This window comes from Nuphar pumila, chromosome 5 (assembly GCF_984573655.1).
Source record: "Nuphar pumila chromosome 5, dmNupPumi1.hap1.1, whole genome shotgun sequence".
NCBI lineage: Eukaryota > Viridiplantae > Streptophyta > Magnoliopsida > Nymphaeales > Nymphaeaceae > Nuphar > Nuphar pumila.
In genome coordinates, this window is record NC_143253.1 from 38326308 (window position 1) to 38398396 (window position 72089).

At 36.3% G+C, this 72089-nt stretch overlaps 1 protein-coding gene and 1 pseudogene across 2 annotated transcripts; both read right to left on the bottom strand.

The window, feature by feature from the left end:
- Positions 1–29909: 29909 nt before the first annotated feature.
- LOC149837391 (GAG1At protein) lies at positions 29910–44110 on the bottom strand. Its single transcript, XM_090007359.1, has 2 exons — positions 43842–44110; positions 29910–30277 (listed from the first exon to the last, which is right to left on the bottom strand). Exons 1-2 carry the CDS (start codon positions 43981–43983, stop codon positions 30186–30188), a joined length of 234 nt encoding a protein of 77 aa, XP_089863485.1. The 5' UTR covers positions 43984–44110; the 3' UTR covers positions 29910–30185.
- Positions 44111–69386: 25276 nt separating this feature from the next.
- Positions 69387–71575, bottom strand: LOC149837392 (putative receptor-like protein kinase At1g80870 pseudogene; annotated as a pseudogene). Its single transcript, XR_016431906.1, has one exon. The product of XR_016431906.1 is annotated as a putative receptor-like protein kinase At1g80870 pseudogene (transcript).
- Positions 71576–72089: the final 514 nt, after the last annotated feature.

Below are 72089 nucleotides of genomic sequence, written 5' to 3' on the forward strand. Positions count from 1 at the left end.
TCTACCCTCCATTCCTGCCTTCATTCCCCCATGGGTTTTGATTTTAACCTCCATCCCAGTTTCATGTCCTCCATCTCCAGTTCAAATGGGGCAAGGCGAGGAAGGACCCCGTTTCTCCCCAGTCTACTGCCATCCCTAAAGATATTTTAGTTATTTTACTAACAGAGATCAGGGAAAGGGCAGGGTGGGGTGAGGGAGGGGCGGGAGAAAACGTAAGTCCATCCCCACCTCCATCCCTCACCGGGTTTTGATTTTAACCTCTATCTCCGCTTCATGTCCTCCATCCCCGACCCAAACGAAGCGAGGCGGGGCCCCATTTTTCCCTTGGTCCATTGCCATTCCTACTGTGAATTCCATAAACTTTTTATGAATTCTACATCGAAAGTAGACTTTCATAATAACCAACACAAAACTCTTAAAGAAATTTGCATTCTAATCACTACACATAAATTCGTATGCTAGGATGGAATTTTGTATCGTTATAAGTCGACAACATGCAAAAGTCTTTGAATTCTGCAAACTTTTTATGAATCATGCATAGAAAGGCAGACTTTCACAACCACCAACATGAAACTCTTGACAAAATTCTCAAGGAATTTTTGCAAGCAGTATCATGATATTCGTCCTATCTGTGCAAAATTCATGATTTCTACAAAAATATTATGCAAATTTCGCTTTAGCGAGACGAAAGAGGCACAAAAATTGAGAGAAATGCATACATACTAAGGGTAAAAGGGTCCTACAATGTCAAAAACTTGCAAAATTGGACATCGGGCAAATTTTGACATTTGTGAAGCATTTGGGAAAATACATCAAATTTGTTGTACAGTTTGGTCATTTTACGTAATATTAACATCAAGCAACTTAAAAGTTCAACACTTGCTCTTTTGGTGTGCATAACTTACAGCACAGGTGATGGCCAGTCTAACCATAATGATGGCGCATCCAATACGTTTAACTATCATTTTGCTAGATAACTAAGCCAAGCTAAGAAATCATCAACTTGATTTCCACATTTGTTAGATTGAATGGTTGAAATATAAAGTATTAGAGTTGATATAAACTCGATAAAACGATTTTAGGATATGAATGTCCCTTTTTGCAGCAGCGAAAGCTTTTTGTTTCATGTTCATTTGAGGATCATCAAGTGACTTGACTTGACTTTGCACCACCACTATGCATATACGAATGCATAGTTTTCTGCTGATTTGGTCAATGGTCTGCTCCTGAAGTCGTACTTTGTGTCTGGTAACTTGGACTCATACATTGAAGCATTGGATGATATACTATTCATACATGACATCTATAAAATTTGGGATAAAATAAAATAAAACAAATAAATAAAACAAAATATCTATTTCTAATATATACATATGATACACAATAAATAATAATTAACAAAATAAAAGCACTGAAACACAAAGTAACTAAACTAAGTCAAACTTACTCTATAAAAACAAATCTAAATCAGCAAATTTAGCAAATAATCTATCTAAGCAATGTTAGAACAATCTAACTAATCTATGAAATAAAAGAACAAAATCTAATCTAAATCACAAAATCAATAAATACAGGAAATCACCGCTATATTCTCTAAGACTCACCTATCTAATTGCTCTTTGAATCATGAAATTTAGTAAATCCTAGGAAAAATAGTATGTGAATCCTATATTTGCTAACTATGTTAATCCTATATTCACTTACTAATCCTAAAAACTAATAAAATTAAAAACAACTAAGTTACTAGAGATTAATAAACTGAAATATCAGAAATAACAAAATATAATTGTCGTTCTCCGGCAACGGCACCAAAATTTGGTTGAACTTTTGTAATTGCATTTTTAAAACATTATTTTCAATAAAATCATTTGGAAAATCGTCAACCAAAAATAATAAAATGGACTTTCCACGAATGTGGCAAGCACGGGTCGAATCCTCAGGGAACGGGATATATTCACAAATATTTCTAAAAATTTCAATTCATTAAAATAAAAAATGTTTACAACTAAATTAAACAACTACAATTAAATTACAGAATTAAAAATCAATCAAAACAAATGCTAAACAAAGTTGCTCAAGCCTCTCCAGGTTGCAGGGGCATTTCCATCATTTCACTAATTCAAGCTTTCTCGTGCTTGACAAAATTAACCTTCAACTTGTAGCTGCTTGTCAACCTAAATCACAGAAAATAAAAGTCAATAACAATTCAAGAATTAATTCTAAAAGTTACAATAACACTAATTCTAAAACTAATTATTAAACTAAATTACAATTAAACTAAAAAAATAAATAAAATGCAATATCCAATTGAACTAACTAATTGATTTAAATCTAACTAAACTAACTACTAAAATTACACTAATTATTATGCAAGAAATTAAGAAAAGTACTGAAAATCAACTAATTGGCAAAATGTTTGTTTTGCCTTTGATGCGATGCACGAACCACTTGCTGACAGGTTTTTGAAAATAGAGAGTTTGAAAACCCAAACTGAATCTGAATCAGCTAATTTTTATTTTGATCTCTTTCTGACACGTGCAGAAATCTGACAGACTTTACAGATCTCAAAAATTCATCCGGGAGCTCCGGATATAAGCGTTTCAATACTGATGAAAATCCGAATTAACCTTGTCCCGAAATTGAAAATCCCGAAAAACCTGATTCTGTAAAACACTTAAAAACCAGACCAAATCAACTCCAAATGAGATGATTTTTGGTCTTCTGACCGTGAACACACAGAGGAAGAGGATAAAACAAGATTTTTGGAAAAACTCAGAAAAATTACACATAAAATAACGAGTGCAAGTTGGTGCAAAATCCGGTTTTTAATTCAGTGCACTATTCATATCAAAGCATCCAATTTATGCACTATAAGCTTAAATCATTTGCAAAACAGTCATTTATCAATCCTAAGACTCACAAAGTAACACAAATAAAATCAATTATGCTAAGGAAATGCAATCTAAAATACTACCTACATTACTTGAAAGAATATAAGTTAATTCTAGAGTAAAATACTAAACTATATGCCATTGCAACACGATTTTGAAATAAAACGCACCTATGAACTAAAATAGCTAAATTATTAAAGTGTCTAATCTAATTCAATTAACTTAATATAAACTAACTAATTAACATAAAAAGGAGAATTACAATTAAAACTAACTTCAAATTAAATTTAAAGACTAACCTAAACCTAACTAGGGTTAGTTGACTAACTAGAGTTAGTTGATTTAACTATGACACTAAGGGGAACAAATACAGGTTTGACTTTGACTTAGGCTCACGCCCCCCTAGGTGGATCTAACTAGAGTTAATTAGTAATTAGCAAAGGTTAGACTTACCTAAGTAAACACCTTACATGATTTTTAATTAATACTTAACCCCTATATCTAGTTAGTAAAGTTAATCAAAACAATTAAACTAAATCATGGAAAGCAAGAAAAGAAGATTCAAATCAACAAAATCTAGCCTAAAAAAAATGGAAACTAATTAAAGACACTTGCAAGACATCACTTACTTACCACAATGACACTACACGATTTTTACAAACCCATTATTACTAAAAGAATTTGAAATACAAAGCTACACTAATTGTCAATCCCTGGCAACGACGCCAAAATTTGGTTGAAATTTTGTAATAGTATTTTTAAAACATTATTTTCAATAAAATTATTTGGAAAATCATCAACCAAAAACAATAAAAATGGACTTTCCACGAATGTGGCAAGCACGGGTCGAATCCTCAGGGAACGGGATACATTCACAATTATTTCTAAAAATTTCAATTCATTAATATCAAAAATGTTTACAACTAAATTAAACAACTATAATTAAATTACAGAATTAAAAAACAAACAAAACAAATCCTAAACTAAGTTGCTCAGGCTTCTCCAGGTTGCAAGGGCATTTTTGTCATTTCACTAATTCAAGCTTTCTTGTGCTTGACAAAAGTAACCTTCAACTTGTAGCTGCTTGTCAACCTAAATCACAAAAACTAAAAGTTAGTAACAATTCAATAATTAATTCTAAAAATTACAATAACACTAATTCTAAAACTAATTATTAAACTAAATTACAATTAAACTAAAAAATAAATAAAATACAATATCCAATTGAACTAACTAATTAATTTAAATCTAACTAAACTAACTACTAAAATTACACTAATTATTATACAGGAAATTAAGAAAAGTACCGAAAATCAACTAATTGACAAAATATATGTCTTGCCCTTAATGCGATGCACGAACCAATTGCTGACAGGTTTTTGAAAACAGAGAATTTGAAAGCCCAAACTGAGTCTGAATCAGCTAATTTTTATTTTGTTCCCTTTCTGACACATGAACTCCGCCTGTGTATAATTGTTTAGTTATACACTGTCGGTCCCAAGCCCGGATAAAGGAGGAGGGTTGCGGTAGGTCTGTGACAACCAGCATAAAAACTTAGTCATACCCTATGAATATGAACCAATATGAGAATTTCGTTGGGGCGTTCCCTACTGAGCGACACGTTGTACTCTATAGGCCCGGAGGCAGTGATAAATGGGCAAGGGTTGCTAGGTCGTCGCCCGGAAGCGACGCGTCACACCGGCGCCCGGGTGTGGTGTCAAATAGGCAAGGGTTCCCTCACTTTGTTGGACGGGTGGGGGTAAAGAAGTTAGTCCAAGACCATAAAATTAGGTTAGCCACTTGGAACATAGGATCTTTAATTGGTAAGTTGGTAGAGTTAGTAGATGTTATGTGTAGGAGAAAGATTGATATTTTATATCTACAAGAAACCAAATGGGTAGGTGAGAAAGAAAAAGTGATAGAACCTTGGGTATATAAGATTTGGTATACAGGAATAAATAGGAATAGGAATGGGGTAGGGATTGTTATGAGTCATGAGTTTATAGATAATGTAGTTGAGGTCCGTAGGAAGGGTGATAGGATTTTACTTATTAAATTAGTATTAGGTACGAATATTATTACTATTATTAGTGTTTATGCACCTCAAGTAGGTTTAGATGATTCCATTAAGCGTCAATTTTGGAAAGATTTAGATGGAGTAGTACAAGGGATATCTTATGGAGAAAGGGTTTTCATCGGCGGTGACCTTAATGGGCATGTAGGCATTAGTAGGGATGGATTTGAGAGTATCCATGGAGGCTATGGTATAGGAGAAAGAAACGAAAGTGGAGAAAGGATTTTAGATTTTGGTTTGTCCTATGATATGATCTTAGCAAACACTTGGTTTAGGAAGAGAGAGTCTCATCTAGTAACATTTAAAAGTGGGGTTAATACGAGTCAGATAGATTTTTTCCTATTTAGAAAGAGAGATAGGCGTTATTGCATCGATTGTAAGGTTATACCGGGAGAAAGTGTAGCTACACAACATAGAGTCTTAATTTTAGATCTTAGAATTAGACAATACCGCAAAAAGGATAGACATATGATAGATCCTAGAATTAAGTGGTGGGCACTGAAAGAAGCTAAACAAGGAATGTTTGTAGAGCGGGTAGTTAAGGAAGTTGATTGGTGTCTCGAGGAGGATTCAGAATCTATGTGGAATAAGATAGCGAGTGACATGAGAAAGGTGGCTAAGGAGGTATTGGGTGAGTCTAAAGGTGGTGCACCACTAGGTAAGGATACATCGTGGTGGAACGAGGATGTCAAATTAGCTATTAAGGTTAAAAGAGAGTGTTATAGAAATCTAAGTAAAAATCGTGATAATGAGAAGTTGGAGAAGTATATAATAGCAAAGAAGGAAGCTAAAAAAGTAGTTTGAAACGCGAGGGATAAGGTATATAAGGAGGTTTATGACAAGTTGGATACCAAAGAGGGTGAGAAGGATATTTATAGGCTTGCAAATATGAGAGATAGAAAATCGAGGGATCTGGGTATGGTTAGATGTATCAAAGATGAAACGCAAAGGGTTTTAGTCAAAGATGAGGAGATTAAGGAGAGATGGAAAGATTATTTTGATAAGCTATTTAATGAAAGTTATGCTCAGGATCTTGGAGACTTTTCAATTCCTTTTCATGAGATGAATCATGACTTCATGCGTAAGATTCAAAAGAAAGAAATTGCAGAGGCTTTGAAGAAAATGAAATCAAGAAGGGCAGTTGGCCCAGATGGTATACCTATCGAGGCTTGGAAATGCTTGGGAGAGAAAGATTTAGAATGGTTGACAAATCTTTTTAACAAGATTTGGCGGACAAATAAGATGCCTAATGAGTGGAGGAAGAGTACTTTGGTGCCTCTATATAAGAATAAGGGTGATATACAAGATTGCACAAACTATCGTGGTATAAAACTCATGAGTCATACTATGAAACTTTGGGAGAGGGTTATTGAGTCTAGGTTGAGAAAGATTGTCATGATATCGGAGAATCAATTTGGTTTTATGCCTGGAAGATCAACTATGGAAGCTTTACATCTTCTTAGACAACTTATTGAGAGAAATGGAGAGAGGAACAAAGATTTGTATATGGTTTTTATTGATTTGGAGAAGGCTTACGATAGAGTACCTAGGGACGTTCTCTGGTGGACAATGATGAAGAAAGGTGTTTCTCTCAAGTACATTAGTATAATTAAAGATATGTATGAAGGAGTAGTAACCAATGTCCGCACTTGTGGAGGGGTGACAACCAATTTTCCTATAACAGTTGGGTTACATCAAGGATCTGCTTTAAGCCCTTTCCTATTTGCTATAGTGATGGATGAGCTTACGAGATCAAATCAAGAAAATGTGACGTGGTGTATGTTGTTTGCTGATGATATTGTTTTGATTGATGAGTCTAGAGTTGGGGTTAATGCTAAGTTAGAATTATGGAGACAGACATTGGAAGCAATAGGTTTTAAGTTGAGTAAGAGTAAGACAGAATACATGGAATGTCGATTTAGTAAGCAACGAAGTAGTGATGGGAGTGTAGTGAAGCTTAGTGAGCACGAAATACCGGTGGATGATTCTTTTAAATATTTGGGATCTATCATTCAAAAGTATGGAGAAATTGATGGAGATGTAAATCATAGGATAAAGCTTGGGTGGATGAAATGGAAGAGTGCAACTGGAGTGTTGTGCGATCGTAGAATGCCATTGCGGTTGAAGCGAAAGTTTTATAAGACGACTATTAGGCCCGCTTTACTATATAGTACGGAATGTTGGGCTGCCAAGAGACATCATATTCAAAAAATGAGTGTAGCTGAGATGCGTATGCTGAGATGGATGTGTGGAAATACAATAAAAGATAAGATTCAGAACGAGGAGATATGTAAGAAGGTAGGCATTGCACCCATTGAAAATAAGATGAGAGAGAATCGTTTACGGTGGTTTGGACATATTCGACGAAGGCCTAATGATGCTCCAGTTTGAAGGATGGAGAAATGGGAAAATATATTAGTTAAAAGAGGTCGGGGTAGGCCTAGGAAGACATGGATGGAGGTGATAAGAAAGGATATGAATGCTTTGAACCTCACCGAGGACATGGCATTGGATAGAAATGAACGGAGGAGAAGGATTCATGTGGAAGACCCATAATGATTTTCTTTGTTGGTTCATATCGTCGACCCAATTGTTTTGGGATGAAGGCGTAGTTGTTGTTGTTGTTGTTGTTTGTTGTTTGTTGTTGTTCCCTTTCTGACACATGAAAAAATCTGACAAACTTTACAGATCTCAAAAAAATTTCTAGGAGCTCCGGATATAAGTGTTTCAATACTGAAGAAAATCCGGATTTTGCCTTGTCCCGAAATTGAAAATCCCGAAAAACCTGATTTTGCAAAACAATTTAAAATCAGACCAAATCAAATCGAAATGAGCTGATTTTTGGTTTGCTGACCGTGAACACATAGAGAAAGAGAATAGAACAAGAATTTTGGAAAAACTCAGAAAAATTGCACATAAAATAACGAGTACAAGTTGGTGCAAAATCCCATTTTTAATTCAGTGTACTATTCATATCAAAGCATCCAATTTATGCACTATTAGCTTGAATCATTTGCAAAACAATCATTTATGAATCCTAAGACTAACAAAGTAACGTCAAATAAAATCAATTACGCTAAGGAAATGCAATCTAAAATACTACGTACATTACTTGAAAAAATATAAGTTAATTCTAGAGTAAAATACTAAACTATATGTCATTGCTACACGATTTTGAATTAAAATGAACCTATGAACTAAAATAGCTAAATTATTAAAGTGTCTAATTTAATTCAATTAACTTAATATAAACTAGCTAATTAACATGAAAAAGTGAATTACAATTAAAACTAACTTCAAATTAAATTTAAAGGCTAACCTAAACCTAACTAGGGTTAGTTGACTAACTAGAGTTAGTTGATTTAACTATCACACTAAGGGGAACAAATACATGTTTGACTTTGACTTAGGCTCACACACCCCTAGGTGGATCTAACTAGACTTAATTACTAATTAGCAAAGGTTAGACTTACCTAAGTAAACACCTTACATGATTTTTAATTAAGACTTAACCCCTATATCTAGTTACTAATGTTAATCAAAACAATTAAACTAAAACATGGAAAGCAAGAAAAGAAGATTCAAATCAACAAACTCTAGCCTAAAAAAAATGGAAACTATTTCAAGACACTTTCAAGACATCACTTACTTACCACAATGACACTACACGATTTTTACAAACCCATTATTACTAAAAAAAATTGAAATACAAAACCACACTAATTGTCAATCCCCGGAAATGGCGCCAAAATTTGGTTGAACTTTTGTAATAGTATTTTTAAAACATTACCTTCAATAAAATCATTTGGAAAATCATCAACCAAAAACAATGAAAACCGACTTTACACGAATGTGGCAAGCACGGGTCGAATCCTCGGGGAACGGGATACATTCACAATTATTTCTAGAAATTTCAATTCATTAATATCAGAAATGTTTACAACTAAATTAAATAACTATAATTAAATTACAGAATTAAAAAACAATCAAAACAAATCCTAAACTAAGTTGCTCAAGCTTCTCCAGGTTGCAGGGGCATTTTTGTGATTTCACTAATTCAAGCTTTATCGTGCTTGACAAAAGTAACCTTCAACTTGTAGCTACTTGTCAACCTAAATCACAAAAAATAAAAGTCTGTAACAATTCAATAATTAATTCTAAAAATTACAATAACACTAATTCTAAAACTAATTATTAAACTAAATTACAATTAAACTAAAAAATAAATAAAATGCAATATCCAATTGAAGTAACTAATTAATTTAAATCTAACTAAACTAACTACTAAAATTACACTAATTATTATACATGAAATTAAGAAAAGTACTGAATATCAACTAATTCACAAAATATATGTCTTGCCCTTGATGCGATGCACAAACCAATTGCTGACAGGTTTTTGAAAACAGAGAATTTGAAAGCCCAAACTGAGTCTGAATCAGCTAATTTTTATTTTGTTCCCTTTCTGACACATGCAAAAATCTGACAAATTTTACAGATCTCAAAAATTCATCTAGGTGCTCCGGATATAAGCGTTTCAATACTGATGAAAATCCGGATTTTGCCTTGTCCCGAAATTGAAAATCTCGAAAAAACTGATTTTACAAAACACTTTAAAATCAGACCAAATCAACTCAAAATGAGTTGATTTTTGGTCTGCTGACCGTGAACACACAGAGGAAGAGAATAGAACAAGAATTTTGGAAAAACTCAGAAAAATTGCCTATAAAATAACAAGTGCAAATTGGTGCAAAATACAGTTTTTAATTCAGCGCACTATTCATATCAAAGCATCCAATTTATGCACTATAAGCTTGAATCATTTGAAAAACAATCATTTATCAATCCTAAGACTAACAAAGTAACAGCAAATAAAATCAATTATGCTAAGGAAATGCAATCTAAAATACTACCTACATTACTTGAAAGAATATAAGTTAATTCTAGAGTAAAATACTAAACTATATGCCATTGCTACACGATTTTGAATTAAAATGCACCTATGAACTAAAATAGCTAAATTATTAAAGTGTCTAATCTAATTCAATTAACTTAATATAAACTAGCTAATTAACATAAAAAGGAGAATTACAATTAAAACTAACTTCAAATTAAATTTAAAGACTAGCCTAAACCTAACTAGCGTTAGTTGACTAACTAGAGTTAGTTGATTTAACCATGACACTAAGGGGAACAAATACAAGTTTGACTTTGACTTAGGCTCACACCCCTCTAGGTGGATCTAACTAGAGTTAATTACTAATTAACAAAGGTCAGACTTACCTAAGTAAAAACCTTACACGATTTTTAATTAAGACTTAACCCCTATATCTAGTTACTAAAGTTAATCAAAACAATTAAACTAAATCATGGAAAGCATGAAAAGAAGATTCAAATCAACAAACTCTTGCCTAAAAAGAAAATGGAAATTAATTCAAGACACTTGCAAGACATCACTTACTTACCACAATGACACTACACGATTTTTACAAACCCATTATTACTAAAAGAATTTGAAATACAAAGCTACACTAGTTGTCAATCCCTCGCAACGGTGCCAAAATTTGGTTGAACTTTTGTAATAATATTTTTAAAACATTATTTTCAACAAAATCATTTAGAAAATTGTCAACCAAAAATAATAAAAACCGACTTTCCACGAATGTGTCAAGCACGGGTCGAATCCTCAGGGAACGGGATACATTCACAATTATTTCTAGAAATTTCAATTCATTAATATCAGAAATGTTTACAACTAACTTAAACAACTACAATTAATCTACATAATTAAAAATAAATTAAAAAAAATCCTAAATTAAGTTGCTCAAGCTTCTTCAGGTTGTAGGGGCATTTTTGTCATTTCACTAATTCAAGCTTTCTCGTGCTTGAAAAAATTAAACTTCAACTTGTAGCTGCTTGTCAACCTAAATCACAGAAAATAAAAGTCAGTAACAATTCAAGAATTAATTCTAAAAATTACAATAACACTAATTCTAAAACTAATTATTAAACTAAATTACAATTAAAGTAAATAAATAAATAAAATGCAATAACCAATTGAACTAACTATTTAATTTAAATCTAACTAAACTAACTACTAAAATTATACTAATTATTATGCAAGGAATTAAGAAAAGTACTCAAAATCAACTAATTGACAAAATGTCTGTTTTGCCCTTGATGCGATGCAGGAACCACTTGCTGACAGGTTTTTGAAAACAAAGAGTTTGAAAGCCCAAACTGAATCTGAATCCGCTAATTTTTATTTTGATCTCTTTCTAACACGTGCAGAAATTTGACAGACTTTACAGATCTCAAAAATTCATCCGGGAGCTTCGGATATAAGCGTTTCAATACTGATGAAAATCCGAATTAACCTTGTCCCGAAATTGAAAATCCCGAAAAAAACTGATTTTGCAAAACACTTAAAAATTAGACCAAATCAATTCGAAATGAGCTGACTTTTATTCTTCTAACCGTGAACACACAAAGGAAGAGAATAAAACAAGATTTTTGGAAAAATTACACATAAAATAACGAGTGCAAGTTGGTGCAAAATCCGGTTTTTAATTCAGTGCATTATTCATATCAAAGCATCCAATTTATGCACTATTAGCTTAAATCATTTGCAAAACAGTCATTTATCAATCCTAAGACTCACAAAGTAACACAAATAAAATCAATTACGCTAAGGAAATGCAATCTAAAATACTACCTACATTACTTGAAAGAATATAAGTTAATTCTAGAGTAAAATACTAAACTATATGTTATTGCTACATGATTTTGAATTAAAATGAACCTATGAACTAAAATAGCTAAATTATTAAAGTGTCTAATCTAATTCAATTAACTTAATATAAACTAACTAATTAACATAAAAAGGAGAATTACAATTAAAACTAACTTCAAATTAAATTTAAAGACTAACCTAAACCTAACTAGGGTTAGTTGACTAACTAGAGTTAGTTGATTTAACTATGACACTAAGGGGAACAAATACAGGTTTGACTTTGACTTAGGCTCACGCCCCCCTAGGTGGATCTAACTAGAGTTAATTAGTAATTAGCAAAGGTTAGACTTACCTAAGTAAACACCTTACATGATTTTTAATTAATACTTAACCCCTATATCTAGTTAGTAAAGTTAATCAAAACAATTAAACTAAATCATGGAAAGCAAGAAAAGAAGATTCAAATCAACAAACTCTAGCCTAAAAGGAAAATGGAAACTAATTCAAGACACTTGCAAGACATCACTTACTTACCACAATGACACTACATGATTTTTACAAACACATTATTACTAAAAGAATTTGAAATACAAAGCTACACTAATTGTCAATCCTAACCTACCACCTTGAATACTTACCAAAATAGAAATTGAGGAAGCAAGGAAAGTAATTAATCTACCAAAGAAAATCTACCTAAAGTTAAAGAATACAAGCAGCTACTTACCTATCTTAGGCTACACGGTTTTGAAATTTTAGTCAAGAGGTTAATTCTTACTAAAAGAAATGTAATACAACCAAAAAAATGGAAATACTAACCTACGAATTATACTAACATCACTACCTAAGTGAATATGCAAATGACCCAAAATTCAACAAAGCATGAAAGAAAACTTACCTAAGGCAACACTACACGGTTTTTCAAAACATGCTAATTAAAAGTCAACACATTCTAAAACGTATAACATGAAAAATTACCTATGCTATCCTACCATAAATGAATATTTCCCTAACTTAAACCAAAGACCTACTATTTAATTTATCTAAGGGCTGAACAAAGAAGTCAGAGATTACCTAAGCTAAATAAACAAACCAAATAACTCCCTAAAACACCTACACACTTTTGAACATTACATCTAAAATGTCAACATTTGTTAAAAATTTCACAAAGACACCTATCTACCACTTGAGAATTACCAAAGCACACAATGGACTAATTTAGTAATTACTCTACACTTGGAATTTTTCCTAACAACAATCAAGCAAACTTCCTAAATTGCAAACACGATTTTTGAAACTATAGATGAAAGTCAACAATTACCAAAACGAAAATTGCTATGTTACTCTAGCTATTCATCTAAGTATGCTACCTACCTAAAGGCAATCAAAGAATGCCTAAAATGCACTCTACGAATTTTGTAAGTTATATCTAAAATGTCAAACTTGCTGAAAATCATAATGTACCAAAAATGAGAAATTATTCTAATATACTTATTACGTTAACATAAATTGTCCTAAGCCTAACTTACTAACCTAACTTAATTACATCACTAAAAAATTAGTAATATCACAAACTAAAAGTCAAGAGATTCTATGCTACTCAATTTATACAAACTAATTAATCTAGCATCCATAACATTTTAGCTATGTTAAAATTAGCTATGTAGCCATCTAATAAGTTTACTATCTATATTAATCTACTGTTAATCATTGCTAAAACCGAATTACAAAATTACCAATTAATTGTAAACGTTAATTGTGGATTATACACTAACATGGTGGAATGACTAACCTGAAACCGGTTCATTCTAACTCTAACTGACAACCAATGGCATGATCTAGCTGCAGCTTGAACACGCCCAAACCTGTTAAAACTCACCCCATATAGTACAATTAATGAACAAACAGATTATACTAATTACATAATATACACTATACACATGATTCAGCCGACGCATATATTTTGTTTCATAAGACTCCAATCGACTGAACCATTGGTCTATTGATCAAATCATGCTCTTGCACCAGCAAAAACACAATTCGATAATGGTTTAACACAGAAAAGAAATATATATGATGGACTGATGAAACAACATAGGACTGACTCATGGATAGACCGAAACATGACTCGACTCGACACTAACTAGAAGAACAAGAGAGAGGGAAGATGCACCTTTTTGGCTTGTTCGACGAAAGAGGGAGAACACGAGTGGTTGATGGAGGTTGGATTCCTGCCCAGCACAATCTTGCATGCCTATGCTATGGATTCTTGCTGTTGCACCCATCGGAAGGCAATTCAAGAGGGTTAGAAAAAGAAGAAGAAGGCCGCGTGGGAGAGAGGATCGGCCACTCCCCGTGGATATAGACGGCACACCAACAAAGAAAACCTCCTTAGGTCTGCAACATCTGCAAGAACACAGCAAAAACATACAAGAATGAAATACAAAACAGCATGGAGGAAAGAGAAGGAAGAGGGAGAAAGGAAATACGATGAAAAGAAAAAGAAAAGGGTGAAGAGGTGAGAGAGTGGAAAGGGGAGAGAGAAGGGAATAGGGGGGCATTTTTCTCCAACTTCAAAAATGTGTGATCTGATTTTTCTAAACCTTTTATACCCGCTAAGTTCCAACTAATTCAATAAACTACCTAACTATAAAGTTATTTCTAACTAAACACCTAAACTATTCATTATTTACACTAAACTACCAAAACAAGTTAGAAAGGGGTGGTTTTCAAAAAATATCATTGAAAACACTTTGAAATACATGGGTTTGGCAAAAATAAGGTTTGGATCCAGTCCAAGATCCAAATTTAAGCTCTTGGGTTGGATCTGAATCCACTCTGCATCGAAAATCGATCCAAAACCCTAAAAATATAATATTTTTCTCATTTTAACTCCGATTCGAGCGAAATTTGAACCGAGACCTCTTTGCATCTAAATGCATCCATTCATGGGTTCTAAACCATTAAAAACATGTAAAAATGCATGAATATTGAATAAGAATGATGTGCATTTCATGCATCATCACCTGGGTTTGGATTGTAATGCACTACCTGCATTGGAGAGACAGGACGGTCCTCGTTTTGCACTAGTGTTTGAATGGCCTGACCAATATTCTGAAGGGTGTCTATGACAAAACCCCTCTGAGTCTGTCAGCCATCACTAGAGGTGGTCCCATTAAAAACATTTTCACTGGAAGTGTTCCCACGAAGAGCCATCTATGATTAATTAACCACAACTTAGCTACAGTGTAAGGCATTAAATTTAAACATTTTTCATTTTATTTTGTTCTCATAATAACCAGAAATTTTAATACTTCTTTATGCAAACAAACAATTTTGATGAAACATACTTACAACGATATGCCAAATTGTTGGACTACTATGAACTAATGATGTTTGATCCCTGGGCTCTGATACCAACTGTAACGGCCTAACAGATTTCAACCCAAAAATACCAGATTTTTTTTTTCAAAGGCAAAACATTATTGTTTGTCTTTTTCTTTTCTAATATGTAATAATGCAATGGTCTTACCAACGAACATGTTCCAACCATACCGAGTACTAGACGACCCGCCTGAGCATAAATACGAGTGTATCTTAGCCTCCTAGTACTAGACGACCCGCCTGAGCATAAGTACTGTTAACAAATCTGATTGAACCATTACATAAAAGAATCATTAATTTAAGTATTTCATCATTGGCATTGCCTTAACCGAATTAAGCTCTAAAGAGTCAACCCGTGCATACACTAACATTTAATAGGCCCTTAGAATAAAGTTTGAGTAAAGGCATCCAAATAATAAAATCCAAATACCTTTATTTTCGTGAGTAAACACAATAGAAAATATTGATTTAAAATCAATTTAATATGTTAGATTTTTTGTTAAACCTCTTGGACACATTACATTTAAAAACACTTTCATTCAATCATCCATAAAAGAAATTAATTGAAATATCGAACAGTCCATCAAATTAACAAACCATTCAAGCATTTGTCCAAAAATAGACAATTAAATAGTGAAATAATTATCAAATTAAAGTTTGACAAATAGTCTCGAGGATGTCAAAATCATCAGTCTCTTACAGTACACTCACAATATTCTGCACTCACTCCATAGATCACATGTTACCTAAAAAATATTTTATTTTGAAAGCGTGAGACTTTGAAAAGTCTCAATAAGATTCGCACAGATAATACAAATATACAACACACTAAGCTTGCATAACATGTATCAATCACCGTATACAGAATTCAATATTTAATATGCAAATAAACAATTAAACAGTAAAGTTCATGCATTCATAATTCTCAAAATATGCACAAGCATGATATTATAATTTTAGGCATGCACAAGTATAATATAACTCAAATCAAGACATTTAATCATATGCATGAATCCACATAATCATATAAGCATAAATAAACATGTAGAAAAGTAAAGTGAACATGTAATTTAAGTTGTACTTGATTACCAAAAAGCCTATAGGGTATTCGTAGGCCCTCTACAAAACAGACTTGACTACTCGGGTATTTATTATGCTATATATTTTAATTTTTTGAGTAACTGACTGAGTTATCCCCCCAGAAGTGGGATCAGATTATGAGACGTAGAGGTGTGCTTCGAGAGAATCTGTCTAGGAGAATGGCTTCGTGTCATACAGTGATCATGACCACTCACTTCTGCAGAAGACCCAGGGATGTGCCCACCTAGCACAAAAGAGGCAATCCTAGCCCCCCTAAATTCTTTGGGTTGGGGGTCGTCAAGGCATTGCCCCTTGTAGCATAATAGAAAAGAAAAGGCCCAGAGAGTTTCATACTGCCTACTTTCTCTAAGGTAGATCAAGGACCATTCTGGTTCAGCATACCTCATTAAAGGCATACCCAAAATCCTGCTCAGGGTTATTTTATTAATTAGGTCGTGGGAAGATGCATCTACCATTTATACTAGTGCATTATCATCTCATTGTTCTCTCTTTGGAACCTTAATTTAGTATTTCATTGAGCACCCAAATGCCCATGCAATCCTGTGGGATTCTATCACCCTGCATGCATTTCACAAATATTGCATCTCAAAGCATTACATGCATTCTCATAAACAATGAATCAAATAAATATGTTATTCAACCATTTATTCATGCAGTATCACAAAATTTCAATAAATAGAATTCAGCATGCATCATTATCACAAAAATAAATCATTCTATGAACCACAGTTCTAAATCACTGTCAAGTTATTTAGATCCCGTACTTGGAGTAGCTTGAAACCACACAACTGAAACATATTTTGCCAATTTATAATGCAATCAAACATGTCCACATTCATATATTATATTATTTATAAATAAGATCATGTTCATGCTCAATTTATCATGAAAAAACATACAATTGTGCTATCATGAATAGACTAGATCATGAATATCAAATTCAATTTGTGGAGCCTATTTCTCATAAATAGGGCATCCTTACAACAAAACCATAACTTATTGATCATGATCTAACTCACCTTTGTCTCTATCATAAATATTTATATCAGATCTAATATAATTCAAAACTGAAATTGTTAAAAAATTAAAGAAAACATCAAAATGTAATTAGAGTCACGAAACCCAACTTTTTTTATAAGAGCTCCTAGAAACTCTTATCAAGGAAATCAACATGACTCCAAATAATGGATTGATTTTTTAGTACTTCAAATCATATTATACCTGATTAAAATATCCATGGTAACAGATTGAATCAATGAGTCTATTACAACTGACCCATAATAAAAAAACATATTAGTCAATTTTCATGGTTCAAGCCCCCATAAGCCCGAATCAGAAGGCTCATATGTTTTTAATTATGTTCAGTTATAGTCATGCTTACCTATGGTAAATGCAAATAATTTAATTCAGTTCATGCTGCACATAACTTAGAAAAAGTTAAATCCAATAGCAAATACATTTATAAGAATCCAATTTCAAGAAAGAGCCCAAAACCCTAAATCGATTTATAAGAAATCAGGGTTTTGATTCTCTTAAATACAAACCACTAAATTTCTATTAAGTTAAGCATGATTTCAGTTCTTTAACAAGTTAAACATGTTTAACACAATCATATGAATCAAAATACTCTTCTTTAGAATAAATCAAAACAATTAATTTGCATAACAGTCAAGCTTTGGCAAATATCTTTCAACTAGAACTTGCATAATTTTGAATTCAGTTTTTTCTCAGTGTTTGGCTCTTTGTTTATAATTCTATAAGATGTCTTGACACTAATACTATGCAGAATATGACAGAAAAATAGTAAAACGACAAGATCCAAACACGTTACTATCTAATCACAAGTACAAGTTGTTAGAAAAATTTGGATCCCTGATAACCCATTTTTACGAAATCCACCAAAAATTGCAGATCACATATAAAATCATTATATTTTTATACCTGTCAAGAATATAATCGAACAAACAGATCTTAAAAATAATAAGTAAAAAAATAATTACAAATTATCTACTAAACCCTGTTATGACAGAGTTTCAATCTAGAATCCATAAATTGCAGAATTTTTTATCAGATTGATGATTTCCTTGGAATTTATAGAAAATGCTTTTGAAAAAACCCTTTTTATAGAATCTTTTATTATATGTTAGACTTCACCAAAAATGTTTATAAAATATTTGGAGTGATTTTTCTTGGGCTTTCATACATTTGAAAAAAGTAGGTCAAAATAGTCTTGTAACTAAAGCTTGAAACTAGAGGTCTATTAGGATAGACGTTTCTTCCTTAATGTGAATCCAAATTAGGTAACTCAAGATATTAACACAAATCCCAAGATGTGTAGATTAATCAAGTATTTTTATTTATATTTTTTGGACTGATATTCTAGGAGATAAAAAATATTTCTTAAACTGGTCAAGAAAAAATATATCAATCATCTCAAACAAAGGTTTATCAGAAAACATTTTGCTAAATATCTTCTTGAGACCATAAAACCTTTGAAATCTCAGTATTTTAGATTTAGCTAGATCTAATAAGGGCTAACATATGAATATCAGGAAAAAAAAACATGTTATGACTTAATTTAACCCGAATCAACTAAGAAACCCTATTTAGACATGCCTTTCAAAATTAGTTTGATGAAAAACCCATGATTCATGCATTGCAAATCTAAATAGCATTTTTTTTATAAAAAAAAACATGTATAACTAATCTAAACATGTAAATACACCTTTGAAATAATATATTATACATATATGCATGCTTGGTGTATATACAAAGCATCTACTACGTAAATCTTACCTGAAAATCTATAGATTTGCTAAATAAAAAAGAAATCAAGTAGTCTGATCTCTACACCACCACCACCACCACCAAAAGTTTTACAGGTTTAATGGTTGATCACCACTACTCTAGACCTCCTAGACATGTTTAGAAAAAGAGGAAGAAAAAAAAATAAAAATAAAAAGATGAGAGCGAGAGGGAGAGACAATTTTTTTCTATCTTTTTTTCTAAAAAAAATAAGAGGGGTGTGTGGGAGGGGTTTTAAATAACCCTCTCACCTAGCCCTAGTTCTAAGAGGTTAAGGACTCTCTCCTCCAAAATTATGTGGAGGGGGGAGAGGAGTCCTCTCTGAGTTAAAAGTCTATCTCCTAGACTCCTTCCTCAATTGATTATTTGATTTTCTCAAAATTTTGTTTGATTAGGATTCTTAAGTTTGATTATTCTACAACTAACCACTAATAAATCTAATTTATTCTTATTCAAGAAGTGTGGGATGTCCCACACTCTTTATTATCTTTATTAATACTTTAATTTAATTTCATAATAAAAATCTCAATTATCTCCTTTATTTATTTATTTTTTTCTAAATTAAACTAGATAAGATTTTAACCCATATGGACTCTTGGATCCAAATGGGGTCCACATAGGATGTCTGAGGGTCCATTTCATGGCTATTGGGTCTAGTTAATATTTTAAATTGGATCCAATCCAAATGTCACCTCATATCCATATTGGAGCCAAATGATAGGATTTGGATCCAAATCCAAAATCTAAAATTACTCTTTCTTGTTTAGTTCACATACTTTAACTTTTACAATTATTCATGCAATGCTAGGAATTCATAATTAATCAAAATCAAGAATTTGCACTATAGTCATAAATGCACAAATAATTCATTATTTATTCACTTTAATTGCCAAAGAAAAATCCTAAGTTTTACATCACCAGCACTAGTTTGCGCATGTGGTTTCACATCCTTTGAATTGATCATCTCATCATTAACTATTTGGGACAGTGAGATGTTATTTAAAGGACTGAGCTCAATACATAAATGTACTTGAGATAGATGCATATTTTTTACAAGATTTCCATCATTCCATTCATCAATTGATTCTTGTACATTGCTTTTGACTACTTGTAGATCGCTTCTAACTACTTCTTGTGTAACTTTGCAACTAACAACTTTTTTTTTAACTTCACAAACTGTAACGCCCCAAAATTTTCAACTTAAAAACATAGAATTTTAACCCAATTTTTTTTTAAAAAAGCACAGCGAAAATAGTTTGGGTTTTAAAAAGTTGCACAATTTCGGTGGGTCACAGAAATGAGTTATGTAGTTGAATTAGAAATCAATTACATAATCAAAATAAGTAAATATTATTCCATGCATTGAAAATAGATCAAAGTTTATACAACTTCAAAGGTTTAATAGAATATCCCATAAAGATTAGACATTTGATAGTTGGTTCCAAGATCAGAAATGCAGTTAGGATAGGTTGTATCAGGGTCTTGTTGCACATCAAGCCTTCGCATAACATCATTGTTTGTAAACTGTGCCCCATGAAACGGGGTCAAAACTCTTGCGAGCTGGTAAGCGAATTTAAACATTATGCATTATGATAAGTAATCAAAGGCATCTATTATGATTTCAGTTATGCAATATTAGTATGGTTAGCATGATCATAATCTCATATATCTAATGACATATTCACAATCTTGATAACAATATGAATAGCATAATCAAAATAATGAGATATCAATAAGAATCATAAGATCATAATCTCATAAATAACATGCTTATAATCTCAAATAAATTGCAACTAACTATATTAGTGAGTTAGCAGGGTTAGTATTAAGTTTCGATAGGTTTACTTCTCTGGGTACACAAAAAAAATTTGCCATCGCATCAGCTAGAGTGTAAAACCCATAAATTTTTGATATTTTACAAGAAATAATATTGAATTAAGGCTAAAATATTATTTAAGATTAGGATGAGAATTAATTTATAATTCGAACATTTATTAGGATTCAAAATAAATTTTCAATGGAGAATTTATTCTGAATTAGGGTTTCGATTATCAATCAGATTTGAATTTGAATTTGAATTTAATAAATATGTCTCGAATATTATAATTAGATTTAAGTTTGATTAGAATCTAAATTAAGATTTGACTGAATGTCGACTCAAGGTAGGGGTTCTAATCTGATGCATGTAAATGAAGATCTGTATGCACGAGCATACTTTAAGTGTGAATTGGTTTAAACCTGTATATCACTCCTAGTATAGCTGGGACTGATATCGATTCAGATTTGTCGAACTCTAGAATCGGTTTTGATAAAAATATTATCGATCACCCTAAGTGAGTTTTTAATTAGCTAAATCAAGAACGAATTTAAGAAGGAAATCTATTATTTGAAGGTTTTGTTCCAGGTCTTACTTCAAACAAATAACATTAGCAGCCAAAATGAATTCTCCACTAGATATGGTGATGCAATTGAAGGGACTCACAAAGTTGATATAGTCTAGATGAGTCAAGCCTTCCACACAGGTTTACCTTATGAGGTTTGTATGACAAAATAGACTTCAGAAAGATAAACACAACCATATTTCATAAAGGAACATGATTGCTTAAGATGGAAGACACATACCACTATTATACCCATGTCCCCTATAATCATATTCTATTCATCAGAATTGTTGTCACAAATAGCACCAAAGTATTATGAGATTGCCACCATATTTAACAAAGAGAATAATCATAATGTATCTAAAACATAAAAAAAAAATGAAAATATGATAACATTACCAGTATATTTACAGAAATATTTTACTTATTTTTCAATGTACTATTATAATTTGGTAGACATTCCTTCATGGTGTTGACCTGGGACGTCTTGATTAAGCCTTATTTGTTTCTTGTCTTGAGGCCCTATATTATGTGTTTAGTTAAATTTTCCTTTTTGCCTTTGCTTATGCAAGAATAAGTGCTTATGGATGGTCAAGATCTAATAGGATTTTCTTATCAGTCCTTAATGTTATCATAAGTTAAAATTAATTAAGGTTTTTGCATTGTCAAATTTTTTTTTGGGTGTTTGGTTCTTTTTCTTGATATTGAGATAATATTTATAAAAAAAAAAAGACTTCTAAGGCAGTAACTATTGATAAATCAATGTAATGGGCAACTCATACTATGTCCAAGATTATCACTGAGGCCTATCCTTGGTTATCTGCCAATCACAATACTCATCACGTGATATCCTGCCTTTTCTAGAGATTTCACCGCTTTCATTTTGTGCTTCTTTCTTGTATTTTACCGCTTCCATTTTGTATTTCTTCTTTCCATTTTTTTCATTCATTTTTGTATTATACATTGAGGATCGTTCCTCATCCCAATATAGTGAAATACTTATATTTTGAGTTCACACCCATGACCACGTTGATCATCTAGTTGATTAATATGGGAAAGGCTGAACTAAAAATAAGATAAAAGAAAGAATGAAGGAGAAGAAAAGAAAGAATAAATAAATAAATAAATAAAAAATAAAGATTTACCTAGTCAGCTTGACATTTCAAGTATAGATATTTTTGAAATTCCATTTCAAGTCTATCTTTCTACTTTGGATCTTCTAGCTTGTTCTTAGTCCATTAAATTAAAAATTTTAATTAAATAGAATCATGGTTTAAGGCATAATTCAAAGATAATTAATTTTTCTAAACTAATTGGATTAGATTTAACAAATAAATACTAAATCAATAATTTTGTTTAAGTGATATAAAAACTCTATATTCTAGAAATATAAGCAATCATATAGAATCAATATTTTCACATTAAAAATTTCTCAATATTATATTAAAATACTTAAATAATTGTGGGTCTTATATAAACAATGGCTTCTCAATTACCTTTACTAGCAACTAACTAAACATCACCATTATAAAACATTGATTTTACATTATCATCATCCAAGACATGTATCCATATATATTGGCTGTATAATTTTAAAGAATACTTACATTGAAGGATCATTGATTTTTTCTCATGTTTGATTTTACGAGACATCAATGCTATAAATTTCTTATAGTTGTTATTTTTAGAGACCAATATATATCTATAAATAGGTTAATCAGTGCTACAGTAAAATACCTTACCCTTTCAGTTAACAACTACGCAGAAAAACCAACAACTCACAATAACCTATGTAACCTTATTCAATGCTTATGCACAGTCAACTCCCATATCTATCAAAGGAAGAAAGATCAACCCCTAGACTAGCACCCATTAACAAAAGGTACAAATTACAAGTATTGGATCAATGAACAAGTAGGTGTCTGCCTAACCAGAAGGCTATTAACTAGGGGTGGCAATCGGGTCGGGTTGGCGGGTTGGCGTGTCAGCATACCTCAACCCGAACCCGACCCGTTTATTAAACGGGTCAGCTGTGGCAAACACGAACCCAACCCGTTTAATAAATGGGTAACCCGACACGACCCGCCAACCCATTTAATAAATGGGTTGGGTCGGGTAAACGGGTTTTCAGGTTCCCAGGTCAGGTTGGCAGGTCAGGTTGGCGGGTCGGGTTGGCGGGTTGACGGGTTGGCGGGTTGACCCACCCGCCTAACCCGTTTATTAAACGGGTCAGCCGGGTTAGAGGGTTGGCATACCCCCAACCCGAACCCAACCTGTTTAATAAACGGGTTATGCGGGTCGACCCGTTTATTAAACGGGTTGGCTTATGCCCAACCCGAACCCGCCTAAGAGGCGGGTTGGCGGGTCGGGTTGGCGGGTCGTGTCAGAAATTGCCGCCCCTACTATTAACTACTCATATATATAGAAAAAGAAAAAAGTTCAAAAACAATAGTAATCACTAGAATGGAGTGAAAAAACTTACTAGGAATAATGGAGTAAAAAAAACTTTCACAAAAATTGTTGCAACGGTACAGAGAAAAGGATTAGGGTTCTAGAGGGAAAAGGGTTACATATCTTTCCATGTACAAATGAAAAAAAAAGAAAAAATGAATACGAATGCCTATATATATATATAGGTAAATTCTCATGGTAAAATAGAATCTCACATCACTTAAGGTTGACAACATGCAAAAGTTCATGAATTAGGGATGGCAGTGGATAGGGGTAGAGGTAGGGGACAAGGTCTCCACCGCAGCCCCGTCTCAAAATTCTACCCTCCATTTAGGGGTGGCAATCGGGTCGGGTTGGCGGGTTGGCGTGTCAGCATACCTCAACCCGAATCCGACCCGTTTATTAAATGGGTCAGCTGTGGCAAACACGAACCCGACCCGTTTAATAAACGGGTAACCCGACACGACCCGCCAACCCATTTAATAAATGGGTTGGGTCGGGTAAACGGGTTTTCAGGTTGGCAGGTCGGGTTGGCGGGTTGACGGATCGGGTTGGCAGGTAGTCAGGTTGGCGTGACGGGTTGACGGATCGGGTTGGCGGGTTGGCAGACGGGTTGGCGGGTTGGCAGACGGGTTGGCGGGTCGGGTTGGCGGGTTGACCCACCCGCCTAACCCGTTTATTAAACGGGTCAGCCGGGTTGGCGGGTTGGCATACCCCCAACCCGAACCCGACCTGTTTAATAAACGGGTTATGCGGGTCGACCCGTTTATTAAACGGGTTGGCTTAAGCCCAACCCGAACCCGCCTAAGAGGCGGGTTGGCGGGTCGTGTCAGAAATTGCCACCCCTACCTCCATTCCCACCTTCATCCCCCCACGGGTTTTGATTTTAACCTCCATCCCAGTTTCATGTCCTCCATCTCCGGTCCAAATGGGGCAAGGCGAGGAAGGACCCCGTTTTTCCTCAGTCTACTGCCATTCCTAAAGGTATTTTAGTTATTTTACTAATAGGGATCAGAAAAGGGGCAGGGTGGGGTGAGGGAGGGGAGAGAGAAAACGTAAGCCCATCCCCACCTCCATCCCTCACTGGGTTTTGATTTTAACCTCTATCCCCAACCCAAACAAAGCGAGGAGAGGCCCCATTTTTTCCTTGGTCCATTGCCATTCCTACTGTGAATTCCACAAACTTTTTATGAATTCTACATTGAAAGTAGACTTTCATAATAACCAACACGAAACTCTTAAAGAAATTTGCATTCTAATCACTACATGTAAATTCGTACGCTAGGATGGAATTTTGTATCGTTATAAGTCGACAACATGCAAAAGTCTTTGAATTCTGCAAACTTTTTATGAATCATGAATAGAAAGGCAGACTTTCACATGAGTCAAGCCTTCCACATAAAGGAACATGATTGCTTAAGATGGAAGACCCATACCACTATTACACCCATGTCCCCTATAATCATATTCTATTCATCAGAATTGTTGTCACAAATAGCACCAAAGTATTATGAGATTGCCACTATATTTAACAAAGAGAATAATCATAATGTATCTAAAACATAAAAAAAAAAATTGAAAATATGATAACATTATTAGTATATTTACAGAAATATTTTACTTATTTTTCAATGTACTATTATAATTTGGTAGACATTCCTTCATGGTGTTGACCTGGGACGTCTTGATTAATCCTTATTTTGTTTCTTGTCTTGAGGCTCTATATTATGTGTTTAGTTAAATTTTCCTTTTTGTCTTTGCTTATGCAAGAATAAGTGCTAATGGGTGGTCAAGATCTAATGGGATTTTCTTATCAGTCCTTAATGTTATCATAAGTTAAAATTAATTAAGGTTTTTGCATTGTCAAATTTTTTTTGGGTGTTTGGTTCTTTTTCTTGATATTGAGATAATATTTATAAAACAAAAGACTTCTAAGGTAGTAACTATTGATAAATCAACGTAATGGGCAACTCATACTATGTCCAAGATTATCACTGAGGCCTATCCTTGGTTATCTGCCAATCACAATACTCATCATGTGATATCCTGCCTTTTCTAGAGATTTCACCGCTTTCATTTTGTGCTTTTTTCTTGTATTTTACCGCTTCCATTTTGTATTTCTTCTTTCCATTTTTTCATTCATTTTTGTATTATACATTGAGGATCGTTCCTCATCCTAATATAGTGAAATACTTATATTTTGAGTTCACACCCATGACCACGTTGATCATGTAGTTGATTAATATGGGAAAGGCTGAACTAAAAATAAGATAAAAGAAAGAATGAAGGAGAAGAAAAGAAAAAAAAATAAAGATTTACCTAGTCAACTTGACATTTCAAGTCTATATTTTTTTGAAATTCCATTTCAAGTCTATCTTTCTACTTTGGATCTTCTAGCTTGTTCTTAGTCTATTAAATTAAAATTTTTAATTAAATAGAATCATGGTTTAAAGCATAATTCAAAGATAATTAATTTTTCTAAACTAATTGGATTAGATTTAACAAATAAATACTAAATCAATAATTTTGTTTAAGTGATATAAAAACTCTATATTCTAGAAATATAAGCAATCATATAGAATCAATATTTTCAAATTAAAACTTTCTCAATATTATATTAAAATACTTAAATAATTGTGGGTCTTATATAAACAATGGCTTCTCAATTACCTTTACTAGCAACTAACTAAACATCACCATTATAAAACATTGATTTTACATTATCATCATCCAAGACATGTATCCATATATATTGGCTATATAATTTTAAAGAATACTTATATTGGAGGATAATTGATTTTTTCTCATGTTTGATTTTACGAGACATCAATGTTATAAATTTCGTATAGTTGTTATTTTTAGAAACCAATATATATCTCTAAATAGGTTAATCAGTGCTACACTAAATTCCCTTACCCTTTCAGTTAACAACTATGTAGAAAAACCAACAACTCACAATAACCTATGTAACCTTATTCAATGCTTATGCACAGTCAACTCCCATATCTATCAAAGGGAGAAAGATCAAACCCTAGGCTAGCACCCATTAACAGAAGGTACAAATTACAAGTATTGGATCAATGAACAAGTAGGCTATTAACTACTCATATATATAGAAAAAGAAAAAAAGTTCAAAAACAATAGTAATCACTAGAATGGAGTGAAAAAAACTTACTAGGAAAGTTGATAAGCATCATAATGGAGTAAAAAAACTTTCACAAAAATTGTTGCAAGGGTACAGGGAAAAGGATTAGGGTTCTAGAGGGAAAAGGGTTACAGATCTTTCCATGTACAAATGGAAAAAAAGAAAAAATGAATACAAATCCCTATATATATATAGGTAAAATCTCATGGTAAAATAGAATCTCACATCACTTAAGGTTGACAACATGCAAAAGGTCATGAATTAGGGATGGCAGTGGACAAGGGTGGAGGTAGGGGACAAGGTCTCCACCCCAGCCCCGTCTCAAAATTCTACCCTCCATTCCCACACTCATCCCCCCACAGGTTTTGATTTTAACCTCCATCCCAGTTTCATGTCCTCCATCTCTGGTTCAAATGAGGCAAGGCGAGGAAGGACACATTTCTCCTCAGTCTACTGTCATCCCTAAAGGTATTTTAGTTATTTTACTAATAGGGATCAGGAAAGGGGCAGGGTGGGGTGAGGGAGGGGCGGGAGAAAACGTAAGTCCATCCCCACCTCTATCCCTCACCGGGTTTTGATTTTAACCTCTATCCCCGACCCAAACAAAGCGAGGCGGGGCTCCATTTTTCCCTTGGTCCATTGTCATTCCTACTATGAATTCTACAAACTTTTTATGAATTCTACATCGAAAGTAGACTTTCATAATAACCAACACGAAACTCTTAAAGAAATTTGCATTCTAATCACTACATGTAAATTTGTACGCTAGGATGGAATTTTGTATCGTTATAAGTTGACAACATGCAAAAGTCTTTGAATTCTGCAAACTTTTTATGAATCATGCATAGAAAGGCAGACTTTCACAACCACCAACATGAAACTCTTGACGAAATTCTCAAGGAATTTTTGCAAGCAGTATCATGATATTCGTTTGTGCAAAATTCATGATTTCTACAAAAATATTGTGCAAATTTCATTTTAGCGAGACGAAAGAGGCACAAAAATTGAGAGAAATTCATACATACTAAGGGTAAAAGGGTCCTACAATGTCAAAAACCTGCAAAATTGGACATCGGGCAAATTTTGACATTTGCGAAGCATTTGGGAAAATACATCAAATTTGTTGTACAGTTCGGTCATTTTACGTAATATTAACATCAAGCAACTTAAAAGTTCAAAACTTGCTCTTTTGGTGTGCATAACTTACAGCACAGCTGATGGCCAGTCTAACCATAATGATGGGGCATCCAATACGTTTAACTGTCATTTTGCTAGATGACTAAGCCAAGCTAAGAAATCATCAACTTGATTTCCACATTTGTTAGATTGAATGGTTGAAATATAAAGTATTAGAATTGATATAAACTCCATAAAACTGTTTTAAGATATGAATGTCCCTTTTTGCAGTAGCGGAAGCTTTTTTTTTTCATGTTTGTTTGAGGATCATCAAGTGTTGCAAGCATCGACTTCATGGTTATTTATTGGAGGACAATGTTCGAATCAAATTATTCAGTTTGAGTTGCTGATTACAGCTGCTATGTTTGTTGTAGCAGCACTCTTTGGTATATCGCTTTAGCATGTCCGATTATCATTTTCTGTGGATTTATATGATTTTTTAGGTAGGGTCCGTAAACAAGCTGGATGAACCAAACAGAGGGTGTTCAAGCTCGTCTTGTTTTTGTTGCAAGCCAAGCTGAACATAGATCACAAGAAGTCTGGGTTAAATGAGCAAAGTTCAAGCTGGCTCGTTTACAAAAATATGTATATTAAAACTGAAAATAATAAATTTTGGCCTCTGAACATACCGAGCCTAGCTCATTTACAAAATAAATACATTGTTTCAACGCTCTAAGTAATAAGATTCTAATACTAAACTTATTGCTTGCAAGCCAAACACTTCATCCATCTACATTCTATGATATAAAATATATCTACTACTAGTTAATGTGCTTATACAAGCTGAACTGAAGAGAACACCCATTGTTCGTGTTCAGCTTGTTGAGCTTATTTCATGGGTTTGAACCTGAGTTACTATAAGCTTCTTAGGCAGGTGATAAGCTCGCTTTCCGAAAACTCACTTCGAAAGCGCGATACTCCTGGCTTTCCAAACTTCATGAAAATCTTGATTCTCTCATGTTTCTTTTATACTTTCCACACATGGTCTACGCTTCCTATGTGCTTTTCTCACGTTTTTTTTTCATGTATTTCTTATCACGCTTCCACTCACTTCCCACATACTTTCTCTAAATTAGTAACCATCATTGTTAGATTTTAACAAAAATCATGAAATATAAGAATGATCAATTTTATTTAAGTTTTTATTTGTTTCTTGTTCGATTCCTATCTAGTTACCATATTGCTTCATTTTTTATTTATATTTTTGCTTTCAAATTGATACTTCGCTTCCCACTTCCTATAAATTTTAAATTGCCTCGCTTCTCCTATTGTTTCCCGCTTCCGCTTACTAGTTTGACCTTGGTTTGAACGAGTTCTTTACGAGCCAAACACAAGCTGAGCCACGAGCGGAGTGTCTCATTTCCCAGCCCTATGCAAGACTGATGCACTTGGAATTTAAGTGCTTGAAATGCATTTATTGAAAATGCTGAAACAAAAAAGAAAAAGAAAACCGTCCTTTTGAATGTACAGAATATAGTGGATACAGCAAATTAAGCTTTCAATAAGGAAACTGTGAAATACATAGAAGGGCTTCATTGTCCTATGCCCCAAATGTGGAATACAAAAACTCGTTGTTTTGTACCCTCTACTGCTTGCCTTTGAAGTGTGAAAGAGGCTTTACATTGTTTAGTCCTCTCTCTCTCTCTCTCTCTCTCTCTCTCTCTCTCTCTTGTTGGGGGGAGGGGGGTTTATACAGATCAGCAGTGAATCATGTTGTTATCCAATGTTAGCAACTTAATCTCAATAGCTGAACAAAATGAATGCACCTAAATAGGAAGATAAAATCCATTATTGTTCTTTAAAAACTAGTAAAGACAGGGCTCAAAGTTATTCACAAATGTCATAACTGTGCAAGTGACCTGCACAACATGCGAGGCAACCTTTGTTATGATATCCTAATGAAAAAAGTTTAAATGCATTTTGTTCAACTGGACACTTCATGCAAGTGACCTGCACAACATAGATGAATCTCAGTTAAAACAATATTTGACAAACTCAGGGAAAGAACAGATGCCTCATAAATTATTTTGATTGATCTCCAAGCCCTTCATTTAATAGAAGTTGCACTGGAAGAGAGTCTTTCGCTCCGGGCTTTGTCAGCTTTCTCCATAAAATCCTGGTGGGATCGGTGTGTGGCGCCTATGAACAAACAGAAGTGACACTATTAGAGAAAAATTCAATATGCAATTGCATACATTAATTTAAAACAGGAAAAAAAACCTAAACAAGGCATATAATTTGCTGTTGCTATTCAATCTGACACAAAACACTTCATTAAAGAATGCTTTAATTAGGGTAACAGTGGAATCGTCTTTGCTCAGGATTTAGCAGATGACAGCCCAGCATAATATGCTGCTGCAATCGGTGATACTATATCCTTCTCAACAAACGTCTGGTTTTAAAATAAACAATGTATGTTTGCCACATGGCAGTTTGATCCAGTAAGGCCCTCTTATACTCAGTGTCACAAGGATACTCCATTTTGACTCCTCTTCCTTATCCCCTTATGTGTTAGTCATATTGAAAATTTTGTAAAAATGGATGGATCCCAGAATCCCCAGCTGTATCCATGTGATAGCTCTGAAAAGACCATTCTGTTAGGGAAAGGGGCTGTGTGTCTATTGTTAAATTATATTGTATCTTATATATATATATATATATATAGAGAGAGAGAGAGAGAGAGACTTATACATATATATCTCGTATATATATATATATATATATATATATATATATATATGTATTCCTACCCAATAAGGGTATATTCATCATTTCACCTAATTTTACACATTCTTTTTTGAGAATATGTATGTAATTTTTCTTGTAATTTTTTCTTCATATTTTTAGTTTTTTTTTTTTTCCTTTTGCTTTTTAGCACATGGAGTGGCCCATCTAACATGATCGTTGGGCCCTCCAACGGTTATAATTATAACCGTTGGAGGGGTCCCAACGATCATATTGGGAGCCCCTCCATGGCCTCTCATTTGTATAAATAGGGTGTTCCCCCCTTGAGTTCTGGTAAGCTTTTGTAAATCCCCTCTTGGGACCCAATATATTGAAGTTGATATTTTTTATGCTCTTGTACCCAACATTCCGTACCATATAGTATGGAGAAATTGATGGAGATGTAAATCATAGGATAAAGCTTGGGTGGATGAAATGGAAAAGTGCAAATGGAGTGATGTGTGATCGTAGAATGCCATTGCGGTTGAAGGAAAAGTTTTATAGGACGACTATTAGGCCCACTTTACTATATGGTACGGAATGTTGGGCTGCCAAGAGACATCATATTCAAAAAATGAGTGTAGCTGAGATGCGTATGCTTAGATGGATGTGTGGAAATACAACAAAAGATAAGATTCGGAACGAGGATATACGTAAGAAGGTAGGCGTTGCACCCATTGAAAATAAGATGAGAGAGAATCGTTTACGGTGGTTTGGACATATTCGGCGAAGGCCTAATGATGCTCCAGTTAAAAGGATGGAGAAATGGAAAAATATATTAGTTAAAAGAGGTCGGGCTAGGCCTAGGAAGACTTGGATGGAGATGATAGGAAAGGATATGAATGCTTTGAACCTCACCGAGGACATGACATTGGATAGAAATGATTGGAGAAGAAGGATTCATGTGGAAGACACAGAATGATTTTCTTTGTTGGTTCATATCGCCGACCCCAAATTGTTTTGGGATGAAGGCGTAGTTGTTGTTGTTGTTTGTTGTTGTTTGTTGTTGTGCATTTGTATCTGTGCACTTGTGAGAGTTCTCCCTTGTGCTTTTGTGCACTTCGTACTTCTAGCATTGTGTTTATCCACAAAATTTCTTTTTGTAGAGATTTTTACATGGTATCAGAGCAAGGTTTGAAGAAGGAAAGACGTATGGTTGAGTGTCTCGAAAAGCGTGTCTTCAAGCTTTTTGTGATTGACGTGGAGACTTATCTTCATCCAATATTTTAGAAGTTTCCTACAACAAGATCAAAAAACTTATTGTGGTACGTGATTTTTTCTCTATTATCTTCTCTCTAATGAGCGAAAAAGATTTACATTTCTCTCTTGGCTTCAAGTTGAATGGCTCAAACTATCATGTTTGGGCCGGGAATATAGAAGCTCACATAAAAGGTAAAGGTCTTTGGGGATATGTTCTTGGCTCTATATTGAAACCCGAACCAAAGATTACTTTGGTAGAGAAAGGTGAAATTAAAATCCTCGAAAGAGAAGAAAGAAACAGAGTTCTTGAAGATTATTTCAAGAAACATGAGGAATGGGAAATGAAAAATTTCAAGATTCTTTCTTGGATTTTTTCATCGGTTGAAACTAAGATAAATGCCAATATTATTAAATTCAAGAAAGTATCGGAAGCTTGGCATTATCTTGAGAAAATGTACATGTCAAGAGACTTGTCTCATAAGTACTATCTCTAAAAAAGGGCTTTGACCCTTCAACAAAATGAAATGTCTATAAGGGAATATTTTGCGGAATTGTCATCCATATGGGATGAACTCGCTATGCTTGAGCCTAAATGGAGTGGAGAAGCCACTGAGCTTAGATACAAACAATTGGAAGATGACCATTTTTTCAATTTTTTTAATGGGCTTAGACCCGAGTTAGAGCAAATTTGGTCTGTTCTTCTCTCTTTTGTTTTCCCCTCTCTTGAAGATGTCATTGCCAAGCTAAGTGGGGAGGAAACGCATATGAATACTAGCAAAAACAATCTGAGTGTTCTTGCAACTTCAACTAATGAAGAAAGTGATGTCGTTAATGTCATTTCAAGACCGGGGAACAATCTTCGAACTTATAAACCCCCTCACTTCAAAAATCAAAATCAAGGATCAAGTGGTCAAGGAGGAAGAAAGGACTACAGCAAAATTATGTGTCATTTTTGTAAAGAATCAGGGCACATCAAGCATGTTTGCCCTAAATGGAAGAAATTGCTTGTCATGGCCACCACATCTCAAAAAGAAGAAAATATGACTCCCTCAAATGGAGCTCTTTCTCTACATCAGATCATGGAAGTGCTTCAACCACTTCTTAAGGGAGTTGTTTCTGGAGCAGCTACATCTACCTATTCTTCTCCCGATAAGACCTCTTGGCTCTTAGATTTGGGTGCCTCTTTTCATATGTCCCCCAACATATGTTCTTTATCTGATTTTTTTAAAGAATTCATCACCATCTTTTGTTTCAACTGTCGATGGCACTTCTCTTGAAATTAAAGTAACTAAAATTTTTAAAGAAAAAGGTTTTTTTATTCCTAAAATTAGATTTATTCCAAAACTAAATTTAAACTTACTTTCTATCTCTCAACTCTCGAACCATGGATGTGATATAAAATTCTCATCTGATAAATGTTTGATACAGCATCGTCGGTCCAGAAAATTGATTGGAGAAGGCTCTAGAAAATGAGATTTTTACTCTGTCGACTTCCTTCATATTCCAAAAGATTCTTTTTGTAATGTGTTACATCACAAAGACATTAATGTATGACACAAAAGACTTGGCCACCCCAATATCACAAAAATTTTATATCTTCCGTTTGCCAAACATTTATGTAAAGAAAAATTTGTTTGTAATTATTGCACACTTGGAAAAATGAGAAGTTGGACATATTATCAAAGATCCATATTTACTACAAAACCCTTTGAACTTGCTCATTCAAATGTTTGGGGACCTGCACCCATTATTTCAAAAGGAGGGTTCTCTTATTACGTGATATTTGTGGATGATTTCTCTAGATTTACTTGAATATATTTTTTTAAATATAAACACGAGGTTTTTGCAACATTTAAATCTTATCATATGATGATTAAGAATCAATTTGACAAAAATTTAAAGATTCTTATAACAGATTCTTGGGGAGAATATCTTTCAAATGATTTTAAAAATTATTTTGAGAATTATGGGATAATTCATCAAATATCTTGTTCCAAAACACCCCAACAAAATGGTTTTGCCAAAAGAAAACATAGGCACATTATTGAGACAACCAGAACCCTGCTCATTTCCCAAAACATCCCTAAAAGATTTTGGGCTGAAGCCGCCCTTGCATCTGTCTATCTTATAAATCGTCCTCCATCCAAAAATTTGGATAAAATTGAAATTTTGTATAAAAGAGATCCTGATTATAGTAGGTTAAGGGTTTTTTGTTGCAAATGTTTTATTTTGAGAGATAAAAATTATAAACTTTCTCCTAAAGCCATTCCATGTGCCTTCCTTGGGTATTCCGAGACTCAAAAAGGATTTCGATGCTATGATATCAAGAATGATAAATTATGTGTCTAGAAATGTAAGCTTTCTAGAAAATATTAGTGGGTTTGAAAAAACTGAAACACATGAGGAAAATATAGATTATTCCTTCTTATTTGATCTATTATCAAAAGATGATGACATCAGTGATGAGGCATTCACACCAAGTGAAAAAGAAGTAGAAGAGAATGGCAATCCTTCTTCGCCTTTTATCTATAATGAGGTTGATGATAGATCTTCTAGGAAACCTGTTGTATACAAATATAGAGACCAAAGCAGTTTTAAAAGTGCTATAGAGAAATATAGTCAACCTAGTGAAACCATCACCTTGGGTGAAAGTTCTCAAAGAACTGAGAGAAATAGGAGACCCCTTTCTAGATTCATATCTTATGACTCCTTTTCTCCCAAACATAGAGTGTGCCTTAGTGCCATACACTCATACGTTGAGCCCAAAAATTTTGAAGCCAAAAAGATAAATGAATGGGTAGAAACCATAAAAAATGAACTAAGGGCTCTTAAGAAAGCTAGAACATGGGAGTTTCAGGCTCTTCCTAAAGGAAAGAAAAGTATAGGATGTAGGCGGGTTTTTAAAGTCAAAACCAAGAGTGATGAAACTCTTGAGAGATATAAGGCACGTCTAGTTGTTAAAGGATAATGACAAGAATATGTGGTAGATTATGATGAAACGTTTGCCCCCGTTGCTCGAATGGTTTCAGTTAGATGCCTTATTACCATCGCATCAATTAAAAAATATAACATTTATCAAATGGATGTCAAAAATGCTTTCTTAAATAGAGATCTAAATGAAGTTTATATGACCACTCCTCATGGAATGAACTACCCTAATAGTAAAGCTTTCCATTTACGAAAAGTTCTTTATTGTCTAAAACAAGCTCACAAAACTTGGTATGACCGATTTAACAGTTTAATGATAGAAAATGGATTTGTCTCATGCTATATTGGCATTTCCTTATTTGTAAAGAAATCTGATGCAAGAATTGTAATCTTGCTACTATATGTTGATGACATGTTAATTACAGGTGATGATATCAAGGGAATTAAAAAAATTAAGTTTGCGCTAACTGAAAAATTTGAGATGTCAGACTTAGGTTTTCTGACGTACTTTCTGGACATTGAAGTTGTTTTCTATCATAGAGGATATTTTTTATTCCAAACTAAGCTTGCTTGTGAGATAATTGATTGATCAGGCATTACTGATGACAAAATTTGTGAAACACCCGAAGTTGTTGGATCCAAGATGAGGATCCAAGATGAGGATCGATGATGGGATTATTTTGGATAATCCTACTCCTTACAGACAGTTGGTTGGGTCATTGATGTATCTTAGCATCAATAGGCCCGATATATCTCATGCAGTTCACATTGCAAGTCAATTCCAACATGCTCCTACGTCGATTCACATGAGTGCAATACTTCAAATCATCAGATATATAAAGGGAACAGCAAATAAGGGAGTATTTCTTTCTTTATCCTCTGAATTAAATTTAATTACGTATATTGACTCTGATTGGGGAGGTGACCCTAATAATCGTCACTCCACCACTGGTTTCTATATCTTTTTAGGTGAATCGTTGGACTCTTGGAGGTGTAAGAAGCAACAGAAGGTTTCTTTGTCCTCCATTGAAGTTGAGTATAGAGCCATGACATCCACAACCATGGAAATAGTATGGATTCGGCGTCTGCTAGAAGATATGGGAGTTCATATTCTAGAACCGACAAAGTTATGTTATGACAATAAGAGTGCGATATACATTGCCAAAAATCATACCTTCCATGAGTGCACGAAGTACATAGACATGGACTGCCATTATGTTCGAAAAGAATATTTGAAAAAAATCATCGATCTTCCATATGTGACATCGGAGTATCAACTAGCGGACTTCTTCACTAAGGCGCTTTGCTCCCCTCAGTTTCATTTTCTTTTGGGCAAACTTGCGGCTATCGCACCGTAAGTTTGAGGGGGTGTTAAATTATATTGTATCTTATATATATACTATGTCACAGGGATTCGGCTAGCAGGGTGCCGCACCCGCGTCGACGCGACTCGACGCGGGTGCGGGTGTGGGTGCGGCACCGGGTGCGGTCAACCCGATCCTGGGTGCGTTGACCGCACCCAGGATCATTTAGGTCCATTTTTTTTGGATTTTTTTTTTTTTTAAAATTTTCCCTCTGAAATGGGCTGCGAAACTTAAAAAAAAAATCAGTTGACAGCTGCTGATGGGCTGCGAATTTAAAAAAAAAAAAAATCTGCTGACAGCTCCTGTCAGCAGAGAAAATCGGATTTGAAAAGGCAGCTCCTGTCAGTCCTGGCAGGAGCTGTCAGCAGCTGACAGCTCCTCAAATCCTTTTTTGCGTAGCTCCTGTCAGTCCTGGCAGGAGATGTCAGCTCCTGGCAGCTCCTGGCAGTCCTGGCAGGAGCTGACAGCTCCTGGCAGGATCAAATCCTTTTTTGCGTAAAGGATTTTCTCTCTCCCCTTTATATATATATATATATTACATTTTTGCCCCTGCCGCACACCCGCACCCGGGTTTTTTGGAAGTGCCGAATCCCCGCACCCGCACCCATGTGACATAGTATATATATATATATATATATATATATATATATATATATATATATATATATATATATATATATATATATATAGAGAGAGAGAGAGAGAGAGAGATACATATACATATACATATACATATATATCTCATATATATACATATATGTATCTATCTAGTTATATATATAAATATGTATTCCTACCCGATAAAGGTATATTCGTCATTTCACCTAATTTTACAAATTCTTTTTTGAGAATATGTTTGTAATTTTTCTTGTAATTTTTTCTTTTCTTATTTTTAATTTTTTCCTTTTTTTCCTTTTGCTTTTTATGGGGCCCACCCAACATGATCGCTGGCCCCTCCAACAGTTATAATTATAACCGTTGGAGGGGTCCCAACGATCATATTGGGAGCCCCTCCATGGCCTCTCATTTGTATAAATAGGGGGTTCCCCCCTTGAGTTCTGGTCAGCTTTTGTAAAGCCCCTCTTGGGACCCAATATATTGAAGTTGATATTTTCTATGCTCTTGTGCATTTGTATCCGTGCCCTTGTGCACTTGTGAGAGTTCTCCCTTGTGCCTTTGTGCACTTTGTACTTCTAGCATTGTTTTTATACACAAAATCTCTTTTTATAGAGAATTTTACACCTATGTCTACACTGCAATGGCTAATCATCAGCTTCTTGCCTCTATTGCATCGGAAGTTTCGCCTTCCCATTTTATAGCCACATGTTTTTTGACCTTTCACCATCTTGAGCATAAATTTTTGTTGCCTGCTCATCAAGAACAGGAGGATGCATCAACAATTGTTTTACATCAGGGCAACACCATGCTTTGGCTAGGGCAGATCTTGGTAAAGTTTTTGTGATCTTAAAAACATGCAAGAATGGAGCTCGGATTTCCCTTTTAAAACTAAAATATTAGCCTATATGCACAAATACATAGTGCCAACCTATGTCACACAGACTCTTATAACAGGGCACCGCACCTGCATCGCACCCGCACCCAGGCAGGTGCGACACTTGGACACAACTTCCTTTGTGTTAGGTGAAGTCAACCACACTGAGATCCATTTCTATCCAAAAGTAGATTCAGCTAACCCTAATCAAGTCCATTTTTATCTATATTATATATATATATATATAGAAATACATAAATGCACACAAATAAACTGTTAAAAAATTTATATATATATATATATATATATATATATCGCACCCAAGTTTTTTTAAAGTGTCGCACCCTATGTCACATGGGTGCGGGGGTTCGGCACTTCCAAAAAACCCGGGTGTGGAGGTGCGGCAGGGGCAAAAATGTATGTATATATATATATATAGAGAGAGAGAGAGAGAGAGAGAGAGAAGGGGGTCGAGGGTGAAGACTTGTTACCCATGTTCTGCTTGTTGTGTACTTTAGCTCAACGGGACAAAATTGATGAACCGAAAAGATTGGCAATCTGATCGACCCAGCCTGCTGCGTTCAGTTGACTGTCATGATTCAATCATGTCTGAAACTCCCTAGTCTTCACAAAAAAAATATAAGTGAAAGGTTTTACGTGGTTTGTTGGAGAGAGAGTCTTCACGAGGCCTACGACGCCACTGCCACGCCACTGCCTAGGGTTCTTCAAATTTCATTTTATATACAGTTGCACTAGAGCACCTCGTCAAGAGAAAATTGAATACTAATAGCCACCAAGGCTCTACTCTACCACCATCATTATCATTTATTATGGAGAGAGAAAATCCTTGACGAAAAAGGATTTGGTTGGTTGAAGCATAAAGACTTCAAAAGGCTCTTGAATTTTGGTTTTAATTTTTGAGGAAGATGGATCATCATTTCCAAGTTAACAGTATGTTTTCCAACGCTGTGAATTAATTGTTTGGAGGCAGAAATAGCATGAGATGCCAACAAAGCTCGTCAGATGTTGTGGACACAAGTGCCCCTTTATAAAACAAGAGCAGCAGCAGCAAGCAGCTGTCCAGAAAATTTTTTTTAATTCTGCAGCCCATTTCGTAGGGCAAATTTTTTTTTTAAATCCAAACAAAAATGGACCGAAATGATCCTGGGTGCGGTCAACGCACCCAAGATCGGGTTGACTGCACCCGATGCTGCACCCGATGCCGCACCCGCACCCGCGTCGACGTGCGACCCCTGCTAGCCGAATCCCTGTGACATAGGCCGCACCCGTACCCACATCCGCACCCACACCTATGTGACATAGGTGCCAACATGCTTTGGCTATTAGTTTGGGTGACAATGATAACTCAAGATCTATCATGGTAGATGAAGAATTCTTTATCATGAATTCTTCTATTTCTTTTGTTTCAATGCAACTCTTTGGAATTCAGCAAAATATTCATATCCTTAACATGATCCTTTGATCTTATTCACATTGGCAAGATTGCTAGTTTCATCTACACTCAAGGTCCAACATCTATGAATTGGAGATCAGGAAAAGTATATAATCAAGGAACCCCACTATGGAAAAATGTCGTGGATATACAGAGATAAAAAACAAGAAGCTTCCCAATTTTGTGGATCTATATCATTCTGAGGTATGTTATAGAATACTGAGTTCTATTGCAGTCATGATGTGCGATAGATCACCAGCAGATGGGTTTCACAGAATCTTTATAACTGCTTGCAAAGCCTGATGTAGGGTTGATAGAAGCATTGATCTTTCCTCTCAGTGTGCAGTTTGATGCCCAAAATCATGGTGGGGACTTCAATGATTGTGCAAGATCATCCATGGCAAGATTCAGATAATCATGAGGATTTGGACTTTTGCTATATGGTTACCTATATAGGCGAAGCCTTTTTCATTTATCAAATAGTCTAGGGCCAATGAGAGATCTGACTTTGTGTTAGTCCAAATCATAGGTCTACCTTTGTGCTAGTCCCCAACCAAGAGTGCAATTCACGTGAGGACCAGAACCTCAAGCTGGTCAGTCACCCCTTCCGGAAGAGCCCAAGCTCCTTTTGTGTCTCGGGCCATGCAGTCTTGGATTTCCCAGCAACCCGGTCAGTGTTGCTGCACTGCAGATCAAACGTCAGCACTCTAGAACGTGGTAAGTGTTCCCTAGACCCATGTCTAGGCCTTAGCCTAACCTTTTAATATTTTCCAGGACCAAAAACCTGAAACCACATCCTACCATTATACTGGCCTACCCGATTAAACAGTTTCAGTAACCCCAGATTGTCAGCAGCCTTTCCCACAGTCCAACACCTGTCTCACACCTCTTCACATGTCCCTATACCTTCCTGGACCTCCTAAACCAGGTCTTACAAATTCTAAACCTAGACCCTTACCCGAACAATTCATGAGCCTAAACCGCACCAACTCGGCTAGCCATTTTACCTAGTCCCGCCGTTCGCAACCATTAGGAACATCCGACCACTTCCCCACCATGTCAGCAAGGGTTCTAACCCTAGGACACGTAACCCACAAGCCTCAAGGCCTAAGTCCAGCAGGTTCTATTCACTTGAGTCCGCAGGATTCCGTTTGATGTACCCGTCCACTGCAACTCCGAATCTTCCAACCTGGCCGTCTTCCGGTTCCAACTCTTGTTTGACCAACACTAAGCCCAAAAATCCCACGTCTGTGTTCGGGGCTTTGAATGAGCACCACGTATACAAGCACATGGGGCTCGTATTCCCGTGTATGTTGACATAACTTTGCATCGGACTCTGGTGTTGTTGCAAAGACTTAAGTACCCTTTCTTGCTATTCTTCTCATAAAGTGATGGTTTAAGAAAATGACAAAAATGCCCTTCATTCAAAAAAGAAAAAACAAACAGTTCAAAAAAAGGACAAACATGTCCTCCATCCAGAAAGTCGAGGATGATGTTGACTCTTCAAAGTCTTCTTCTTCTTTCTCCGTAAAACACTGTAAAACCCTCTCTCTCTCTCTCTCTCTCTCTCTCTCTCTCTCTCTCTCTCTCTCTCTCTATAGAAGAAATCAAGGGATGCAAAGAGTTCTCCCTCGAGAAGGCCATGAACATGAACTCTCTCACTCTCTCTCTCTTCTCTCTCTACTCCTGTGCACATCCAACAGACGATCCTACATTGCTCCATCAAACACTGACTGACCTGCACACTGACTGTAGCATCGTTCAACTTGAAGAGTTGTGGAGTCTGATTGAGAGTTTTTACTCTTACAGAAGGGGGGTCTGAGGGCTCCTCCCAACATGGGTAACATCATTCAACTTGATTCATTGTGGAACCTGATTTAGAGTTTTTGCCCTTACAGAAGGGGGGTCCGGGGGCTCCTCCCGACGCGGATCCCGTTGTGCGGTTAGCGGGCGGGGGTCCAGGGGGAGCCGCCCCTGGCGGGGGCTCGGGGGGCAGCGCCCTCGGGACCAAATTTTTTTGGGGGCTTCCAACAGCGATTTTTAGTGTTATCAAGCTTTCCTACAGCGATTTGTAGTATTTTGGGGTCTCCAACGAGGCCCACAACGATTTATAGTGTTATCCAGCTTTTCAACAGCGATTTGTAGTGTCTTCCGCAAATCGCTATAGCGATTTATAGTGTTTTTGGATCTCACTATAGCGATTTGTAGTGTCTTCCGCAAATCGCTATAGCGATTTATAGTGTTTTTGGATCTCACTATAGCGATTTGTAGTGTCTTCCGCAAATCGCTACAGCGATTTATAGTGTTATTCAGTAAGCAAAACACTGTAAATCGCTACCCGAATTAGGACCAACTTGTCAGGGTCATATCTCCCTAACCGGAGGTCATATTCCAAATCCGTAAAAAGTGGTGTCTTCGTTATTGAGTCTAGTTTATTTCTGTAAATTTTAAGCAATTTCTATTGTCATTTCATTCCCCATTTTAACTAAAAACCAGACCCTTATTATTTTGTGTTATTTGAGTTGCACAACACCATTCTCGCTTGACATCCACATCTTGATTCTGGCATGCTCCCTGTTGGATTTTCCATTGATTTCTTCCAACCTTGCTTGGAACAAACATATGTCTTTCTCACCACGACACCCTGTGCTTTTTTTGACCACGACACCCGGGACCCGTGCCGGGGGGAGCCCCCGGACCCCCCTCCTGTAAGGGCAAAAACTCTAAATCAGGCTCCACAACGAATCAAGTTGAGCGATGCTACCCACGCTGGGAGGAGCCCCCAAACCTTTCTCCTGTAAGGGCAAAAACTCTGAATCAGGCTCCACAACGAATCAAGTTGAACGATGTTATCCACGTTGGGAGGAGCCCCCAAACCCTCCTCCTATAAGGGCAAAAACTTTAAATCAAGCTCCACAACTCATCAAGTTGAATGATGCTACCCACGCTGGGAGGAGCCCTCAGACCCCCCTTCTGTAAGGGTAAAAACTCTGAATCAGACTCCATAACTCTTCAAGTTGAATGATGCTACCCACGCTGGGAGGAGCCCTCAGACCCCCCTTTCTGTAAGGGTAAAAACTTTAAATCAGACTTCACAACTCTTTAAGTTGAATGATGCTACCCACGCTGGGAGGAGCCCCCAGACCCCTCTCCTGTAAGGGTAAAAACTCTGAATCAGGATCTACAACTCATTTAGTTGAATGATGCTACCCACGCTGGGATGAGCCCCCAAACCCTTCTCCTGTAAGGGTAAAAACTTTGAATCAGGCTCCACAACAGTCAATGTACAGGTCAGTCGGTGCTTGATGGAGCAATGTAGGATCTTTTGCTGGATGTGCACAGAAGCAAAAATAGAAGGGAGAGAGAGAGTGAGAGGGTTGATGTTCATGGCCTCCTCCAGAGGAGATTTCTTTCTCGGATAATCGTGCAGTGCAGAGACTGGGTCTTAAATAATCATCTTCGGGGCACTTAAGTCTTTACAACCACTCCTTTTCAAGAATCGTCATTTTTTTTGCACCAATAGAGGAGAGGGTACTTAAGTCTTTGCAATCGCATCAAACTCCAACGCTAATTAATGCTGACAAACATAGGGATACGAGACGCACATGCTTACATACGTGGTTCTCTTTGGGACCCCGAACATGAGATGTAGCTAACTGCCCTTGTTCGGGGGGGGGGGGGACATATAACCTGCTTCGAACACTAAGCCCAAAAATCCAGAGGGTCTAACATGAAACAAAGCACTGAGCACCAAGTAAGATGGGTTAAGCACCTAAGAGAATGAGAACATATTAAGAATATGAAGACTCGCTCTAGAATATGGATGCGTATGCATATGGCCATACATGTTTCCATAAGAATTTTTAGAGGAATGTGATGCTCTTTTTAAGATTAGCTTCAAATGAAAGCAGTAAAAAAGCAATGAACCGGAGCGAATATGCATATGGAAGAGGAACGCATCAGCTTAAGGATTCAGTGTTATTGAGCATCGAAATATGCAAACATGGAAGGGGCGGGGGGGGCGGGGGGGGGGGGGGGGGGGGGAAGATACTGTCATGCACCCTCGTGTTAAATTTGATAATGAACCATTCTGTTGGTGTCGGTTGCTTGAATCGGTTCTATGCCACTAGAAATTGATCCAGGCGAATGGATTATTGGCGGCTTGTCCACAAGAGTACTTATCTGTCGATTTCATTACCATCCCAGTTGCTTCATAAATGATGGTTGAATGCCGTACGGCTGTGAATATGGTTTAAACTTTAAATTTGAGGAACCATCTAGCAGACCATGTTGACAATTTCTTATGGACAATTAGTGTCTCCTTCAAAAAAAGAAAAAAAGGAACTTTCATTTTGTTAGCTTCTTTCGGATCATTAGTGTCGCTTCCAAGAAAAAATGAACCAAAAAATATTTCACCTATGTAAAACTAGTGTCTGATTCTGATTGTTAATCACTAAACCATAAACCCTAGATCAATGCACAAAAATCTCAGAGAACATCAAGTTGGAAAAGAAAAAAGAAGGTGGGGGAAACGAGGGTTACCTCGGTTCATGAGGAACCAAGGGATGACGCAGATGACGCCGATGATGGCGATACCAGCGAGGACATGCTTCTTCTCACCGCTGTAGAGGAAGTGATCCACCTTCCCCCTAAACCCTCCTCCTGCCCCCTTCTCCGTCGCCATTATTATATTCTACTCTCTCTCTCTCTCTCTCTCTCTCTCTCTCTCGCTCGCTCGCTCGCTCGCTCGCTCGCTCGCTCTCTCTCTCTCTCTCTCTCTCTCTCTCTCTTTGAACGGGGGAGCGTCAACACTCGACTGCAAAGAGAAGACAGAGCGGCGGAACTGGGATGGGAGAGGGCAAAATCATCACGAGTACTATGGGAAACTGTTTCGTGATTTCAAATCGAGTTTGAAGATCAAGCCGTTCATGCTTCTTCTTAAACCTGTACAATTTGATGTCTCAGAGGTATAACTGGATCTGATATACTCGACCCGACCCGATATCCCGAACTAATTATACCAGACCCGAAATCAGTAGACTCACGGGTTCGGTCGGGTCCAAATTGTAGAGCCGTAGCAAAACTGGTGGGGTCATGAGTTTTTTAAAAGACACCGACCTGTTTGCACCCAACTTGCATTTTATACCCGGCCCAAATAATTCCATATACTGTAAAACTGAACTGTCCTGAACCCGATCCCGAATCTGTATCCGAACCTGTTTTATTGTTGAACCAACCCGAACCTAAGCGAAACCGAAACTTTTATGTGCTTAAACCAGATTTATTCTTGAATCAATCCAAACCGATTGTGTACTCAAACCTATTTTATACATGAACCGACCTAAATTGAACCCATTGAAACCCCACCCACTATTAGAACCCGAACCTGTTTTTTTAAGATGATATATAATTCATGTGTTTTTATTTCAACTTGAAATGACTGGGTTGTACTCAAATATTTTTTTATATTTAGATTTTGGTATTATTTAGAATCGTTAGTAAACTTTTCATTTGTTAGCATATAATTTTGGTAATGAATAGCCGATTCAATTAATTTATAGTTTTTGAATGGCAGATAATTAGGTTTAAAATGTCAATATCTAGACAAGAGTTGAAACGGAACCTATCATACCCACATTTGCTAATCCATACATGTCTACATTTTTCAATCATACCCAAACCCGAACCAATATCAAAATGGGTCAGGTCTAGATGATACATGTTTGAACTTTTTAACTTATATGGGTCCACAATTTTTGGTCATACTCGAACTCAGATCCATACCCAATTTAGATCGGGTTGGGTTTGCATCAAAATTTTAGACCCGATTTGAAATCAAGACTGATAAGACCCGACATGATTACGCCCCTAATCTTATGTCTTGCAAATCCAATATTGTTAGTATCGGTGCAAATCGATCGATTTGTATCGTATCCGCCAAAAATCAATATGGTATAAGGCTGACTCTCCCTATTTTAAAAATAAAAAATATTTTTAAATATTATTTATTATTTGTATAACACGTGTCATTTTCGGGTTGAAAGTTGACCGTTTAGTTCAAATCCAAATAAAAAATAGTTGATTCACCTAAATCATTTGGAAAACGATTCAAGGAATAAAATGATAGTCAAAACATTGCCAAAATCTCCTTGCCTACCCTTCGTCTCAAAAGTGCAACATCGAGTGCTTAGCATGTTGGAAGTTCGGACTTCACCATCGAGCTCGATATCCGTAAGATCCATAAGTTTTTAGTGAAAATTCTGAATAAAAATAAGAGATATTTTATGTAAAATTTATCATATTAATTCGGAATGCAAAACAAAGGAATTTTACATAGTCAATTATACTTAGGATGTATATATCCTCAAGGATATACGCTCAAACATCCAAGAAGCCATATCTCGCTCCCTTGACAAAATTAGAGAATTTCGCAGAGCCAATCTTCTTTGTCTCGTCATAACGAAGGGAATGGTATACTTATTTTTTTTATAAAAAATATCAACGAAACGTCAAAAATATGTGAGCCCCACAAAAATATCTTATGGGCCCTACAAAAATATCTTATGGGCCCCACATAAATATCTCAAAAAAATATTTTATGGGCTCCACATAAATATCTCATGAAAATATCAAGTAAGCCCCACAGGGATATAGATGTCATTATGTTACTTTGGTCTTAAGTTTGGATCTTGAATCAAATAAACTACATGGATCAAACCCAGTCCACACACAGATCTAAGATCTATTTATTTTTCTATAAATATGAGGAGACTTGTAATACCTATAATTTTCATGAAATTTTCATGATTTTTTGTGAATATTCTCATAAATAATAGTTAGATAATGATAATCGAAGTTATGAAATAAATAGACTATATTTTAGAAAAAAAATCAAAATGTCTGTGTCCTATCGACCCTAGTGGAAATTACTTTCAAAATTAATTTTAGTGAAAATGGTATTTTTTATAAGGAATTTAGATAAGTATGATAAATTAGTATTTAAAAAAATCTAATGTGAATTTGAAATAATTTGTATTACATGTAGAATCATGTCATTTAAAATTTAAATGTGGTTTTAAAAATTTTGAAATCCAAAATATTAAGTAAAGTCAATTGATAAAATAAATAAATTATGGAATAAAAAATTTGATTTAACTAAAACCAATAAAAGAGTAGAGATCCATAGGTGGGTCGGCCCCTATAGGGCCCATCCTATGTGTCACCTCAAGGTTTAATTGAAAATATTTAATTTAAAACTTTAAATTTTAAAGTTTTTTTAAAAGTTTCAAAAAATCAAGTTTTTAAAGGCTAAGTCAAAACTTTCCAAAAACCAATGGAAGGCCCTCCCAAGAGGATTTGTCCCATCCTACAACAATCTAGGATAGGCTGGATAGCTAAGAAGAAAAAGAAATTGAAATCTGAAAAGAAAGGAAGAAGGAAAGAAAAATAAATAAATAACAAAAGAAAAAAAAAGACCAAGTCAAACTAGCTTGCCAAGCAAGCCAGTTTGACTAGTTTTGGAATTAGAAAAAAAAACCACACAAGAGGGTGACATCCAGTCTTTGTATGACTATAAGTCTTATAAAGTACCTAATAGTACATTACATGAAATACATAACCTAGGTTAGATAGTTAATTAGAAAAAAATTGTAATGTAAAATATATAGAAAAAAATATATATAAGATAAGGCAAATAGAAAAAAATTATAAAATACATGTTAAGGAAATTTAGAAAAAAAAAGAAGAAATAAAAGAAGTAGGGGATCTAGATCAAGGGCTAAGATTTACTCAAGCACCTTGATCTAGCTTAGGACTTATAAAATGGAAGGGCTCACACACCCCCCCCCCCTATTTGACATTTAAATTTTTTTTTCTTGTTCTCTTTATTTTCTTCTTCTTTCTCTTTCTTTTTCCTCTTCTCCTCCTTTTCCTGATTTTTCCTCTTTCACATAACCAAGAGGACTACACCACACATTGGAGAGGGGCTGAGCATCGACAGGCACCACACAATGAGGATGAGGCGATTCGAGTAGAGGAACCAACTTTTTCGTCAAGCGGAGTAGTTTTCTCGAAAATGGTATAGGGTTTTATTCTTTACACATAGATCGAAACTCATATACACAAGTTTATTTTGATTCTAAATAGATATATCATGTGCCAAACCTCCCATGTGAGGATTCAACGTTGGATTTATGGTATTTGGAGTAGAGATGGTTTTTGGACTTGAAAACCCTCTCAGAAATCAATTTATGTGAAATCAGTTTTATTGACTTTAATTAAAATTAGAGTGTGACACACATATGCATGTATACACTCTGAATCATAGGTGTACACATACATGTACATGTGAAAAATGACTCCGATCTCGAGTCTTAACAAAAAAAATATAGGGCATTGCATTATATTCGAATACGAAAAATCAAGCATAACCGATAAGCCCAGATATGAAGTGTGAAGGGTTTTAAAAAAAACTTCATAAATCCTAAAATATTTTAGTTAAGAAGGGACTGACCAGATTTCCCTGTGGAGACTCCATTCAATCCCTAGAAAATATTTTGTTTATCAAGAACCTAAGATTTTATGTCAACCATGTAATGGGTTTTCTCATAAACAAAATTGGTTTTTGAATGCAATAGGGAGTTATATAATCTTTTTTTTTGTGTAAAAAATTCAGTTATAATGCTTGATTTAATCCTCTTATCCATGTTGTATATTGTCAATTGAAAATATGTCATATTGTTGTGAGGAAATTAGAGATCTATGCATAAATCTAGGAAAAATACTCAACTTTTCTAAGGAAATAGTTTTCAGTAAGACAGATCGATTTTCCAGTCTAGTGGTTGTAAAAATGAGATTTGTCTGAAAAAAAATTGTATTGTCATTATTTGAGATTTTTGAAATAATGAATGAAATGTTGTTATTGAAAATTTATGAAAAACTCAATTCTAGTGGCCTATTTATGCTCACTCGAATGCATGTTTCTCGTTATTTCATATTTTTGGCTTGACATCTGACCAGTAAATCATTTGTATTTCTCTCATCCGGAGGAGTTTTTATGAATGATTTACTGTGTTGGAAAGCTAAAAAAATTTCACAAATCTGTAAAATGTTGAGTTTTATTGCTAGACAAAGCACTGAACAATGATAGTTGAAACTGAAAAGTATAGATGTATACAAAACCAGTCGTATCTCTCTCATACAAAGGAATTTTATGAATGGTTATGGCATAGGAAAGTTGACAAAATTTACTATAATACATCAAAAAATCATATCTTTCCACATATTGTACACAGCTCTGTGACAGTCATAATAGTTAGAAAGATTAGAGGTCGGACGGATCCCAATCCAACTAAGGGCCCATTCAAATGCATGCGTTATTTTACTAGGCATTTGAACATGCTTTTATACAAATTGAATAATATTGCATATGTACTACTAAAGTAATTTTTATGCAGGGATTGAGTATCCAATTACGAGGCACGAATTGAATAAAGTGCTTATGCACTATTTGGCTTTTGTCACCATTTACTATCGAACTGAATGAAATGAGCACGAAATGTAATTAAATATAAATGCTTTTAATTGTTTATGATCACTGCATATTGATGAATGAATGTTAATGTCAAAAATATATACAAGTACATTGATGCGTGGTTATTGATTTGCATTTGAAACATGTGTATCCATGAGCTTTGAAGAGGCCTGAATCTTTTAATTTGATTTGAATTATGTGTTACATGGAATCAATGAATTAAAAAGGGTAAAACATGTAACACTAAATATTGATGCTTACAAGGAGAGGGTAAGTGATACTTTTGGTTTCATGGATACTATTTTTAAGCACAAAAGGTTGCTCCTCCCCAACCACGAAGATAAGAGAATCCTTCTCATTAGATTGCAGTGTGGAGGACATAATCTCATGAGTAAAGTTTGATGCATCGAGTTAGTGGTGTTGGGAGATTCTCTCGCTTTGGTCGTCCCTCACCCGACATTGGTGAATGGTGTCTGGCCAAGTCAAAGCCACAATTGTATGAAAACACTACTTGTGTCATGGCCTTGATACAGATTACTGCTTGTGTTAGTACCCACAGGGCTAAGGAACTGCAACCTAAATTGACTGGCATGCATTATTTAAAAAGAAAATCTAATTAAAGATGTTAAAGTCGCCCATGCATAAAGAATTGATCATTATGCAATGATAAGTACATACATTATTAATTGTTCATGCATGTTTAAATATTTATGAATATGTAATTGCTTCTAATTGAAAGAATTATGCAAGTGTGAATGATTAAAAATCATGAAAAGCATTACATCATATGTATTCTTAAAGTATTGATTGATAACTGCATGTGTGAGTATTGGTGTTTTTACGTATTTGTTTTAATTTATGAGTATTAAATAGCGCTTTTCTACTAAAGACTTGTTAAGTCTAACCCTATTATGAAAACTTTTTTTCAAGTAGTGAATAGAGAACCAATGCGAGCCAAATCTTTTCCAATAATGCTAGTGTTTTGGATTGTTATTGATCATGCATAATTTTTGTATTTTATTCATCCATTTTTATGCATGATCCGTCAAAAAATCGCATAAAAACTCATTCTTGTCAACATTTTTTAGAAACTACTTTAAATGTAAAATAAAGAAAAAAATGCATATTTTAAGCTCTTCCCTGCATTTTTCAGTGTTTTGATTAGTTTAGGACTTTTATTTTATAGTTTAATTAGTTTAGGAGTTTTAGTAACCAATTTTAGTTTATTTAGAATTACTCTTTTCTGAAAACACATTTTTCTAGAGGTACTATTTTGAAATTTCCAAAATTTAATCAGACCACTTCTGAAAGAACGTTTAACCTAATTTTTTAGTATAAAAAATATTTTTTCAGCCATGGAGGGTGTCTTCTCTCTTGGAAAACATACCCTCTGTCTGCCTCCCCCTCTTCTCTTCTTCCTCTGTTTCACTCTTGATTGTTTCTTCCCTCAGTTCTTCTTTTTTCTCTTGTTTCATCTTCTAATCTCTGTTATCGTTGGCTTCTTCTTGTCCCCATTATCGGAGGTACATGCAACCCAGAGGAAAGACCACGTTTCTTCTTCTCAATCCCTCCATTGGAGGTAAACTGAGAGGTTTGCTTTTTCTCTCCCTTTTCTTTATTTGATTCACATATAGGTCAAATTTCTTTCTTTTTATGCACAAAAGTTTTGGTTTTGCATCATTGGATTTGTGCATATTTGTTGCATTTAGATCAAAGTAAGAGTCAATTCCATACAACATATAGTTTAATTTTATTTTTGTTAGCTGTGTCTTTCCAAGTAGATTCAGCAATTTTTGAATAGTTTTCTGCATATTAAACGTGTGTGGCATCATAAAGTAGTTTGTGTGTTCTTGATTCAGTTTAAGCAAGAATTATTTTTTTTCGAAAATATAGCAACTATATTTCATTTACGGGCCTATAAACAACCTGCGTGATTGGCATATTCATGCATGGTTGTTTGATCATGCAAAACACCCCACAAATCGGTATGATTATGAAGTTTCATTAGATGTCATTTATCAATATTTTTTGGAAAATCATAATCTATGAATCACGCATACCAGCGTGACTCATAGACCACAACTTTTAGGCCTGCAGGAGTTGGTCTAGGTCACTTGTGAAACCCAGATGCGACCTATCGTGTACTCTGGTGGAAACTAATTTAACATTGAATTGATTCACACGCTCGATGTGTGTATTTAATTCAGAGTTAATAGTTGTTCAGACTTTTGCAAGTTTTATATGATATATTGTTTATATATAAGCATATTTTGATGATCTGCCAGGAGGGTAAGTTGATTTGATTGGTTTCAAAGCCAACTTCATCATCTAGGTAGTATAGGGAATTAATTTGTTGTGTTCTTTTTCTGATTTAGCGATTTTATACATAGAGTAATTTGTTTTGTTTATAATCAATTAGCTAGAATGTTAATGTTTGTTTATAATTAATTTTAACCTAACGCGTGTCTTGAGGTTTAGTTGGTATACTTTAAATTTTTAGTATAAATTAACATAAATGGGTAGACCCAATGTTTGTTGTTTGATTAATATACTTTAAATCTTAGATTTCAATTTTTTTTCATCGGTTAGTAATAAATATTTCAACATTTTTTTAGTCAGCCTAAATATTTTATAGCTAGAATAGATTAGACGTTAGTATATTGTGTATCTGATGGTCATATCTCTTTAAAATAATTCTCACAATTTTATTGCTTAATTAATGCTTTCTTCTTTTAACATAGTTAGATTAAGTTTTCATTTTTCTAGTTTTAAATAGTTAGTTTGTTAGAACAGTTTGTTAGAACAGTTTGTTAGAATCTTGATTCTTGTTTTGATTTGACTAGTTGTAGTTTTAGAATTAGTTTTTCCCTCTTTCTGCTTTGTGTTTTTGTTTTGCAGGAAAGCAGTTGAACGTGTGGTGAGCCCTTAAACGAGCCCCCGAAGAGCCCTCTGAAGTCCCTAAAAGGTTCCTTAAAAGGCCCTTTGAGCCCCTCAGAAAGCCCCTCATTACCTGAGGGAAGAGTACATGAGCTTACAAATGCAGGTTGCAATCACACATTAGTAGCTCTGGGGTTCAGCTGAAGTAGAAGTACATCAAAGGGACTAGAAGCTCAAGCACTGAAGACCATTTTTCCCTTCTTTTAGTTTAGGGTATTTTATTCATTTATTTTAATTTAGGTTTATAATAAGGTTTGTAATTATTTTTATTTATTTAAGCCCTCCGCAGAGGGCCACACTCTTAATTTAGTTAATTAATTAGTTATTTTTATTTTCAAGGCAATAAAGAGTAGATTTCTATGGAATACAAAGTCTTTTCTCCTGTTCCCTGAGTTTGACCCGGACTCCACCACTTGTGTGAGCCGGTTATTATTATTTGGTATTTGCCTTTCACCGTTGTTTTTATCAAAAATATTGTTTTAAAAATCTATTTCATAAAACTCACACCAAATTTTTGGCGCTGTTACTAGGAAACAACGATAAAAATATGTGTATTCACTTTATTGTCCATTGTGTGTTCTCGTTTTACTTAGGATTGCTAGTTTTCTTTTTGTTACTTATTTAGGGCTGCTAGTTTATTTTCCTTATTCATTAACTAGGATTACTAGTTTGCTTTTGTATTTAGGATTTTTAGAATCACGTTGCTTGTGAGCCCTAGAGACCAGTTTACTTTTTCTGCATGGCCCACCTAGTAGGTTTCCCCTTAGGAGGTGACTGTGCACGATTGGTACCATGCTCACAGTTTGCTTTTTCGTAAAATATTTGTTTTGGGTGTAAGTGTGTGGTGCATGGTTACTATTTTTTTGCTTTATTTTATTTTGCTCGCTTCGTGGTTTGTTGTGGTTTGATCACGTTTGCGCATTAGGTAGATAGAAAACCTCTCTTTAGGATGGTTGCTACACTGATCTACTCTCAGGTGTATGTAAGGGTGATGCTCACTTGAACTCGAGCTTGTGGACACTTTAGAGGACCCTGAGTCCCTCGTTAGGAAAGCTCGCAGACCCAGCCCCATGACTGAGGATCAACAATTGACCCATGCTCTCAGGGAGTACTTCATTCCTAATGCTTACACTCATGCCTTTTGCATCACGAGACCTGATGTAAGAGCAAACCAATTTAAAATCAAGGCCAGTGTCATCCAAATGTTACCATCCTTTTATGACCTTAGCAATAAAGACCTTTACCGTTATCTCGATGAGTACCTCGAGATCTGCTCTACGGTGTAGATCAATAATTTTAGGAATGACGCATTGAGGTTAACATTGTTTTCATTCTTCCTCAAGGACAAAACCAAGCACTTGCTGAAGGCCTTAAATACGGTTCAAATTACCACTCGAGAACACATGCAACGAGAATTTATCAGAAAATACTTTTCAATTGGTAAGACGAACCAATTTCAAAAAGTCATGACCAACTTTTCTCATATTGAGGGAGAACAATTCCATGAGACTTAGAAGAGGATGAAAGATCTTCTCCGAAAGTGCCCCCACCACCAAGTGCATCGTTGGCAACTGATACAATACTTTTATGATGGCCTGACCAAGAAGGACAGACAAATAGTTGATTCTTCGTATGGGGGCACGTTTATGCTCAAGAGCAAGGATGAGGCATGAGCCATGTTCAAAACGTTGAGTGAAAATACTATGCACCATGCCCTATCCTCGAGACTTGATAGGACCACATCTGTTCCTAGTGGTCCTAAAAAGGGAGGGATTTATAAAGTTGGGTCCGAACATGAATTGCAAATCAAAGTAGACTACTTGACCAGAAAAGTTGATCAATTACTGGTCAACCCAACTTCATTAAATCACATAGGAAAAGTGTGTGAGTTATGCGCTAGCCCTGCACATTATGTTTTAGACTGTCCGACAACGTCACTCTATCCTGAATTTGTTCAGGAGCAAGTGAATGCTGCTCAAAGTTTTGCCAAACCGGTGCACGATTCGTATGCAGCCACCTATAACCCAGGATGGTGGAACCACCCTAACTTTGCGTGGAGCAATCCATAAGACCCATCTCATATGCCTTTCCAAACACAGACCAGACTGGGTAACCTCCCATAAGGTTACCCAAGGCTCACATTCCCATATGCCCCTCCCAAACTTAGCTTGCCTTCTCCTCAGGAGCTCACATTGAGTCAATCTTTTCAGGAGAAGCTTCTTGAGGCCTTCTCTAACATCAAGGCCAACCTTAGTTCCCATACGCAGTCGATAGCAAAGCTAGAAACTCAGATGTGACAGTTGACTGAGGCCTTGAGCAAGCGAAGCAAGAGAAGCCTCCCAAGTCAGTCTGTTGTCAACCCAAGGGGTAAATAACCCATGCACCATGACCTACATCTCATAGAGTCTCATCAAGAGCAGGCCAACTTTTTTATGATCCTTTGGAGTGAGAAGGATCTCCACCCTACTCAGGTGAAGACTGGAGAGCCTAGTGACAGACTATTGATCAATTGATCTCCCCTACCAGACCCAAAAAAGGCAGGTAGGGTCCACGACCTATGCCTTCTCCTTCGTATATTCCTAAAGCCCATTTTCCTCAGGCTTTGAAAAAACAGAATGATTTTGGCAAGCAGGGGGCTAGAATGCATGAAATGCTTGACATATTCAAGCATATTCACATAAACCTCTCCTTACTAGATGTCATCCAACAAGTGCCCGCCTATGCAAAGTTTCTTAAGAAACTTTACACGTAGAAAAAAAAGTCAAGATCGCTGCCCAAGAAGATCTTTCTAACTGAGCAGGTGAGCTCTCAGTTTAGACACTAAGCCCCACCTAAACTGAACGATCCTGGGGCATCGATCATCTCTTGTGTCATAGGGAACATGACCATCGAGCGTGCATTGTTTGATCTTGGGGCAAGTGTGAATATACTATCGGGTTTCCTTTATGACACTTTTGGGATTGGGGATTTAAAACCCACCATGACCATCTTATAGTTGGCCGAAAAGTCTACCAAGCTTCCTCGGAGAATCTTGAAAGATGTGTTAGTCAAGGTCGAGGACTTTTATTTTCCTATTGATTTTCTCGTTCTGGACATGTAGGGCATTGATGTCGCTTATCAGACCTCCATCGTTCTTGGCAGATCATTCTTGGCCACAGTCAATGCTAGTATTGATTGTTATACTGGAGAGATGGATGTTTATTTTGGCAACAAGTGATTGCGGATAAATATTTTTTATGTTGCAACGAGAGCGAAAGAAAATGATGAATGCTTCCATGTGATGGACGTTAAATAGAAGCAATCTGATCCATTGTTTGATGCTTGCTTGGATAAAAATTTGGTTTATGGCTCACCAACATGTGAGAATAGTCTTCACATGGAGACTAAACTCGTTCTTAGCAGGCTTGAGAGCCATTATAGAGTCTATAGGGGTAGAGTTGGAGGAAATGTTGTTGACAGGGTCATAGATAAAACTATTTTTCTCAGACCTCCCGATTGAGCATGACTTCATGTCCATTGATCTTATGGACGATGAAGGGCAACTAGAGATCTGTTTGGTTGAGGACGTAAAACTTAATGCTTTATGGAAGACAACCCATATTAGTGTTGTAATATTAGTAGTTTTTGTATTTTATTTTTTATTTTGAGTTATGTGTGTGGAAGATAAATCATATATGCATTTTATTTTTATTTGGGTGAGGTTCCATAGTGTGGATCAGGTGACTTACTCATTTCCTCCTATGTCTTTTGTTTCTCATGTGCATTCATGTAGTTTCATGCAAGCATAGGGGAGTGCCACTGAGAATAGTGTCATTCAAGCATGGAAAGGGTGTAGTTTGCACACCCAACTTTTGTTTTTTTTTTGTCTATGTACTTGCACATTGTTTAAAACTCATAAAAAAAATGGGCTTTAAGGAATGCATTTGATCTTATATGAATGCTTTACACAATCTAATGTTTTTAAAGAATTTTTAAGCCCCATAATTTTTTTTTCTGACACTGATCTAGAAAAATGTGGTTATTTATGTGGATTTCAAAGAAATGATGATAGATGCATGCCAGAGTTTATTTTGAATAATAAGTATGAATATGCACAGTTTTATTTTTGAAAACTAAGCAAATGAACAAAAATTGAAAAGAAGAGCTCAAAAAATGAAAAAGAGCATATGTTTAGTTGTTCAATCTCTTTGTATTCTCCAGTAGCTGGGCTTAAACACAAGTTGAAGTGTTTGATTCCCATGTCGAAAAGGATAATGAAGGAAGTCACTTCTTTATCTAAGTTAATATATGTGGCCTATTTTGTTCAAGCAAATAAATCCTGAGGGGTATTTTCTGGTGCCCTAAAGCCATCTGGCTTAGGAGCCATCAGCTTGAAAGCCTATTACATGGACTTTATAGAGAGCCTAATAGATATTGACATTGCACATGACAAGAAAAAAACTATACATAAAACTATAAAAATTGAAGGTCTAGTGACTCGAGCAATTAAGAATGAGAGATACTTTGTATTTGGTGCCCTAAGGTCATCTGACCTGAGAATCACTGACCCAAAGCTCGTTACATGGGTCACAAAAATTGGAAATTTGATATAGTGCTCAACCAAAAAGAAAGAAAAAGTGTAAGAATTGAAAATTTAAAAAAGAAAAAGAAAGAAAACCATGAGCATAAAAGATAAAGTTCATTGCTTAGGAATAAGTATTGAGAAAACCTTTCAGAAAACATATAAGTGAGGATAAGTAAATAATGACATGTGTATATTTGATTTTTTGATAATAAAGCATAAATGGTTAAACTTGTATTCTATGGTGACCTGTAAAAGATTTTAAGTATGTTTTGATAATATAATGACATGAAATATTTGTGAAAACAAACTCCTTAACTTCCTAATACATTTTAAAGTTAAACGTGTATGCATACATGACAAAGATGTTTGTGGGTAGCATCAATGTAAACCCTCACAAGACCTTACTCGTCCATTAGGATAACCCAGGGGTTTAAAGAGCTTGTTGCATACGCTAAATGCAACTATGATTCCTACGAAAGTGAGTTAGGACTTTACTTTAATAGTTTGTTTGTTTGTTTTTCTTATTCAATGTCAGTTTGCTAGAGGACTAGCAAACAATAAGCATGAGAAAATTTGATCATGCATAATTTTTGTATTTTATTCATCCATTTTTATGCATGATTCATCAAAAAATCACATTAAAAACTCATCCTTATCAACATTTTTGATAAACTGCTTTAAATTCAAAATAAAGAAAAAATCACATATTTTAAGCTCTTCCATGCATTTTTCAATGTTTTTATTAGTTTAGGACTTTTTAATTTATAGTTTAATTAGTTTAGAAGTTTTAATAACCAATTTTAGTTTATTTAGAATTTCTCTTTTTTGAAAACATATTGTTCTAGAGGTAATATTTTAAATTTTCCAAAAATTAATCAAACCTCTTCTAAAAAAATGAGTAACCTAATTTTTTTGTAATGCCTCGAATTTTCAAAATAAAGCTAAGTTAAAACTTTTATGAATTTTTTTTTTCTTTGCAGCAAAACTTAGATAAGCTTTTAGCAGCAAAATCAGACGATAATGAGTCGACAGTTTTTAAAAACTCCGGGCAAGTCACAAGTATGTGGCCAAGCACTCCTTGACCACCAAGGTGTTCCATTTATCAAAACAACTAATTTATTACAAACATCACTGCCTAGAAAAACAATACTTAGTTTTAATAAAGGAAGCAGTACAACCCTGTCTAGATAAACCCTAGAACTCAATGCAGCCTTGCTCTGCATATCGCAACACAGGTCCAACACCTGAAATCCCCATTAAACGGGGTCAGAACTATTGATGGTCCGGTAAGCAGGCATTCATTCACACATCCATTCAACTCAAGTAAATGCATTGACCACTCAGGGTCACAGTTCGCAATAACGACGCTCAAGTCTCCACGACTTAGTGTATACCGCAAGAGCCTCCTCAGAGCTATGAGTTAAACACTTCGCTCAAGTCTTCATGACTTATCTTGAGCCTCTTCAGGGCTGTGATTTGAATATCGCGCTCAAGTCTCCACGACTTAGCGAAAGCTTCTTCAGGGCCTTAATTAGGATGTCAAGGTTCAAGTTTTCATACCGCGCTCAAGTCTCCACAACTTAGCGAAAGCTTCTTCAAGGCCTTAATTAGGATGTCAAAGCTCAAGTTTTTATACTTGGCACATCCGTATCCCACGAACCTAAACGCAAACTGTTCAAGCTTCGCTTAGTCATGTAGATACAATACGGGTCTTTGCCCTATCGGTCCAGTAGTATACTGATCATGACACCCTGCTTAAGGTTATGTAGGACTTGATACAACAATGTTCATTCACTCATACATTCATACATCGCTGAACCTAGAGCTAATGCATTGTTTCGATATTATTCTGTTCACCCCCTACTATGCGGGAGAAGCTTTGTTCAGGCATTAACACGATGTTATGGGGGTTGATTATTCCATGTAATTTAGATACCCCAGAAGCCTGTTGACCCCATTCATGTTAGGGCAGTAGTTTTCAAACCGGGATAACCCTAACAGGTCGATTCAGATGCATCATCTACTATAGTAGTTGGGTTCAATCCTTAGATAATTTAAGGATAACTACAACCTCAAAACCCTTGAATGACTGGAGGTCCCATTGAACTCTATCAGGTTCATAATCAAATACATGTCACTCGCGGTTGTACCATCACTATATACCACGGTGAGCAATAGTTCTGAAGGGGTCGGTCGGTCACATGATTACTTATTGGATATGTGCATGCCATTCGGGCAAGCTAGTGCCTCTCGCACTGAGGACATATGTACCTGACCCCATTCAGTAATCCCCCTTAATATGATCTTCAACCACAAGATTCATTCAGACTTTAAGTCTTATTCATATGCATGCTTGACTCTGCTCTCGACATCTATGGCCATCACGAGCATCTCACATCTTTCGGGTGGACAACGTACTCTGGCACGACGACCCTTACGAGTCTAGTTGTGTATCAGTATCTCAATGAGCAAGCATATGAAATAATCTCAATGGATCGACTGCTCGGCGTAAATCACCACAACGAGTAGTTGGCCTAGTTAAGATATGATAACTATTCTAGCTCTGTGACCCTTATGAGTAAAGTGCCCTTATAGGCAAACATAGAAATGAGCCATTCTGGCAGGGTTCTGACAACAGGGCATTCTCGTGCCATTCAACTAGTTCTGCCAACTCTTTTGCCAACCATTTTGACAACACTTCCTCTGCTTTGAAGGCAGAAGTGTGACGAACCTTTCTATGATGTAGAAAGTACTTGACAAAATATGTGCATCACCTTCTCTGTATGATGGAGTAACATACTACGCTCTTTCCAAACTTCGTTGAGCTTCTTCAGAAATTTTTGCAGCACTTCCTCTCTTTGACGGAGGAAGCGTGTGTTTCTTTTAAGCTCGGTGAGCATCTTTTCAGAATTTCCAGCAGCACTTCCCCTCTTTGACCGAAAAATTGCTACACTTTAACTCGAGAATGGATATGCACTATTATGCATACTTCACATCTATCGAGGTTTGATAGAACCTTGGGCCATATCTAGGCCATGCGCAAGTGATTTAGGTCTTTACAAAAAACCGGTTTTGCATAAAGGCGAAGCCTTTCCAATAGTCTTCATTCGTCAAGCACAATCTTGATCGAAGAGCGGTAATGGAATTGCATTGGCGATTTGGAGTTTGATCTCCATTTGAATGCTCATTTATGCACACTATATGTAATATAAACAGAAGCATGTGCTTTAAAAGGCGGTGGCGTAAATGAGTGCATATACTTATTGTTCGGTGGGTGAAACCGAATGAAATATCTTACAGATATAATTGCAGAAAGCCAAAGCCTTGGCATCGTTCGATGCGACAACAAAACAAAATGCATAATTTAAATTGCAGAAAGCAGAAGCCGTGGCATTATATAACGCAACGGTAAGACAAAATACAAGATACACGAGAATCAGCATCCAACGATAGTCGCAAGGCGTACGCGTGAACATCGAAGTGTCCTAGAGGGCATCAACCAAGGACTAGGGCAAGATACCATTTTTAAGAACGCATATATTGCACATTCAAATATATATATCTGACAATAGTTATAAGGCAAGCGCGTGAACACCAAAGTGTCCTAGAGGGCTCAGCCAAGGACTAGAGTCAGATATTACTTCAAAAAGTATATGGCATATACAAATAAGCAAATACTTGAGAGAGAGAGATCAACAAAGCTAACTTACTTCTGATCAGTGAAGAACAGCTAGAGAATGCTTTGTTTGCTTTGAACTGAGTTCGAACCTTTCTTTAAGAGGTTAGACTAGGTCAGATGAGTTCGACCTAGTTGAGAAAGAGGAAGAGTAGGTCAAGTTGCTAAACCTAAGTGGTTTGAACCAAACTGGGTTCGGTCCAAGTCAACTGGGTCAGGTAGGTTCAGACTTAGCCCAAGTAGGTTGGGTCTGGGTCTAGTGAATCAAACCTGGTTTTGGGACCAAAAGGGACTTTGACTTTGACTAAACCCAACTAGGTTCAAGTCAAGTCAAGTGGGTTTAGACCAGGTCAGGTGGGTTCAGATCAGGTCAGGCAGGCTCAAACCAGGTCAGACAGACTCAGACCAGGTCAGGTGGGCTCAGACCAAGTAGGCTAGTTAGGGGAGGTTTAGAAGAAAGAGAAGCCAAGAGAGAGAGGGGGGTCGATTTTTATGAAAGAAGCGAGAGAGGGGAGGAGGGCTATTTATAGCCAAAGTTAACTTCGCTTCTAAGTTAACTTTTTCTCTTTTTGCCCCTGGCTTTCCGGATAAAGATAAGAGGTTTCTTTTGTGTGGGGCCCACATAGAATATTCTATAGAATATTTTATGGGTTCCACTAGATATTTTCTGTAGAATACTTTTGTGGGTCCCACCAACATTCAGTGGTTCCCGTGAAAATTTTGAGTTTTTGGCAAAAAAAATTTGAAAAATTTTGAGTACGTCATTCTCTTTGTACTGACGTAACTATGAAAGTTGGCTCGTAAAAGTCTCTTGATTTTATTAAGGGAGGAAGTTATGACTCTTTGACTGTTCAAGAACATATTTACGAAGATATGAATATCCTAAGTATAACTGGTTCATAGAAATCGATTTGTTTCATATTTCGAGTTTAAATGCTATTTTCACCTGAAAATGCCTCGTAAATTTATTCAGAAAGATGCTGAAAAATTGGAGGTCTTACATCATTACCCCCCTTAAAAGAATATTGTCCACGAAATTTTGTTAAGAATATTAAGTGAATAGCTCATGATACTTATCCCGTATATTGGATTCGGGCTCCCAAGTACAATCATCAATCCCATGATGTTGTCATTTCACCTTAACAAGTAGAATGACCTTCATTCTGAGCACTTGTTCACGATGGTCCATAATTTCTACAGGTCTTTCTTCCACCACCATATCTTCTTGAATCATAATGTCTTCATGTTGGATAATGTGGGATGGGTCATGGGCGTATTTTCTAAGCATTGACACATAAAATACGTTATGCATCTGCGTATACTGCGGTGGCAATGCTACTCTGTAGGCGGTCTCTCCAACCCGGTTCAAAACTTCAAAGGGACCAACGAATCAGGGGTTGAGCTTCCCCTTCTTTCCGAAACGGAACACACTCTTGGTTGGGGAGACCTTAACAAAAACCTTGTCTTCAACCGAAAAAGTGAGCTCCCTATGCCTTCTATCTGTGTAGCTCTTCTGTCGGCTCTGAGCAGTCAGTAGCTTCTTTCTAATCATATAGACTTGCTCAGTATAGTGTTGCAAAATAATGAGCGAGTCAAAGGTTCGCTCACCCACTTCGAACCAATGGATTGGTGATCGACATGGTCTTTCACACAAGGCTTCATACAATGTCATTCTAATACTAGCGTGATGGCTATTGTTGTAAGCGAATTCAGCCAACGCTAAGTGAGAATCCTAATCCTTTTTTCATTCTAACATATAGGCTCCTAACATATCTTCAAGAGTCTGTATGGTTTATTCAGATTTCCTATCAGTTTGTAGATGGAAAGCGGTACTAAACTTGAGTTTCATCCCTAGGGCTCTCTACAGTTGCTCCCAAAAGTGAGAGGTGAACTTTAGGTCACAATCAGATATGATTGATATAAACACTCCATGGAGTCTAACGATTTCCTGAACATAGATTTTTGCCAATCTTTCGGTTGAATATCTGGTGTTAATTGGCAGAAAGTGAGCAAACTTGGTGAGTCTGTCCACAATCACTCATATTGAGTCATGTTGTCTCTTGGATTGAGGTAATCTTACGATGAAATCTATCGTACTATCCTCCCATTTTCATTATGGAATTTCGATCCGTTGCATTCTACCATCAGGTCATTGGTGTTCAATTTTGACTTGCTGGTAGGTCAAACACTTTGAGACAAACATAGCCACATATCTCTTCATACCCCTCCACCAGTACTTTCTTTACAAATCTCTGAACATTTTTGTACCTCCAGGGTGGATAGTATACTTGCTATTGTGTGCTTTTTGGAGTATCTTCTCTTTAAGCTCAGGGCTATTTGGAACCCACATCCTTTCTTCCATCCATAGACTTCCAACTTCTTTTAAGTGAAAGAAAGTATCAGCTTTATCGGCCCTAGCTTTCAGTTCCAAGTACTCGGGGTCCTTGAATTGTTTGGCTACAATTCGATCCAGGATCTCAGACTGCATTGTCAGACTTGACAATCAAATTCTGCCTGAATCAACCAGAAATGGCTTCTAATTGATGAAATCTTTCATCAACTGTCATTGTCCTGCTAGGCTGGCCAGAGTGCCAACAGTCTTGCGACTAATGGCATCTGCTATAACATTCGCCTTTTCAGGGTAATAGAAAAGCATGAATTCATAGTCTTTGAGGAATTTCAGCCATCGTCATTGTCGTATATTCAATTCTTTTTTAGAGAAAAGGTATTTCAAGCTCTTATGGTCTGACATGACCTCAAACTTTTCTTCATACAGGTAGTGTCGCTAAATTTTAAGCCCAAACACCACCGCGGCAAGCTCTAGGTCATGAGTTGGATAGTTTTTCTCATGAATTGTTAATTGTCGTGACACATATGCGATCACTTTGCCATGTTGCATCAACACGCAACCCAGACCCATTCCTGAGGCATCAATATAAGTCATGGAGCCTCCTTGACCAGAAGATAAGGTAAGGACAGGGGCCGTAGTAAGCTTTTGTTTGAGAATCTTGAAGCACTCCTTACACTGATCGTTCTATTTGAACTTGACATCCTTTTTCAACAATTTTATCATAGGTATGGCAATTTGGGAGAAGTCTTATATGAACTTCCAGTAATATCTGGCAAGTCCCAGGAAGTTGCGGACATTAGTGATATTCTCTAATTGTTTCCAATCCAGCATAACTTCCACCTTCATAGGATCCACTGTGATTCCTTCCTTTAAGATCGCATGGCTAAGGAACATCACTTTATCTAGCCGAAATTCACATTTTGAAAACTTGGCATAGAGTTGATTGTCTTAAAGGGTCTTCAAAATAATTCTTAAGTGCTCCTTGTGTTGTTCCTTGTTCTCTGAATAACCGAGAATGTCATCAATGAAGACGATGAAAAACGTGTCTACATAGGGCCTGAATACCCGGTTTATCAGGTCCATAAAGGTAGCAAGCACATTAGTGAGTCTGAATGACATTACTACGAATTCATAATGACCATATCTTGTTCTAAAGGTTGTCTTGGGTATATCCTCTTCCTTAACTCTGAGTTGATGATACTCAGACCTGAGGTCGATCTTGGAGAACACTCTCGTTGTTTTTAGTTGATCAAATAAATCCTCAATCCGAGGCAACGAATATTTGTTCTTAATGGTTGCCTGGTTTAGCATCCGATAATCGATGCATAAATATAGGGATCAACCTAATCCAACAATTAAAAACTTGTTTAGATGCTCCTTTAAAAAATGCTTATATGAAAAACTCATGATTCATGTTTTTTAAAGTCCCAATAAGCAACATCTCTCAACAAAAATGTGTGTAAACTGATATATTAATGAAAATGCACCTATACAATTCATATATGCATGCTTGGTGTATGTACACAACATAAACTACATAAATCTTACCTAAAAGAATTAATAGATCGATGAACAAAAATGAAATCGAGTGATCCAGTAGTCTCATTGCCACTACCTTGATGTAATATGCAGGATTAATGGCATCTCAAGCCACACACCAGACCTCATAGGGCGTGAATAGTAGAGGAAGAAGAATATGGTAGAGAGAAAGATTAAAGAATTTTAATGAGAATGAGAGAGGGAGAGAAAACTAACCTGGTTAATCCTCCTCATGATTACCTTTATTTATGGATGAGCTTAGGCAAAAGTCTTATCTCTAATATAAGAGGTTAATATTTATTAATCTTCTTATTAATAAAACAAAAAAATAAATTATGGGTTTTAACATATTAGATTTTAAAATTAATTAAGCTAGAGAAGAAAGGTAGAGACTTCTTACTCTGACTTGGGCTCCATTGACATGATAGTCTTTTGAAAGGCCTACAGACCCAAAGACTCAAAAAAAAAATAGCATATTCGATAGCCCTTGAAACATAGATTATTATAGTGGTCTTACATTTAATCGTACGTATACGGATCAACAAAAAAATTTAGTTGATGCCAAAAAATATTGATTTTGATATACAATTAAGGATGAACTTTGGTCGATGACAAAACACTCAAATCAACACCAATCTGGGCATGTAGATAAGCGATTTTGATGCCCTCAAAATGAAAAACGTCAAGGTCAAGTTTGATTTAATAGGTGAGCCACCAATCGGCCTAAATTTTTGTCGGAATAGTAATAATGTTATTTGGAGCGTCCTACCCTATGGGTCCAACCTATTTGAGATTGGATCAATTAACCAAATCAAGTATGATCCCAACACCTTAATTAAGAGTCTAGACCTAAAATGTAATTTAAACTCACATTGAATCCAGTTAATATGGTTTAGATACATATCCAATATATCTGAAATCTATTAATTAATCCAAATATGTATTAAATCTAAATACTAATGTTTGGACCCATATATAACCTATCCAGAATCTCTTATTTAAAAAAAATATACCAAATATCCTGGGATTCATCTAGAGGATCTCTATGTATTCTGAAATCGCCACTTGGCGTAGAGATGGTGTAAATATCCATTATACCCCTGACCACCTCCATGCCCACTGTAGGGCCCGCATTGACACGTGGTGCTCCACTGGGTTGGGCATGATCCTCTGAGCCCCATATGCCACTATGGCATCCTATTAGAAATCTAGGTTGGGCCCAAAATACAGTCCAATCAATTTTGAAAAATCTATTTTTGAATCTGATCCAAGCAAAAAAACCCCAAATAGAGGCTGATCCAATTTTAAAAATGCATTTTATGATTCAACTAAAATTCAGAATCACTAAATTGGATTTCCTACGAGATCTACAACTCATCACAGATCTTTTTAAAGTCCTAGTTCAACTTAAACTCTTGAATTTGCCTGAATTTAACTCAAAATTAAAAGTTAAGATTAATAAAATTCATAGATGTTACAAGGATAATTGTCACCCATAAGTAATGTTGAAACGATAATAGCACCAGGGTTATCGAAATTATGGAGATGATATGGTGACGAAGGAGATGACAAATTGTCGTTGTTGTTGGAATTCTTAGGATTACTAACAGTTTCTAACACCATGATTGATCAGGGATCTAATAATTGGTAGATTAGTGAAGACGACGGTTGAGACTAGTAATATCCCAAGGAAAATTTGACGTGATTCATTAAATCGTATTATGGTTACATATACTCTGAAATGTTGACATCCCTTGATGATAAGGATAGTAAAACATAAAGAAAGTGGTTAAAAAAAGGGTTACTGATAATTATATACAACAGGTAAGTACTAGAGTTTTCAAATGACCATCACAAGAGCATGCCTTATGATGCAGGGCATCCAGATCTTCAATTCAGAGAAGATGAGTTGGATCCAAACCCAACTCACCATACCCGATCCGAGAAGCAATACCCTGAAAGATCCAATGTCATGCAAGACTATCCGAGTCTAATTGGATCTTCGAGCAAGATCCATTTTGATTATTGTATTACAATTTTTGAGATTTTTCTTTTACCTTCTCAAAAATTGCATTTTGTAGTGTCAATTCTATTTTGTCAAAGGAATCATATTAGATATTTTAATTTTATTTTTATTTTTTTAAGTGTCGGATTCTACGGATCCAGATAGTTCTAGTGCCTTGTAGGATCTTTGTGTGGTACTAGAAGGTGTATGGGGCTTAATGGTAGTTTTTTATTTTTATTTGCATTTTTATTTTAATGCATTATCGTGTGAGGGTTCAGTTCTCAGCATGTTTGGATCTTGCCCAAGATTCAAACCCATATTTGATCATTGTTGGTGCCAATCTTGTGAAGACAAGTCTAATCCTCATTTGAATTCCCATTTGACTTGGAAGTCAATATGGTTGTTCAAGGGGTTTTAATGTACATCTCAAACTTAGCATTGGTGAGGCTATTTTTGGGTTGTAATCTTAGAAAGACTCTCCACTCTTGATGATAGTCCATTTTGAGTGTTTAAGAGCCTAAGGGGGGGTGGCATCCAGCAGGTGGTTGGCTTTTGATTTTAAAAAAAAATGTCAAGTTGGGAAGAGGTGGTTCTTGTTGTGTGAGGAAGAGAGAAACTCGATTTTGGGTAAAGAAAGGGTCGTGCACCAATCTAAGGTTCTATCCAGAGAGCATCCAATTGTTGGTGTTGTTGCTTGCATTGGTGGAAGTTGTTGTCCATCTTCTTTATTAATCTGTGTTGGCTGCTCAAGATAACATCTTTTAAACTGTGTTATCTTTGTTTGAGTATTTTGCATATTTGCTGTCATCATCTGTTAGTTCTCTTGTTATAGACTCTAAGAGTATTTTTGAAATGTTTATAATATTGTTCTTGAGATTCCAGTTTTTTTGAAACTCGTGTCGGTTGATGCATGTTTGGTTATTGATTGAATCTTATTTCTATAAAAGAAACTCATTTCTACACTTGGGTCTGTCTGACACAGTTCCAGTGTTTCGACTGTATCTCCCTAGATACAGGTCTAAATCAGGTGATCTTCGACTTGTTGGAAAGCTAAGATCCTACCCATTAAGTTTGCTATTTATCGTTTGTTCTGAATCATTTTTGTTTGGCCGTGAATTTTTTTAAAAAGGTTCTGACCTCCGGACAAGAATCAAGTTTTGTCTTGTGCAACGTGTCCATGCTATTGTTTCGCATTTTCAACATATCTTTTTTATTACTGAATAAAAAATTACAAATCATATCTTGTTGGAAAGATAACATCATAAGCTGCATCTTTCATGTTTATGATTTTTCATGAATCAAATTTGTTGATGGCCTAAAATAGCTGACAATCTCTGCTTGCCGATAGCTATCTTTAAACTGGCCTATATGTTATTTGCTTGAAAGCCTATCGTATTTGTTGTGTATCTTCGTCATCCATGCTTAGTTTTTCGAATTGAAGCCTGATATGAAAAGATAGTTGTCTGCTTGAGAATATTCATGTTCTGAGTTTTTCTTGATTTGATCATCATGATATATCGAAAAGTTGCTTGTTTTGCTACATGCTAGAAAATCTGTTTTGCATCTTGGTTAATCTAAAACAAAAAAATAAAACAACTTGCTTTAAGCATAAGTTGCAAAATATTACTCTAAAATTTACAAACTTTGGTTCGTTGGAAAGTTAGAAAAATTATGCAAAACATTTCAGTTCTGAGTTTTCCAAAATCTGGTTGTTAAAGGGATCATAAGTCCCCTCGAAACAATCAGACGGTTCACCTGACAGTGCAGGGTGTCCTGTCTATCCACCTCGTTGAATCTGTCGTAACTTTGTCTATGCATATCTGAATCTAGTGTTTTTGGATCCGTTGAAAAGCTGTGCATATTGCACAACTTTCTCGTGTTGGTCACCTTTGTCAAAACAGAGTGTTCAGGCTTCGAATAACTGATTGTTTGAGTTTTGTTCGGACGCACCTGCGTATTTAGCTTCCGCGGATGGAGATCCATTTTGGATCTTGAATCGACTTATACATCGATTTTACACCATTTTTTTATCAAAGCTTTCTCGTGGCTACACCACCTTATCTTTTTGACAGAGCATAATAAAAAATCGGTTGAAAATCCAAAGCCCAGTTGCAATAGAATTGGTTAAATAGCTGAATGTGTGATGACCAAAACCATTTAATAATGATATGATAATTGTGTGAAATTAATGTAATAAAACTTGCCATTCTTGTTATACGCACAGGCAGTCTTTTCAATGAAATGAATGTGATAAATGAAGTCGCAAGTGTGTCAGAATCTGAGCCAAGAGGCCACCCACCATTTTTAACTGCAGAAAATGTGGAAAATGAATAATGAACTACCTTCAAAGTTGGCATACCACTGTAGTTAGGCAACTTAGTATATAAACTACAGATGTTCTGTTATAATTCATTGCTCCATCTCACTGTTACTAACAATCCTCACAACAATTAGGTTCTGGTGCTGGAGAGGATGATGAGTGGAGAAGAAGATGGGAGATGAGGTTGGAGGATGTAGTAGAAAATAGCCCATCTCCACTTTTTTTACTCTTCCCACATACCTATTCAAGTACGTGGTATTAATTAAACCCTCATTAAATATTATTCTCTTTCATCTCTGCTACCAAAACATAAACATAAGTTAGAACTAGGATGACAGTGGGCTGGGAAAAGTTTGCACCGAAAATGGTGGAAGTTAAAGTCAAAATATGTCCGATGATGAGCTTACTCTTACCCCTTACCCGCCTTGCCCCGTTCTTGATCCCCGTTAAAGAAATTATTATTATACTTTTATACATGTTATAAAATCTTTATATATATATATTATTAACTTTAATATAAAACCCTTTCTCAAATTTCTCTTCTCTTCGTCTTCCTCCTCTAACCTCATCTCCTTCCTTTTTTTTCTTCTAACGGTAAAAAGTAGCAATGACGGAAGGACCGAAAAAATGGAGTCCCTCTCCGACTCATACTGTCTGTACAGAGGATGGAAGACATGAAACGAAGAGCTTACTAGGTTAAAATCAAAACCTGTGCAAGGATAAAGGGCAAAATTTTGAAACAGGGCAGGGTCGTATCAACTGCCTCTGCCCCAGGTCTAAGCCATCCCTAGTTAGAACTGATAACTTTTTATACAGAAAACATCCTTTCAAACAGCATGAAACTTAAATTCAGGCCCACTGACAGCAATCTCAGTCTGGGATGCTATGATGTATGAAAGAAACCTTGGGATTCAAAGTGAGATTTTTCCAACCATACACGTTTACGATGTCCAAGATGCAAGATTTTTTAGGCTCTGAAGGAAGAAAGAAAATTTTTTAGATGAAGCAATGGAAACAGGATTTGTGATTGAATCAAGATTAATTAACCCCAAAATGCACAATGAAATGAGGAATATGAACATGCTGCTCCAGAGCAATGGAAGTGTATATTCAGTATTTACATTTGGAGACCATCATCAAAGGACACGACTCTACAGACCTATCTTCAATCAAACCACACAGACGTTCTTTCTTTCTCATGTCATCGTTCAAGGTAAAAAAGCAGACAGTGTATTATATATTACAGTCACCAAGAACAGATGTATCAAAGGCAGCACAACAGAAACATTACACATTCAATCTGTATCTACCGTTGCTCCTCTCCGAGATTCGTTGAATGTTTTACCAGGAGGAGACGGCGAGAACTCGCCCAGAAGGGCCGGAAGATCGGTTTCTCCATCAAGAATCTTAACAATCTCGCCGCTGTCCGGTCTCAATTCCGGCGTCCTCTGCAAGCACAACAATGCAAGATTGATACAGAGACTAGCTTGGTCCTTGTTATAGTCATTCTTCAGGTTTTCGTCGACTAGATCCAACACATTGCCGGTCTGAGAGAGGTGCCTGGCCCAAGTTATAAGATTAGCCTTCTGTAACTCCATGGGTGAAGATGAAATATGCAATGGCCTTCGCCCGGATACAACTACCAGAACAAGAACACCAAAACTGTATACATCACCCTTCTCCATCAGATACCCGCAACCGCCGTACTCCGGCGCAACGTAGCAGATAGTCCCTCGGATACTCGTGGTGCTACTGAGCTCCCTACTGAACAAATCCCCGCTCCACAGTTCGCTACACCTCGACTGGTTCTTCTTCCTCCTCCAGCTTCTCCTAAAGCCCATCCCATCAACCACATTGTCGAACCGACGGCTGCTGCATTCGCCACCACTACCGAGCTCATGCCTCTTCCATAGCCTCGTAGACCTCAACCGCTTCCATCTATCCTCGAGCTTCCTCAATCCGTTGCCATTCTCGTTCATCTCTGCAAAATACTCCTCTTTCCACCATTCCTTGATCTTCCTCTGCTTGCCCTTTTTCACCTCCTTCGCTTCTTCCGCTTCCTTCTCCGGCAGCGTCGACGGCACTTCCGCACCACTTACATTACCACTCTCGACATCGCAATTCTCATTGTCCCCCGACCCATAAATCTGGCTACCAATCCACTCCATCACATAGTCCCTGCTCTGCAACTCCCCACTGCCGTCCTGCCTCCACCACCAATCCCTCCCCCATTGCCCATTGAGGCCGTCCGTGGTCACGGATGGAACGAACTCCTTACCGTGCTCGATCTTGCAATCCTCATCCGAGGGCGCGAGTTCCCGATCAGCAGACACCTCCTTCCCCTTCGCATTGAAGCTTTCATCTGCCACCCGAACGCCCGAATCCGCCCTCGCGTTCTGCGGGGCGAGCGCAAAATCCACTTCCGAATTCAACGCCGAGCTCTTCTCGAGTTCCTGGCTGATGAAGTCGAACCCCGCATCCCCCTCCACCCGAACCCTCGAGATCCCGAAATCGGAGAGCTTCGCCGAGAAGTCCGACCCCAGGAGCACGTTGCTCGGCTTGATGTCGCCGTGGATCACAGGGGGGTCGCACTCGTGGTGCAGGAACACGAGGGCCTTCGCGACTTCGAGGACGATCCGGTAGCGATCGCTCCACCGGAACTTTTTCGCGGAGCTCTCGGAGAAGAGCGCCTCCTGGAGGCTTCGGTTCGGCATGAACTCGTAGACGAGGGCCCTGCGGTTGGCGTCGGAGCAGTAGCCGAGAAGGGAGACGAGGTGGGGAGAGCGGAGGTTGCCGAGGATCTGGATCTCGTTCTGGTACTCGCGCTCGGCCTGGAGGGAGGAGGCGTCGAGCTTCTTCACGGCGACGGATTTTCCGTCGCGGAGGTGGCCGCGGAAGACGGTGCCGGAACCACCCCGGCCGAGCTCGTTCCGCGGGTGGAAGCAGTCGGTCATGGCACGGAGCTCTCGGTAGGAGAATGGCCGGAGTACCGCTGGCTCGGCATCGGCGCGGCCACTGCCGGCGGGGATCGAGTCGCAGGGGGTGGTCTTGGATGAGCTCAGCCGGATGAACCACAGGTAGAGGAGGGCGAATACCAGGATAAGGACGACAAGGGTGCAGCCGGAGATCACCAGGCACAGGATCAGAACGTTAACCCTAATCCTGGAGGCGTGGTCATTGGTGGTAGTGGGAATTGGCCTTGAAGTCATCTTGGCTTGGCTGGCGCTGCTCCGTTTCAGTGTATTTGCGGTGGGTTACTTGAAAAATGTGAAAAAACGGGGAGATGGAACTCTCTCTCTCTCTCTCTCTCTCTCTCTCTCTAATGGATTTTTTGGGTAAAGGTAGGGTTAGGGTTCAAGGGTTTTCGAGAGTGGATTGTAGATGGGTTTGGGGTGAAAAGGGCAATACTCACCCACTTGCATAGGTTGCATTTTTAAGATAGTGAGACGGGGGGGAGCGACACCTCTAATTCTGATGGTGGCCGCATAAGAACCACCTACCTTGTTCTGGTATGGTGGCTACTGCTGATAGTGATGGCAGTGGTTGAAACAGGTCAAGAAGGAAGAGGGAATTTTAACCATCATCAGCATGGGGGAGGGTGTGCTTGTCAAAACCAGGACTTGGGTTTAAAGTTTCTCATTTTATTCTGGTGAGTTAGGGTTCTGAGGGTGTTTGGGATTTGAGTTGCAGCAGTCAACCATGGTGTTGGGAATGGGGCATTTTTGGTGGGTGGTTTACAGATGGCATGGGCTTTCAAAACGGCCCCCATTTAAAGTGCTGGGGAGGGGGTTGAGGTTGTGAGAAAAGAACGTGGTGGTAGTGGCCAAGGCCTATCGTTTTTAAAATTTTCTTATGGTTGTTTGTTTC

Coding starts and splice junctions, on each gene's coding strand:
- LOC149837391 (XM_090007359.1), bottom strand. CDS start 43,983: ATGGCGACGGAGAAGGGGGCAGGAGGAGGGTTTAGGGGGAAGGTGGAT. Junction 30,278..43,841: donor TTGGTTCCTCATGAACCGAG/GTAACCCTCGTT, acceptor GTTTGTTCATAG/GCGCCACACACCGATCCCAC.